Source organism: Bolinopsis microptera, chromosome 12 (assembly GCF_026151205.1).
Source record: "Bolinopsis microptera isolate Bmic1 chromosome 12, MBARI_Bmic_1.0, whole genome shotgun sequence".
In the NCBI taxonomy this organism is placed as follows: domain Eukaryota; kingdom Metazoa; phylum Ctenophora; class Tentaculata; order Lobata; family Bolinopsidae; genus Bolinopsis; species Bolinopsis microptera.
This window is the reverse complement of record NC_087083.1, coordinates 13029570-13101658: the sequence shown is the minus strand read 5'-3', so window position 1 is coordinate 13101658 and position 72089 is coordinate 13029570. Positions and strand designations below refer to the sequence as shown.

The 72089-nt window shown below is 37.9% G+C and overlaps 1 protein-coding gene and 1 long non-coding RNA gene across 3 annotated transcripts; one reads left to right on the top strand and one right to left on the bottom strand.

Annotated features, from left to right (window-relative positions):
- Window positions 1-12833: 12833 nt before the first annotated feature.
- On the top strand, window positions 12834-14542 carry LOC134824362 (cysteine-rich venom protein-like). Its single transcript, XM_063836253.1, has one exon. It carries the CDS (start codon window positions 12834-12836, stop codon window positions 13842-13844), a length of 1011 nt encoding a protein of 336 aa, XP_063692323.1. The 3' UTR covers window positions 13845-14542.
- A 25750-nt stretch (window positions 14543-40292) lies between these two features.
- LOC134824402 (uncharacterized) lies at window positions 40293-47416 on the bottom strand. 2 transcript variants are annotated; one of them, XR_010161402.1, is made up of 10 exons: window positions 47311-47416; window positions 46874-46983; window positions 46473-46559; window positions 46264-46373; window positions 45863-45949; window positions 45654-45763; window positions 45253-45339; window positions 45044-45153; window positions 42198-42282; window positions 40293-40403 (listed from the first exon to the last, which is right to left on the bottom strand). It is a non-coding gene; the product is annotated as an uncharacterized LOC134824402 (long non-coding RNA). The 2 variants fall into 2 exon arrangements; XR_010161403.1 differs by lacking the exons at window positions 46264-46373; window positions 46473-46559; window positions 46874-46983.
- Window positions 47417-72089: the final 24673 nt, after the last annotated feature.

Below are 72089 nucleotides of genomic sequence, written 5' to 3'. Positions count from 1 at the left end.
GAATGGAATTCTTTTACTTCTTGACAATTTTGATCATATTCCCGAAATAGAAAAAACCTGTTGCGACGAATATATGATGCTTCATTTAAAGAGGCTCAAGAAATCGTGCACAAAAATTTCTCTGCTCTACAAAAAGCTTTTACTTCTGTCTCGTTTGAGCAAAAACCTAATTTTGAAAGTGAAGATGTATCGGACGAAAACGAAGAATCTCAAAATGATGAGACTACAGGTCAAACTGAAAACAATGATTCAGAAGGTTCAAGCGACGAAATAGAGGAAGAAAATTCAGCTGATGAGACTCAGACAGAATATTATACTAGTGATAATTCAGACATTGAATATTCAAATTGAAGAAAGGAACTATGGATAATTGATTATTCGATATTCGACTTCTTTTTTTTTTGTTGAAGAATTAGAATTACATATTAATTTAAAAATATTGTAGCGATGGATTTTATTGTTATTCGATATATTCAATTCTTTTTAGTATTACAAAAAAAACTATTTCTTTTTATTAATATTGTCATGAAATACACAAAAGACTAAACAAACTTCATAAATCAATTTCAAATTGCAAATAATTAAAACATATAGATAATTCCACAATATAGATGCAAAAACCATAAACCCGGTGATATCACCCATATCACCCAGTGATATCACCCATATCACCCGGTGATATCATCCATATCACCCGGTGATATCACCCATATCACCCGGTTATATCAACCGTATCACCCGATGATATCACCCATATCACCCATATCACCCATATCACCCTATGATATCACCCATATCACCTGGTGATATCACCCATATCACCCATATCACCCGGTGATATCACCCATATCACCCGGTGATATCACCCATATCACCCGGTGATATCACCCATATCACCCGGTGATATCACCCATATCACCCGGTGATATCACCCATATCACCCGGTGATATCACCCATATCACCCGGTGATATCACCCATATCACCCGGTGATATCACTCATATCACCCGGTGATATCACCCATATCACCGGGTGATATCACCCATATCACCCGGTGATATCATCCATATCACCCGGTGATATCACCCATATTACCTGGTGATATCACCCATATCACCCGGTGATATCATCCATATCACCCAGTGATCTCACCCATATCACCCGGTGATATCACCCATATCACCCAATGATATCACCCATATCACCCGGTGATATCACCCATATCACCCGGTGATATCACCCATATCAGCCGGTGATATCACCCGTATCACCCGGTTATATCAACCGTATCACCCGATGATATCACCCATATCACCCATATCACCCTATGATATCACCCATATCACCTGGTGATATCACCCATATCACCCGGTGATATCACCCATATCACCTGGTGATATCACCCATATCACCCGGTGATATCACCCATATCACCCGGTGATATTACCCATATCACCCGGTGATATCACCCATATCACCCGGTGATATTACCCATATCACCCGGTGATATCACCCATATCACCCGGTGATATCACTCATATCACCCGGTGATATCACCCATATCACCCGGTGATATCACTCATATCACCCGGTGATATCACCCATATCACCCGGTGATATCACCCATATCACCCGGTGATATCACCCATATCACCCAATGATATCACCCATATCACCCGGTGATATCATCCATATCACCCGGTGATATCGCCCATATCACCCGGTGATATCACCCATATCACCCGGTGATATAATCCATATCACCCGGTGATATCACTCATATCACCCACATCACCCTATGATATTACCCATATCACTCGGTGATATCACCCATATAACTGAAATTATACCAAATTGTTTACATTATGTATTTAAAAAGGTTTAATCATATAATAGCATAAAAAAAGTGTTGGGGTCCCGCCGCCCATAATCAATTATTCAAGCTAATTCTTTTTTTGTTTTTGTTTTAGCAAGCGATGTTTTTGTCAAAGCATGAAAATTGAAGAAGCTTTAATTTAATTTAATTAATCCGGGTGATATGGGTGAATATCACCGGGTGATATGGGTGATATCACCGGGTGATATGGGTGATATCACCGGGTGATATGGGTAATATCACCGGGTGATATGGGTGATATCACCGGGTGATATGGGTGATATCACCGGGTGATATGGGTGATACGGTTGATATAACCGGGTGATATGGTGATACGGTTGATATAACCGGGTGATATGGGTGATATCACCGGGTGATATGGGTGATATCATTGGGTGATATGGGTGATATCACCGGGTGATATGGGTGATATCACCGGGTGATATGAGTGATATCACCGGGTGATATGGGTGATATCACCGGGTAATATGGGTGATATCACCGGGTGATATGGATGATATCACCGGGTGATATGGGTGATATCACCGGGTGATATGAGTGATATCATTGGGTGATATGGGTGATATCACCGGGTGATATGGGTGATATCACCGGGTGATATGGGTGATATCACCGGGTGATATGGGTAATATCACCGGGTGATATGGGTGATATCACCGGGTGATATGGGTGATATCACCGGGTGATATGGGTGATATCACCGGGTGATATGGGTGATATCACCGGGTGATATGGGTGATATCACCGGGTGATATGGGTGATATCACCGGGTGATATGGGTGATATGGGTGATATCACCAGGTGATATGGGTGATATCATAGGGTGATATGGGTGATATGGGTGATATCATCGGGTGATACGGTTGATATAACCGGGTGATATGGATGATATCACCGGGTGATATGGGTGATATCACCGGGTGATATGGATGATATCACCGGGTGATATGGGTGATATCACTTGGTGATATGGGTGATATCACCGGGTTTATGGTTTTTGCATCTATATTGTGGAATTATCTATATGTTTTAATTATTTGCAATTTGAAATTGATTTATGAAGTTTGTTTAGTCTTTTGTGTATTTCATGACAATATTAATAAAAAGAAATAGTTTTTTTTTGTAATACTAAAAAGAATTGAATATATCGAATAACAATAAAATCCATCGCTACAATATTTTTAAATTAATATGTAATTCTAATTCTTCAACAAAAAAAAAGAAGTCGAATATCGAATAATCAATTATCCATAGTTCCTTTCTTCAATTTGAATATTCAATGTCTGAATTATCACTAGTATAATATTCTGTCTGAGTCTCATCAGCTGAATTTTCTTCCTCTATTTCGTCGCTTGAACCTTCTGAATCATCGTTTTCAGTTTGACCTGTAGTCTCATCATTTTGAGATTCTTCGTTTTCGTCCGATACATCTTCACTTTCAAAATTAGGTTTTTGCTCAAACGAGACAGAAGTAAAAGCTTTTTGTAGAGCAGAGAAATTTTTGTGCACGATTTCTTGAGCCTCTTTAAATGAAGCATCATATATTCGTCGCAACAGGTTTTTTCTATTTCGGGAATATGATCAAAATTGTCAAGAAGTAAAAGAATTCCATTCTTTAGAGCTACTATTTGTTTCTTGATTACTCCCACGTCATTGCTTTGGAATAATTGCTGAACGTTAGTTGCATCCTCCACTGTTTTGACAAACGATTGATCCATTTCATCTTCACAAGATTGTTCTAATCTTTTTATTTTTCTTTCAAGATCTCCTATTCGTTCAGATTGTCTTTTAGTCTCCCACTTTATCTCATTGGTGTTGTCGTGATTGTAATTCATTGGTGTAGGAAGATCATCACGTTTACTATACTCCAGCGAGAATATCTTAGCATCCAATTCCCTCAATTTGTCCTCTTGTTTGTCGTTTCTTTGTTGTACAATTTTCATGAGATCTTTCAATTCACGTAGAGCTAATGAAACTGATGTCTCACTTGTTACAGAGACTGATTCAATATCACTATTAATAGACAAATTATCAAGATTTCTGCTGTCTTTATTAACTGAACTTGTGTCAGAATGAAATTTGTATTTGTGTGACGCCAAGCTTCGTGAATTTTTAAAAGACTTGTAACAATGGTTACATTTGTGGGAGTACACCATCTTTGACATAGCGTTACTAGTCGAACGTGAAGTGACTCAAACTGTATAGAGTCCCCCCTTATATAGGATGTTTTTGTTTTGTTTTACGCGATGTCACAAAAGTTAATAAGCTCTAAAAAAAACAATGAAGCGTATCGTAGCGCGTTAATTAGGAAATGATCCTGTCTATGAGTTCTTTATATAGCCGATTTATGGGGGGTTGAGAAATTTACTGTTTTAGTGATCTTAACACATTTTTAAAAATAATGTTCATTCATATTAACACGATTGATTAATTTGCTGCTCTCCTATACTACACGTTGTGTACTATGTCATACTATTGACACACAATAATAATAATTCATTCGGTCAGATGTGTCAAATTGATCGATAAGATATTTCAAGTGCAACTCATCAAAACTGGCTGATTCTTTTGTCACATCAACAGGTGTTGTGATTTTGAGTATCCATACAGATGCAATCATGGGTTAGTTTTCGACTTAAACCTGATCCACAAAATCAAACTTTACTACTAAGGTTTAACATTTGCACCTTGTATACTTTCCTCGGAGTCTCAGTACTAGATCCAGGTTTAGGTATTAACTTCTTTCTTAGTTTACGGTCTGACAACTTAGAAATATCCCCAGAGGTCAACATCAGTCCTTATTAGAAAGCTAAAAGGTAATAAGAAAAAACTTTCTGTGTGTCACAAGTTAACACTTACATGATACTCCCGTATCACAAATAATGAATTTTCCATTAGTAAGTATATAAAGGTTGTGATAAGATGTGCGAAATGCTCCCCCCCCCCCCAGCACTTGCTTCTTATATAACACTAGAAAACCCGTGGTCACAGGGAGGAAACTAATAGTATTTTTGTTAGTGAGTTTTAATCGCGTCAAAATATCCTACACAACCGAAGATACAGCCGATTAAAATGTTGCTCGCACTTAACACAACGTAATATGAACAAAACCGATAAAAATGCCGTTTTAACAATCTTTGCACGTGCGTGTAAGTGACTGTAACGAAACCGTTACCATGGTTACTTTGCAACCTTTTGCTAAGTCATAATTTGCACGTGGGCGGTCGTACAGACATACAGACAGAAATAATTCTCTGAATTATAGTAGAGATGAGCAGGTGTGCTTAAAAGCTTCTGACAATAACTATTATATTTTATAGTTTCTCATGGAAACTACGTAATTAAGTGTCTCAAGTTACCGATACAGTGTACACTACGTATATGTTATTTAGGATTAGCCCTAGTATTGTCTCCCCACATTAGCACAATGACAATGAGGAGTAAACATTCCTAATTAGGGTTAGTGGATACAATTAACAATTATGATTAGCACAAAAGAAAAATCATCACAAATTAGTATAGGGGTAACATCGAAGTGTATTATGAGTAGCACATCAAAGTGTAACAATCGTCGGCCGGGTGGTGTAGTGGTAGCACGATCGCCTCCCAAGCAAAAGACCCGGGTTCAAATCCGGTCGGATGAAAATGTATACTAAGTGACGTAATGTTACATGTTAACATATGATAATTAACCCCCCCCCCCCTCTAGTGTGGAAATTACGTAGAGAAAACGTATGTCAAAATACATGTCAAAACGTATGTCAAGACACATGTCAAAATATATGTCAAAGGACATGTCAAAACGCATGTCAAAATGTATGTCAAGACACATGTCAAAATGTATGTCAAAGGACATGTCAAAAAAAACATGTCAAAATGTATGTCAAAAGTAACTCACAAAACGGTGGGTCAGCGGTACCATTATAAGATTATACATACTACTGATTCCGATAGCCAATCAGTAATTTCATCGGGAGCTATTCGCTAGCGAGCAACAATGAGCCTCATTAGGTGGTAACGAGCATGTTGGTGGATGACGATTTGATCACTTTGAGTGAATACATAATATAGTGTCGTTTCTTAAAACCGAAGAAATTCGTGTTATAGCGCTTTGGTTGCTGTCCTATAAGCAGTCTCCAACCAATCAGGGCATTGATTGAGTGAAGATATCACTGATTAAGTGCTGGATCACGTATCTGCAAGATCTTGAAAGGGTAATAACTGAATTAAATTGTTAACAATCAACTTGAAATTTTGGGAAAGCACTTCCATTATCAAACCAAATGTGTCTAGAAATTTTGAAGTTCCTAGCTGAAAGCGTTATCTCTTAATGGTGACAATAGTGAAAAAAAGGGAGTGGCGTGCCACACCCACTGTAATTAATTAAATCTAACGAAATTTTCAGGAAATCTAAGTTTGACCCATATCTATAGTCTCTGAAATTTCTGTGCAATTCTAAAAATAATTACGTCAGTTATTAAAGGGTTGCCTGTGGATCACCCTGTAGTATTGTGAATATAAAAGGCACGGTCATGCTTGCCAGCATTGTGATGAATTTGATGTCAATTTGAATGAGTATCAAAAGGTATATTCAGTCAGTGATCGACAGATATGTTTGCCTAAACACAAGGAAATGTTTTCAAAGGTAAAATTTCGAAATCGTTGAAACTACCTCCTTATTAATGAAGTTAAGAATTTACATTTCGACTTAGTAAAGTACCCTGACATTATAATCAAAAAGAGATGATATTTGAATAAAACCCATAATCGGGTTGAGTGGACCGCTGCCAGTGTCTTTCTTTCCCAAACAAAAGGAAATGATAAGAATTTGAATGACCCTTCTCAAATGCAAAATGATACCGAGAATAAAATCGGTCGGTCGGCGGGGCCCTTCGTTACGCTGTGTGTAGTGTGTAGTGTGTAGTGTGTAGTGTGTAGTGTGTAGTGTGTAGTGTGTAGTGTGTAGTGTGTAGTGTGTAGTGTGTAGTGTGTAGTGTGTAGTGTGTAGTGTGTAGTGTGTAGTGTGTAGTGTGTAGTGTGTAGTGTGTAGTGTGTAGTGTGTAGTGTGTAGTGTGTAGTGTGTAGTGTGTAGTGTGTAGTGTGTAGTGTGTAGTGTGTAGTGTGTAGTGTGTAGTGTGTAGTGTGTAGTGTGTAGTGTGTAGTGTGTAGTGTGTAGTGTGTAGTGTGTAGTGTGTAGTGTGTAGTGTGTAGTGTGTAGTGTGTAGTGTGTAGTGTGTAGTGTGTAGTGTGTAGTGTGTAGTGTGTAGTGTGTAGTGTGTAGTGTGTAGTGTGTAGTGTGTAGTGTGTAGTGTGTAGTGTGTAGTGTGTAGTGTGTAGTGTGTAGTGTGTAGTGTGTAGTGTGTAGTGTGTAGTGTGTAGTGTGTAGTGTGTAGTGTGTAGTGTGTAGTGTGTAGTGTGTAGTGTGTAGTGTGTAGTGTCCTTTTTTAAAGGCGTAACTCAAAATTCCATCATGCAATTCTTCGTCGATTCTGAAAATTGTATGGAAAAATATTGGAACCGTATTGAGTTATATTGTTTTGAGCGAAATCAGTTTCGCGAATATCGCGAACTGAGATAACAGATATGGGCGATTTTTTTTCATTTTGCAATTATTTTAACACAGAATTCATACTTAGGTAGATATTGTGCTGATAATCATAGAGAATGTTTAGTTTAAGCTAAGCTTTAATATAAAGTTGATTTTATCCAAAAATATGATATTTGACCAATTTTTGGGCAAAAATCGATCAAATTTGGTGCGTATGCCCAAATATGAGCATATGGTTTTTTTGGCTCATAACTCAGTCATTGTTTGTCTGCAATCTTGATAAAAGTTCATATACAAGTTCAGGGGACCACCACCTATAAGTAAAGCACCAAAAATGGGCGTGGCTGTCCCGCGGGTACCAGTGGGCACCCGGAGTCAGGAACCCTCTCAAAAGTTCGGTCACTGGCCCTAGTTTGTTGGTCAATTGCTATCTCGAAATCAAATTTCAATAAAAAATCAGGGTGAACCCCGGCCCCCCACAAGATTAAATACACAAAGTTAATTAACTAATACATTATTACGTTAAATCGGGTATGTGTACCAATACCAATCGTCCTTATATACCTATTGTGTTAAATGTAACACATCGAAATAACAATAATCAGTATATCAACTCAAAGATAAATTAAAGGTTTTAAAATATTAAATACTCTGAAATGAAAACTTAAATATTTAGTCATCTTTATACTATTTCTATCTCAAACGCTCTAAAAAGTTAAAATTATATTTCATGTTTTGTTTACCAAAAAGTTCTGATCGTGATGAATGTTCATTTTCATGTGATATGTCATTTTCATAATTTTAAATTAGCAGTCTTATTTTAATAATTATTAGGTACAGTTAATGTCAGTTATAATTTACGCTAGCTATTTAATATAAATTACATAAAAATAATGTCCATATTTATTTACATGCTACGAATTTTGTCTGATTAAATTTTGCCTGCCAATTTTTACGTTTGATTTTATAAATTATGATGATTATATATGAATTTTATTTGATAGAGTGCTTATCTTAGAGTTAAATGTTTTTACAGGCTCTAAGGATGCAGTTTTACGAAGATTTCAAGCCTTACGTGTGTGTTTCCCTTCGTGTCCAAAAGCATTATAGCTATTTAATATAGTAAAGCAGCAACAGCGGCCATGAGTAATGTGGATAGAGCCAGTTTACTTGCTCCACTCATTTCCTCACAAGTGACACTGGAAGGTGTGAGGTAACCGTCAGAGCCGCATGTCAAGAACTTCTCAACCCCGAAACTCAAACATTTGACGGTGTATGTGGCGCCATCCTCGATTGATCCGGTGTCTGGCTCCACTATTGCGTTACTTATAGCTGGTTTGTCACAGGTCTTCTTCTGGTCGGCTTCACAAGTGATAGGGCCGGCAGGTGTCAGGTTCCCGTCAGTTCCGCAAAACAAATACTTGTCCTTGTCACCATTCGTACATTTAACGGTATATGCGGCCCCATCCTCTATTGTTGCAGTCCTGGGCTCCAGTGTTGCGTTATCTACATCAGGTTTTTTACAGGTTTTCTTCAGGTTCTCTATACAATAATAATCACCAGCGGGTGTTAAATTTCCGTCAGGGCTGCACGTAAGAAGGTCCGAAGCTCCCTGAAAAGTGTGTCCAGCCTCACATCTGATTGAAACCATTGATCCCTCAACAATTGTTGCAGTGTCTGGCTCCAGTGTTGCGTTATCTACATCAGGTTTTTTACAGGTTTTCTTCAGGTTCTCTATACAATAATAATCACCAGCGGGTGTTAAATTTCCGTCAGGGCTGCACGTAAGAAGGTCCGAAGCTCCCTGAAAAGTGTGTCCAGCCTCACATCTGATTGAAACCATTGATCCCTCAACAATTGTTGCAGTGTCTGGCTCCAGTATTGCGTTATCTACATCAGGTTTATCACAGGTTTTCTTCACCGCAGATTTGAGAGGTCCGACGTTATCCGCGTAAAGGTTATTATAATTTCCGGGTGGATAATACTGGCAGGTCACATAGAAGTTGTTGAAGGTGAAGTCATTGCGTTCAGTCTGGTAGGTGGCGTACCCGCACCTCACCTGCTTAGTATTTCTCCAAACCACTTGGGTGAAGTGGCCGGTTGCTCGGTCAGCAGCAGAGAGGGATTTCGCGTTGGTGGTGTAGTCCCAGTATTGGATTTCCGAGTACCACATGTCAGTAGATTTAACGTAAGCAGGTGATTTGGCCATCACTACGCCAGTTGTTCCCGCCATGGCGATGTTCTCCCCGTAGCCTCCTCCACTGCTATGCTTCATTGTTTTCTCTTCAGCCATCTGATCGGTCCAACTTTGAGCGATGAAGGTAACATCATCTCCTGATTCACCGTAACAGAGTGGTTCAGTGTTATCATGCAGTGCTCTCTGTGCGTTGTGTGCCGCCAAAACTGCCTCCTCTTCTGATGTGAGGGCTCCAGTCTTGCAGACTCCTTCAGCTAGGTGCAGCAGTGTGCAGAAGAGAATTGCAAGTGTAACGACCTTGGCAGTCATTTGTCTGTGTAATGTGGTTTAGTCGGTAAGTAAACTAGAAATTTATTCCGAGTGGGAATTTATTGAATGAAATCTCGTGTTAAAGAAAAGAATAGGTTTAAATAACAAGCTTTCACTAAATATAATTTATTCATAACTGTGAGGCTAACTGCGAGGCCACGAATAGGTCTATGTTTATAACAAATGGAGAATTAAATATCGTAGTCGTAAGCAGAAACTGAGAGAAACAGAAATAAGTAGGTCTCGTAAACATGAACTGGGGATGTATTTGTTTGGATTCTCTTCAATTTTTGGTTTAATCATCATCAATCATTATCATGATCATCATGATCATGAACTCACCAAAATTAACACAGATTTCCATTTCTTGGTTATTAAGTGAGCCCCATATAGATTACTGACTAGTACTTTACTTTATTGGAAGTTATTTGACTGGACATTGAGCGAACGGACATAATTTGGAACGTACATTAAAGTCAACGGTCAGGGTACCATCTACTTAGGACGTTTGATTTTATCTTTTCCTGATTGGCTTAAACCATCATTATTTACATAGTGAGCTCAGATCTTCAGATTATAGGAACCAGTGCAATGATCTTTCTCTCTCTCTCTCTCTCTCTCTCTCTCTCTCTCTCTCTCTCTCTCTCTCTCTCTCTCTCTCTCTCTCTCTATCTCTTTCTCTCAATGATATCACCTGGATCCTTTTAATTGTTTTACTTTTACAGGATTAAAGATATGCAGCGAAGATTAGAAAGGCGGTTACTTAAACAGTAAACAGGAACTAAGAGAAACAGAAAACAGGTATCGTGAACAGGAACTGAGGGACAGAACATATTTTCCAAATAGAGTCTGATGATAAAGTAATGTTTGCTTTATCATTGTGTGCGAATTTGACAAAACTTGCATTGTGCCGTAAACCTTATTTTGAACTTGAAGATATCTTGTGAGGGGAGCAACCTAATGTTCCATTTGTTTTGCGAGTGAGAAATCGACTTTAAACCACAAAACAGTTAGTTTTGCTTACTTCAGAATGTTCACAAAGGCTAGGTTTGATCCTGTTGCTTAGAAGTTCAATTAGTATTCGGTAAAGTGGACACAGAATACGTCACGTGAAAAGTTAGAAATTATAAATCACCTCTGTCCTTGCTCTGGGTATCCAACATGTTGTGATTTTCAGTCTATTGATACATATCACGAGTAACATCATCATATCTATTCAGAATAAGTGGTCAGGAAATTTATTTTTGCTGTGCTATTGAGATCGGGAAATTAAATTGCTCTAACAACATTTTTTAGTTTTACCTTAAAAGGTCAAAGATTTGGAAATAACGGTCCTGGTAATAAGGTATTACCTGGAAATGTGATTTAGATCGTATGGAATGTGACACGAGCTCGGATAGCTGATCACAACTATTAGTATTAGTCAATATTAGAGTACGATGTGCTATTGCATAACTCAGGTAATTGACGATGTCAATCCTTCGCAGAGCTTGGCGTGGCCCAGTGTGCAGTGGTGAATCTCACCGATCTAACGAAGTGGTTGTGAGAAGCATTATTGGATTTACGGCGCGGTCCAGTAGTAGTAGTACATATAATTCGCGCTACAAGTAACTTAGCTACATGTAATTTAGTTATACATTTCCCCGATAATTGTTATCTTAGGCGGGATCATAATGTGTTTATGCTATTGCGCTGTCGTACAATACAATATTTGATTTATCAACTTCGGAAGTCAGTTCACATTTCACTTGTTCTTTGTAAAATGTTTCGTGATTTATAATGTTTCTCCAGTAATATAGTGCTGAGGACTAATTCCGATCCTTCACTGTTTTATATATTCATAACACGAACACAAAACAATATAATTATTATAATCGAACTTTACAAAAATCCGAAGTAGTTAACAAATACAATAAACATCCTATAAAGATCTGATAAAATAAGGTTCGAGGCAATATGTCTCACTCTCAGTCAAGTCTTTTGTATTACTATTACTATTATTTAACACGAACAATACATTTTTAGTATAATATTAAACCAAATCAAAAGTCTGGATAACATTTTTTTATCCAGCAAACAATGTAATGAGACAAAATTTGAATTATTCAATGTTTTTTGTCTTTTCGTCTTCTGCCGTCTACTGTCGTCTCTTTCCGTATCCTGCCGTCTCCTCTCGTCTCCTTTCGTCTTCTCTCGCTTCTTCTCGTATTTTCTCGCCTCCTCTCGTCTCCTCTCGCCTCCTCTCGTCTTCTTCATCTTACAGACACCAATACCAGTACTGTTAACAATTCCTATTGTATTGACTAAACCAACAGAGCGATTCATTTGAATTGTTGGATGCAACTTGTTAAGTTTGCATGATGCATCAATTTGACTGATTGTTCCCTATTGTGTGCGTGCACGTTAAATTCTATGGTGTTTCCACATCGTGAAATTGGACCTATACTTATAGTCAAAATGTATTTGTTCCTTTTTGCTAAAGTTATCACTGCTTCAAGCTTATTTTTTTTATTTTCAAACATGGCGAAACGCGATTATCGAAGATGACCACTCGATATTGATGATACACATCATGAATCAATAAATCATGAAACTGATAGTTTCGATTGTCAAGATAGGGAGGAATTATGTTTTTAACTTATCGTTAAATAATGTGCTCGATTATCCAGCACAAATGCGGCATACCGAAGTTGATAATATTGTTATTGTTAATAAATTTACACTTTCTATTTTTCCTGGACTCCAGCAGAGTTCGGAGTTATCAATTAACACTTTAGTAATTTATACTAATCTTTTTCTTTAACAAGAGATTTCATTCAATAAATTCCCACTCGAAATAAATTTCTAGTTTACTTACCGACTAAACCACATTACACAGACAAATGACTGCCAAGGTCGTTACACTCGCAATTCTCTTCTGCACACTGCTGCACCTAGCTGAAGGAGTCTGCAAGACTGGAGCCCTCACATCAGAAGAGGAGGCCGTTTTGGCGGCACACAACGCACAGCGAGCACTGCATGATAACACTGAACCACTCTGTTACGGTGAATCAGGAGATGATGTTACCTTCATCGCTCAAAGTTGGACCGATCAGATTGCTGAAGAGAAAACAATGAAGCACAGCAGTGGAGGAGGCTACGGGGAGAACATCGCCATGGCGGGAACCACCGGCATAGTGATGGCCAAATCACCGGCTTACGTTAAATCTACTGACATGTGGTACTCGGAAATCCAATACTGGGACTACACCACCAACTCGAAATCCCTCTCTGCTCCGGAAAATGAAGCAACCGGCCACTTCACCCAAGTGGTTTGGAGAAATACTAAGCAGGTGAGGTGCGGGTACGCCACCTACCAGACTGAAAGCAATGACTTCATCTTCAACAACTTCTATGTGACCTGCCAGTATTATCCACCCGGAAATTATAATAACCTTTACGCGGATAACGTCGGACCTCTCAAATCTGCGGTGAAGACAACCTGTAAAAAACCTGATGTAGATAACGCAATACTGGAGCCCAGCACTGCAACAATAGAGGATGGGGCCGCATATACCGTTAAATGTACGAATGGTGACACGGACAAGTATTTGTTTTGCGGATCTGACGGGAACCTGACACCTGCCGGCCCTATCACTTGTGAAGCCGACCAGAAGAAGACCTGTGACAAACCAGCCATAAGTAACGCAATAGTGGAGCCAGACACCGGATCAATCGAGGATGGCGCCACATACACCGTCAAATGTTTGAGTTTTGGGGTTGAGAAGGTCTTGACATGCGGCTCTGACGGTTACCTCACACCTTCCAGTGTCACTTGTGAGGAAATGAGTGGAGCAGGTAAACTGGCTCTATCCACATTACTCATGGCCGCTGTTGCTGCTTTACTATATTAAATTGCTAGCGTACATTTATAATTGACATTAACTACACATATCATTAAAAATTAGACTATCAATATAAGATTAGAATTAGGAACTTGGCAGACAAAATGAAAATGAACATTCTTGGCGATCAGAACTATGTGGTAAACAAGACATTGATCATAATTTAGACTTTTTAGAGTGTTTGAGTTAGTATGAAAATTTTGAGAAAATTTGTATTTTAGTCTCCCGTTTAACATAATAATACTGATTATTTTGATTTAACTGTGTTATCACAATGCTGGCAAGGATTACCGTGCCTCTTATATTCATTCATACTATTTACCCCCTTTACTATTTACCCCCTTTACTATGTACCCCTTTAATTTTATTGTTTGTCAGGCTTTAATAGTCTATGTATAATACGCTAATATAAGCGCCATGAGTTGGCACAGAATTTTTTGTCTCTGATTTTGATAAATTTTGTACCAAAAGTTGCCTCTAACTGAAAATTCACCGTGTAGCACGATAACGTCGAGCTATATCACTGTGGACCTCTTGTGCATTGCAAGAGTGTACAAAGGACGAAAAATGGATAATTTATTGCTTAAAATGCCTAAAATATTGAATATTTTAAAATAATTCTTACAAGATCGTAATAAACTTAGTCAAAATTATAATATCTAAAGCATCAAAATTTCCAAAAAAATCGAAAATAATTTTCCTTAAAATCTTAAAATATTAATACTAAAAGTTTTGTCTCGATGAGTTGATTACGATGCCACAATAATTATGTGATAATAACTGAAAATGTGAAAGTTATAGGCCTAAAACTAAAAATTTGTGCAAAAAAAGTACGCGCGGCAAACAAGCGTTGTGTAGCATTTTTAGCAAAAATTGCTACACGGTGGATTTGTTTTATTCAAATTTTTAGACAACTTTTGGTACAAAATTTATCGAAATCAGAGAAAAGCTTGGCGCTTATTACACTGACTATAAAACTCATCGAATGTATTTCAGCAGGTATATTTAAGTTCAAAACATTATAATTCAATGTTAAAAATGACAGGAATAAGAAAGCCTGGCAAAAATCCAAACGTCCGGGGGAGGAGGTGGTTTTGAAAACTCGGACACCCCAGTGGGGAGTGACGTTCCTTAAAACCGAAGAAATTTGCGTTATAGCGTTTCGGTTGCTGTCCTATAAGTAGTCTCCAACCAATCAGAGCATTTATTAAGTGAAGATGGAAGATATCACTGATTAAGTGCTGGATCACACATCTGCAAGTAGGCGGTGCACGATAAAAATAAACTTGCTCGGATTTTCAAAATTTTTGTACTATCGTTTTCTAGAGACTGTACGAATTTTCACAGTACCAAATTTATTATACCTTTTTGGAATGATCAGTGAGTTTCTCCTAGGTGCCATATTTGATGGTGCGCGGCTTTTGGAGCAAAATTAGGTGTAAAAGTCGCGTAATTTGACGAAATTCGTTGATTTTTGTCGTATTATTCTGTCATATCTTCGGTTCCTGAACATGAATCATGCTGAAAATTTGTCAGAACCTTCCAATCATACTTAACTACCGAACCTAATTTAGTTGGGAGAGATTGGCCTTGATTAAGAGGTCTAAAAATGACAAAATAGGTATAAATTCGTTGATAACTCAAATTCTGACCATCGAAATTGCTCAAAGTCAAACTAAATTAGGTTCAGTAAAACATAAGTGTTTACGTAAGCTGACCAAATTTCAACAAAATTGTTATATGGGAAGTATTATAACTTTTCGATTGTTTCCAAAATAATGTGCTGGCCGAAATAAGAGCTAAAAAACCATTCAATGGTCAGCGCGCGCGTCTTATTGTCGATGGCGCACTGCCTACTGCAAGATCTTAAAAGGGTCATAACTCGATTAAATTGTGAACAACCAACTTGCAATTTTGGGAAAGCACTTCAATTATCAAGCCAAATAAAACCAACAAAGCGATGCAATTGAATTGTTGGATGCAACTTTGTAAGTTTGCATGATGCATCAATTTGACTGATTGTTTCCGGGAACAATCAGTCAAGTTGATGCATCATGCATTTGACTTTGTGTGCATGCACGCTAAATTCTAAACTTCTTATAGTTTACTTAATACGTGGGCTTAATAATATTGTCACGCGTGGGCAATAACAGTGCGCGAGGGCACGTATGTCATGTACGTACGTACGTTCGCAGGCACGCTCGCACGGTCGCAAAGCTACCATATACAAAAAAAAACCTCGTTCGCTAACCCTTGTCCTTGACTCTTTTGTGCCTTCGGCACTTTGAGTCATGGATCGGGGAAAAATGACAAGAATAAAGGAATGAGAAAGCCTGGCAACAATTCCCGGACGTCCGGAGGAGGGGGTGGTTTTGAAAACTCGGTCACACCAGGACATGGGGAGGGTCCAAGTAGATGGCCCCTTGGTCAACTTTCAGCTACTTTTAAAAGTCTTAAATCGTGCAGTATAAATGATAAAAAGTATTGATCGCAAGCTCAGAACCTGCACCCAGAAAACCTTACTTATACTAGCTGGGCGCGTTCAGTGTTACTATCATAAAAGTGAGTACCGTGTCTTCCCAGCGAGCTCATGCTGATCGGATCGCGCGCGCTTAAATATAATATATAGGGGTGCACGATAAAAATAAACTTGCTCTGATTTTCAAAATTTGTGTACCCTTGTTTTCTAGAGACTGTGAAAATTTTCACAGTACCAAATTTGTTACACCTTTTTGGAATGATCAGTGAGTTTCGCTTAGGTGCCATATTTGATAGTGCGCGGCTTTTGGAGCAAAATTAAGTGTAAAAGTCGCGTAATTGGACGAAATTTGTTGATTTTTGTCGTATTATTCTATCATAATCATATCTTCGGTTCCTGAACATGAATCATGCTGAAAATTTGTCAGAACCTTCCAATCATACTTAACTACCAAACCTAATTTAGTTTGAAGAGATTGGCCTTGATTAAAACTTAAAAGGTCTAAAAATGACAAAATAGGTATAAATCCGTTGATAACTCAAATTGATAATAACGAAATTGCTCAAACTTATTTAGGCCCAGCAAACCCTACCGGCCGGGGAATATCTCCAAAAGTAAAATAAATAGAACCTTCCGGTTTTCAACAAAATGTCCGTCTCGTAAATTTAAAGGAGGCTCCCCAGGAGCACAATTGGGGACAACTTAGATTCTGAATTAAACCGAAAAGTTTGATTTTTGGCTAAATTAAAGATCGCAGCTTTTAAACTTTGCAAAGTCATGTCGTTGTCATGACTACTAAACTAAATGCAGCGTGTGAAAGGTAAACTCGATGTGACGCGCGACGCCAAACGTGCTGTTGAAAATCTATCACCTCTAGCAAGCCCAGCAGGCGGTAAGGTTTTCTGGGGGTTCAGTAGAACATAAGTGTTTACGTGCGCTGACCAAATTTCAACAAAATTGTTAAACGGGAAGTATTATAACTTTTTGATTGTTTCCGAAATAATGTGCTGGCCGAAATAAGAGCTAAAAATTTAAACACAAACACAATCCAATAAAATTTGGCTCGATCCGACTATCCAAACTATTAAATAAATGCGAAAATGAACCTTCATTTGAAAAACATGAACTCGAATATTTTTCGATTTGACACTACCAGTGGTAGTAAGTCATACCAGAAAGAATTATTTCAATTGGGCACTCAATGACTGAGCTATTAAGGCCAACGTATGCCCAATGACCTTTGGCCCACCCTCTACATTGTCTCAAGTTTTCCTCCTAGGAAGGAAAAGTTATTTTTACGAGGCGAACATTTCTTTTACTTTTGGAGATAGGCCCCAGCCAGTATAAAAGTTTCCTGGGCATGTAATTGTATTTGTAATATGTAAACGATCCATTGTCAATTGTTATATGGGTTGCCGTTGTGGGTGATACAATAAACTAATAAAGAATGCCAATATTTGAGGAGCCGATAAAATTGCTCAATTATCAAAATTCAAAATTCTACTCATCACAACTAACGATATTATATTATAACCCAAACTTTTAAAGTCTTTTTATTTTCATATTTTTTTGAGGAGCCGATAAAATTGCTCAATTATCAAAATTTGTACTCATCACAACTAACAATATTATATTATAACCCAAACCTTTAAAGTCTTTTTTTCATCTTTTTTTAAGCATTTCTTAAACTTTTTTTCTAAATAAATAAACATCACTACTAGAAACTATTCATGCTACCTAAAAAATGAAAGTTATACGAAATATAATATTGATAAAGTTACAAAAATCGTAAAACAATCACGTAACAGAGGTGTTTCGTACTCTACAAACAGCTGTACTCTAAAGTCTAAAAACATAAATAGTCTACAAACATTAACACTGTTTCCTTCGCAGCAACTCTAGATAATCAAGTTCAGCACACACAGGAAACTAGCGAGAACAATTCCGCTGGCTTTGCAGTTAAAGGCGTGAGAGTAATGCCCCATATCTCCCCCCTCCTCGTTATCAGTGTCTCCCCCCTCCTCGTTACCAGTTTCATCCTCTTGCGGCGTCAACCTGTAACCGGCGATAGCTGTATAGCCACTCTGTAGCTGTATCCTTGTGACTTCAGTCAAATCTTTAAACGTATTACACGTATCAGCTGACATCTGGAAGTCCATAACTTCGACATCATTAACATGCACTGTTATCCTGTTATCTTTAAAGGCAAAAGTCCACAATTTTTGATCATCACTTGGTAGATGATCGGGAAATTCCACATAACCTGACGTGCACTGCTCTATAAAATACATAACAGATTCACCAAAATAAATCCACATATCCAGTTTGTCCGAATCGTCAAAGACTGTGATCATGAGCTCCTTGTCAGCCATAAGTGGAGAATCGGTCTTAAACTGTATAGATGCTATATCCTTAACATCTAACTCAGGCGAAAACTGAGTGCCGGATACTTTTTCTTCCATTTCTTCCCATGAGTTTGCTTCAGCTTTGTTAAGTGATAAAGAAACTATTAGCATTACTGCTAATAAATAGACCATCTCGCTTCTTCTTTTCTCCTATAAAATGAATGTGTTTCAAATTTGCAATTTAAATGATTTAGTTGTACTGCAATTAAAATATTTACAAATTTTTGAATATCAGGTAAAAACCCTTACGTGTTATCGATCACGTCGGGCAAACTAATATTAATACTAATAGCCATAGCCATAGTTGGTTCGTGCGCATTTCGCGCTTTTTAAAAACACAACGCACGAAACGATCTAAATTCACGCACTTTTAGGTACCTTTAGGGACTTTGTACCAAATAAACTTATATACAGTAAAACCCCGATTTACTGCGCCCCGATTCACCACAAACCCCGATATACCGCGGCCATCTCCTTTCCCCCAAACAAGGCTTAACATGTTTAATGTAAACAAAAAAACCCAGATTTACTGCGAACCCCAATTTACCGCGGATGTTTCCTTCCCCCAAACTCCGCAGTTATTCGGAGTGTTACTGTAGTACACACACCATCGGACACTTTCACGTAATTTCAATCATTATCTATATCAACAAATTGTTTTTCCAATTTGTTAGTCACTATAATTAGCTAATTATCTCCAATTCAATGATAATTTAACAAGAAAATTGTCACAGAGTCACAGAGATAACATCAAAACAACAACAACAACAAACATCCTAGTTATAACTGGATCTTTCTGTGACCTTTACCTTTTACAGTCGAAGACATTTCAAAATTAGCGACTATTCAATAATTGCTAAGCAAAAGATAGTGAATATTAATTTTAAAATTTTGGTATTCAAAATATCGAAATACCAAAATTTTCCAACTTTTTATCATTATGAATACGACTTAATACCTCCATCAATTTTGTGATTAGCATGAGCTTATTGATTAAAATCTAATTTGTCTTTTAAAATTCATTTTATAATCTTACGACTTTACTAAGTTACTACTGATTATCTTACTGTATAACTATATATAAAGCGAGAAGATATACTAGGTATATATGTTGCCATTTTATTTATAATGACAACACGGCATCAACTTTAACACGAATTTCCAAACCGTGAGAGATATACGATTGAAACTGGGTCAAATGCTTTTATGGCCTTATTATCAGTATACAGAAATAAGAACTCGGCCACGGAATAACAACTTTAGGTCCCGAAATTTGGACCCCCAAGTGTTGTCAATTGTAATAGGGGCAGCTGTACTCGGCAATAAAGATTAAATAAATATCAGCTAATTGGACATTACGATTAACTACCAACCTTATCCCGAAATACTAGGTATCGACGCGAAAGCAACCCAAAAAGACTTTTTCAGCATTTGATTGATATAATTAATTAAAACTTATTACAATTCGTAAGTCGTGAATAAATGGGAAAAGCGAGCGACCGATTTCATTCTCGGTATCATTTTGCATTTCTGGACGGTTATTCAAATTAATATCGTTTCCTTGCAAATGAGAGACACTGGCAGCGGTCCACCCTATAACCAGTGTCAAATTTTGGTCAAATTTGTAAACAGAAAGAATTTAAAGCATTACTTGAAACATGGAAATATGGCCCGTAAGACAGGAGCCATGCTAAATTACTAAAAATCTATCGTACCCTGCAACGTAGCCAGTTTTATAAATGGCTACGTTCCTTGCAACGCGTTATCCTAGTTAACTCAAACTGCAAAGCATGATTTTATTTCTGGTGGTAATTGACTAAAGACTGGCACCGCGCTGCAATTAGATTTAGATTGTGCGTGGCACCGGAAAGGTTTCTGCAACAACTTGATTGGCGAGGTGCCGTGTAAGCTAATCCCCTTGATATCATTTTCTAACGTACAGAAGGGTCTGATAATAACGTACCGGCTAATCCCAGTCAAAGCAAAATAAAATTAAGAAGGAGTAGGACTAAATCAGTTTATCTCATATAAGTATATAGTCCTATATATACTTATATACTCCTATGGAGAACCCGGTGAATGTCCTTGTTGTACGGCAGTGATAAAGTTCTCTCTCTCTCTCTGTTCTGGTCAACGGTTTCTGGCCTCTTACAATAAAGAGAAGGCCTTCTCGCCGTGCCCACAGAATGCAACTCCTGCTAGCTGCATTCCAGGACTCCCAAAGTATATACGAAATCATAAAATAATAAATATCAATGCAACAGACCTCTGGAGTCTTGAAGCTGTCACTACCTGTCTCGGAGCAAACCCACTTCCGTTGTAGTACTTCTGCGGGCAGACAAGGGACATCCGAGCAAGGCAAAGCCTGGGAGATATGTCTCTATGCGGAGATGGGCCTAGATTGAGTTCCTAGTATGGGATTTAGCGAAAGTTCCTGGTGAAGAATCCTAGGAGGTAACCCAAAAGGGTTATCCCTATCCAGTCTTGTCGACTGTTCCACAAATCCGAAGATAAGATTGTAGTTAACTGTTGTGAAGGTAGAGTTTACCAATTATCCTCATTATGAGCGTCATGATCTGGATGCACTTGCAGAGGAGATGCTGGGATGTTCTGCTTCTTCTGAAAAGTGTTCACAATCTTGCGTCTCGAATTTGAGTGTGATAAAGTTAAACAAGGAACTTAAACTGAGGGGTTCCGTTCAGACTTCAGGCCCTACACACTTTGTATTTGTCTAGTTCTAATGTACCGTCACAATAGTGACTTTAATATACTCCTAGTCCTACAGACTGGTAATCTATTTGTCCAGGTAACACAAATTCCAACTGATCTCTACTTGTTCCGCGGAAGGAGTAATGAAAAGGATCGAGTGTCCCGCAGAAGCAATTTAATAATATATATATTTAATATTTAACAATATTAATTATTAGGAGGTGCAAGGATCTCAAAAGAACTTTTAATCGAATTCCACAATCAAAAGGTCTTAATCGTATGTGATTTGCCTTGAGTCAACAAGCCTAGAGACAGTGTACTTGCTTTGCTATACGACGATTCATCTGCACAACAAGCCTAGAGACAGTAAATTAACGACGGAAAGGTTCTCCTAGGTGCCGGAGACACAGAAAACTCTACTAGTATATGATGTTTTCAAGGCCGGTCACTTGGCGGAAAAAGTTTACGAAATTATGGCACTCAACAACATAGTTCATGAGCTATAGTCCCCGCCAACATGACAAACTTGTTCCAGCCTCTAGATATTACGGTAAATCGTGTTGCCAAGGACATTGTCCGACGTTGTTATAGTTCATATTACTCAGGGGATGTAATGAAACAGTGCTAGGAAAGCTCCACGTGATGTTAAGGTTAACCTAAAGTTGTCTAAGATAAAGCCACTTTACGTAGAATGGCTTGTAAAAGTTAACACTGAAATGCAGGACCGGGCTAGTTTGATAAAAAAAGGTTTCCATAAAGCTAGAAACCACTGATGCTTTAAGCATGGACTATTCTATGCACGAAAACCCATTTGATGAAGATGATAATATGTGATATTAAACACTGATCATGTACACATATTTTAACATTTTTAATGCTTAACGACTGCTTTTCTTACTTACTGAATAAAAATGGATTTAAAAATCATTTGCTGAAATAAAAAACGTCAAAGAAAAATGAATTAAAAAATTCTATTTCTAATGTACCGTCACAATAGTGACTTTAATATACTCCTAGTCCTACAGACTACAGGTAATCTAATTGTCCAGGTAACACAAATTCCAACTGCTCTCTATACTTGTTCCGCAGAAGCAATATTAAGAGGTGCAAGGATCTCAAAGGAACTTTTAATCGAATTCCACAATCAAAAGGTCATCTGTGATTTGCCTTGAGTCACAGCAAAGGTATGTGTTTATTACCTGTAAAATTAGGTTACCAGTCTGCAGATATATAGTCAACGTCCTACAGACTGCGGTAATCTAATTGTCCACTGTCCAGGTAACACAAATTCCAACTGCTCTGATCTACTTGATGAAAAAAACGTACTGCAATTCCAACTGCTGATGATTCTTTCAAAGAAATTTCTAATAAAACAGTAAACTCAATGCCAACAATTTAAAATTAAATTAGATAAATCGCGTTACGACATTTGATTTTGATTGTTTGTCCTGAAAAAATGATTGGGTATTTTAAGTAAAAATAAAACAAAATAAAGAAGCTGTTGATAATAAAACGGTTTTGTATAAACCCTCACCCCAATCCAAACCATAAACACAAACCCGAAGAATCGGAGATAACCATAACCATATAACCATAACTCTAACCATAACCCTAAACATTTGAATATAGTTTTACTTGAATACTCCAATTATTTCAGCCCTCAATAAAATTGATTGTGGATATAGACAATGGACATATTGATATATAAATACAATTACAGCGAATTCACGGCGCATTATAATGTACAAGGAGTAAATGTGCTATCCATTTATCAAAGTAATTGATAAATGACGAAGGAACTGATAAGAAGGAATGGGAAAAGCGAGCTTGTCAAACAGTGTAAGATTGAGAACTACACGAAAATGATAACAATTCACAATTTGCTACACAGTTTGAAATTAATTTTCATTTTCTGTGTTATGGGAATTGGGTCATTTTATTTCATAGGTAACGATTCGCTTTACAAAATTTTGCAGGGCGTCTAGACGTTGACCAAATCTACTGCAAAAAAAGTTTCAAGTTTCAGGAATATCGGGAAATTGATTTTCTGGAACCCCTGTTTTACGACAGATTGTCGTGATACATATATACGTACATATATATTATATATTCAGTGATAGACGCTTTGCCAGTCAATTGTAGCCTGTATTTAAGTGTCCGTAGACATATTCGGAAAGTTTTATGGTGATTGATCAACAAATTTAGGAGGATAAATATTTGTAGACCCGATTTTCACTACATACGAGGGATACGCTTTTCTGTGCGGGAAAGTTGTGAGCATAATCGACGACACATTCCTAATTCCTATCCTATAATATACATATTTTCTTCGAATTTCCTGACCCGATAGATCAGTGATCTAACTCTAAGAAAACATACAGGAAGTTAAATGTTCTCTTCGATATTCCTGACCCAATAAATCACATACGGTGTAAACTGTAAAGTAGTTAAGTTTTCCCAAATTATCCCACATTTAAACAAAGATTTGGCGCCCCCTAAGATGGCACCCCCCCCCGCACACTGCACAGCAGGGTCGGCGGGGCCCTTCGTTAAGCCATGCACTGTGTCATCAATTTAAGCGATTTTAAAACTTGATTTTTGACAAATTAGTAACATCATTTCAAGTCGATTTTACAGCATAAAGGAGTTATTTTATTCAAAATTTTAGGCCTTGTTGAAATTAGATAATTGTTTAAGCAATCTGAAAATCTACCGGAAAGTTTGCCTAGCTTGCTCCTTCCTAAAGATATTCGTCATTGAACATTGAAGTTAGTGCTTTTTTGAAGAATCACCTTAATAACACCAGGATGTGTGTGTGTCTGTCTGATCGTCTGTGTGTCCGTCCGTGTGTAATTTCCGGTCGGTTATACAAAAAAAACGGTAAGAGTTACGGGACTGGTTTTTTCGGTATAGTGCCGACAAATCTCTGATGAAGCCCATAAGAAAATTTTTTTTTAATCGGCCGGTGGTAGGTAAGTGGTTTAATTGATGGTTTTGTACCACAAATGTTACATAAAATTGCTTGAGCAGAACGGCAAGAGTTACGGGGCTTGCTCTCTCTCTCTCTCATTACTGTATGATATGTTATAGCTGCATTTAAGTAGCGTCATAATTGGATTAGCCCGGAAGATTCGCTGTAATTTTATACCATAAGCTTATTAGGGGAGGGGGGACTGTTAGTGTTTGGGGTCTGTTTGGACTGCAGAGAGAGAGAGAGAGAGAGAGAGAGAGAGAGAGAGAGAGAGAGAGAGAGAGAGAGAGAGAGACGATTCATCTGCACAACAAGCCTAGAGACAGTAAATTAACGACGGAAAGGTTCTCCTAGGTGCCGGAGACACAGAAAACTCTACTAGTATATGATGTTTTCAAGGCCGGTCACTTGGCGGAAAAAGTTTACGAAATTATGGCACTCAACAACATAGTTCATGAGCTATAGTCCCCGCCAACATGACAAACTTGTTCCAGCCTCTAGATATTACGGTAAATCGTGTTGCCAAGGACATTGTCCGACGTTGTTATAGTTCATATTACTCAGGGGATGTAATGAAACAGTGCTAGGAAAGCTCCACGTGATGTTAAGGTTAACCTAAAGTTGTCTAAGATAAAGCCAATTTACGTAGAATGGCTTGTAAAAGTTAACACTGAAATGCAGGACCGGGCTAGTTTGATAAAAAAAGGTTTCCATAAAGCTAGAAACCACTGATGCTTTAAGCATGGACTATTCTATGCACGAAAACCCATTTGATGAAGATGATAATATGTGATATTAAACACTGATCATGTACACATATTTTAACATTTTTAATGCTTAACGACTGCTTTTCTTACTTACTGAATAAAAATGGATTTAAAAATCATTTGCTGAAATAAAAACGTCAAAGAAAAATGAATTAAAAAATTCTATTTCTAATGTACCGTCACAATAGTGACTTTAATATACTCCTAGTCCTACAGACTACAGGTAATCTAATTGTCCAGGTAACACAAATTCCAACTGCTCTCTATACTTGTTCCGCAGAAGCAATATTAAGAGGTGCAAGGATCTCAAAGGAACTTTTAATCGAATTCCACAATCAAAAGGTCATCTGTGATTTGCCTTGAGTCACAGCAAAGGTATGTGTTTATTACCTGTAAAATTAGGTTACCAGTCTGCAGATATATAGTCAACGTCCTACAGACTGCGGTAATCTAATTGTCCACTGTCCAGGTAACACAAATTCCAACTGCTCTGATCTACTTGATGAAAAAAACGTACTGCAATTCCAACTGCTGATGATTCTTTCAAAGAAATTTCTAATAAAACAGTAAACTCAATGCCAACAATTTAAAATTAAATTAGATAAATCGCGTTACGACATTTGATTTTGATTGTTTGTCCTGAAAAAATGATTGGGTATTTTAAGTCAAAATAAAACAAAATAAAGAAGCTGTTGATAATAAAACGGTTTTGTATAAACCCTCACCCCAATCCAAACCATAAACACAAACCCGAAGAATCGGAGATAACCATAACCATATAACCATAACTCTAACCATAACCCTAAACATTTGAATATAGTTTTACTTGAATACTCCAATTATTTCAGCCCTCAATAAAATTGATTGTGGATATAGACAATGGACATATTGATATATAAATACAATTACAGCGAATTCACGGCGCATTATAATGTACAAGGAGTAAATGTGCTATCCATTTATCAAAGTAATTGATAAATGACGAAGGAACTGATAAGAAGGAATGGGAAAAGCGAGCTTGTCAAACAGTGTAAGATTGAGAACTACACGAAAATGATAACAATTCACAATTTGCTACACAGTTTGAAATTAATTTTCATTTTCTGTGTTATGGGAATTGGGTCATTTTATTTCATAGGTAACGATTCGCTTTACAAAATTTTGCAGGGCGTCTAGACGTTGACCAAATCTACTGCAAAAAAAGTTTCAAGTTTCAGGAATATCGGGAAATTGATTTTCTGGAACCCCTGTTTTACGACAGATTGTCGTGATACATATATACGTACATATATATTATATATTCAGTGATAGACGCTTTGCCAGTCAATTGTAGCCTGTATTTAAGTGTCCGTAGACATATTCGGAAAGTTTTATGGTGATTGATCAACAAATTTAGGAGGATAAATATTTGTAGACCCGATTTTCACTACATACGAGGGATACGCTTTTCTGTGCGGGAAAGTTGTGAGCATAATCGACGACACATTCCTAATTCCTATCCTATAATATACATATTTTCTTCGAATTTCCTGACCCGATAGATCAGTGATCTAACTCTAAGAAAACATACAGGAAGTTAAATGTTCTCTTCGATATTCCTGACCCAATAAATCACATACGGTGTAAACTGTAAAGTAGTTAAGTTTTCCCAAATTATCCCACATTTAAACAAAGATTTGGCGCCCCCTAAGATGGCACCCCCCCCCCCCCCGCACACTGCACAGCAGGGTCGGCGGGGCCCTTCGTTAAGCCATGCACTGTGTCATCAATTTAAGCGATTTTAAAACTTGATTTTTGACAAATTAGTAACATCATTTCAAGTCAATTTTACAGCATAAAGGAGTTATTTTATTCAAAATTTTAGGCCTTGTTGAAATTAGATAATTGTTTAAGCAATCTGAAAATCTACCGGAAAGTTTGCCTAGCTTGCTCCTTCCTAAAGATATTCGTCATTGAACATTGAAGTTAGTGCTTTTTTGAAGAATCACCTTAATAACACCAGGATGTGTGTGTGTCTGTCTGATCGTCTGTGTGTCCGTCCGTGTGTAATTTCCGGTCGGTTATACAAAAAAAACGGTAAGAGTTACGGGACTGGTTTTTTCGGTATAGTGCCGACAAATCTCTGATGAAGCCCATAAGAAAATTTTTTTTTAATCGGCCGGTGGTAGGTAAGTGGTTTAATTGATGGTTTTGTACCACAAATGTTACATAAAATTGCTTGAGCAGAACGGCAAGAGTTACGGGGCTTGCTCTCTCTCTCTCTCATTACTGTATGATATGTTATAGCTGCATTTAAGTAGCGTCATAATTGGATTAGCCCGGAAGATTCGCTGTAATTTTATACCATAAGCTTATTAGGGGAGGGGGGACTGTTAGTGTTTGGGGTCTGTTTGGACTGCAGAGAGAGAGAGAGAGAGAGAGAGAGAGAGAGAGAGAGAGAGAGAGAGAGAGAGAGAGAGAGAGAGAGAGAGAGAGAGAGAGAGAGAGAGAGAGAGAGAGAGAGAGAGAGAGAGAGAGAGAGAGAGAGAGAGAGAGAGAGAGAGAGAGAGAGAGAGAGAGAGAGAGAGAGAGAGAGAGAGAGAGAGAGAGAGAGAGAGAGAGAGAGAGAGAGAGAGAGAGAGAGAGGGAGAGAGAGAGAGAGGGAGGGAGGGAGGGAGGGAGGGAGGGAGGGAGGGAGGGAGGGAGGGAGGGAGGGAGGGAGGGAGAGAGGAGAGAGAGAGAGAGAGAGAGAGAGAGAGAGAGAGAGAGAGAGAGAGAGAGAGAGAGAGAGAGAGAGAGAGAGAGAGAGAGAGAGAGAGAGAGAGAGAGAGAGAGAGAGAGAGAGAGAGAGAGAGAGAGAGAGAGAGAGAGAGAGAGAGAGAGAGAGAGAGAGAGAGAGAGAGAGAGAGAGAGAGAGAGAGAGAGAGAGAGAGAGAGAGAGAGAGAGAGAGAGAGAGAGAGAGAGAGAGAGAGAGAGAGAGAGGGAGAGAGAGAGGGAGAGAGAGAGAGAATTCATACGACAATGTTATGCGTGTTTTCAAATATAATAGGCGGGTGTGATGCGGAGTTAACAAGGGTTAATTTCTATAACGATTTAAATAAAAATGGAAAGCGGTTCAAGACGGGAGTGATGAGGTGTAATAGTCGGTGTTCATACCTTATGATCATGGAATGTGGTGCCTCATGGCTAATAATGACTTAATTATCCACAATACAAGGAATAACTGATTATGAGATTATTGTTTAAGAAACTATTGGGTCACCTAATGCGGGTTTTGACTCAGCGGGTAATTACTCCTACCCTTTTTAACTGCGGCAGTGAAATCCCGGCCGAAGGCCGGGTTACACTAGTTATTTTATAAAAACGTCAATTTTACGATTTAGTATTCTCTGGTGTTGGGCCATGCCTTGGGTTGTGGAGCTCAGTTCTGCTTCCTATAGGTATAAATGGTGCATTAGGCTAGTTTTGAAGTTAAAAATCGAAAAGTTGCACAAGTGTTGACACGCCCAAATTGATAGAAAATTGCTAAAATCACTGAAAATTACTGTTTTCACCATTTTCTGTCAACTTTGGAGTGCCGTTGTGATTACAGTTCTTCTTAAAATACTTTGAAACTTTGCATGCTTATTAAACTATACATTAATTACAAATATGCAAAATTTAAAGGTGATTAGATATTGGATGCGCACGCAACGTCCGCTCACAGTTTGCACGTGCGAAAGGTGAGAATTTTGCTCATTCGTGATTTCGAACAAATTCTGCTTTGCCACGACAGTTCAATGCCATTGTATATGAATTTAATGCCAATTTGAATGACTATAATGTGACATGTTCAGTCAGTGATCGACCGATATGCTTACCTCAACACAAGGAAATGTTTTCAAAGGAAAAAGTACCCTGAAATTATAATCAAAAAGAGGTGATACTTGACCAAAACCCATAATCATGAGTAGAGTGGACCGCTACCAGTGTCTCTCTTTCTCAAACAAAAGGAAATGATATTTATTTGATTGACCGTCTGCAAATGCAAAATGATACCAAGAATGAAATCGGTCGCTCGCTTTTCCCATTCATTTAAAATTGTAGTAGATTAAAAATAAAAAGAACTACCCGAAGGCAGCTGTACTCGGCAATAAAGATTCAGTAAGCTTCAGCTAATTCACTTACTACCACCCTTATCCCGAAATACTATGTATCGACTCGATCGCAACCCCCCTGGGCCTCCCCTGCATGGGGCAAGGGGCCCTCCCGAAAATTTTATGAGCCCCCCTCAAAAATTGGAAATGGTTACTGCGAAATTAGAAGAAAGAAAAAGAATTCGGTATGAAACAATTGACACATGAGTGCCCATTCAGCACTACCTTATCGGACCTTATTTGGACGGACATTACTTGAACGCTGGAGGCCCTAGCGTTCATCTTAATGTCCGTTCAAATAAAGTCCGTTCAATTAATGTCCGTCCAAGTTAAAGTCCTTTGAAATTATTTCAAAAATTTTTTCATTTCGAACTTTTTGTCCAGAATATGACAACTTTGAGAACTTTATTGTGCCGTAAGTTAACGACGGAAAGGTTTTCTTTGGTCTGCCGGAGGCACAGAAAACTCTGCTAGTATATGATATTTTCAAGGGTCACTTGGCGGAAAAATGTCAACGAAATTATGGCACTCAACAACATAGTTCATGAACTAGTCCCCGCCAACATGACAAACTTGTTCCAGCCTCTAGATATTAGTATTACGGTAAATCGTGTTTCCAAGGACATTGCCCGACGTTGTTATAGTTCATATTACTCGGGTGCGGTAATGAAACAGTGCTAGGAAAGCTCCACGTGATGTTAAGGTTAACCTTAAGTTGTCTAAGATAAAACCACTTCACGCCGAATGGCTTGTAAAAGTTAACACTGAAATGCAGGACCGGGGTAGTTTGATAAAAAAGGTTTCCATAAACTTAAAGCTGGAAATCACTGATGCTTTAAGTTTAAACATTGACTATTTCAAGCACGAAAACCCATTTGATGAAGATGATATGTGATATTAGACACTGATCAAGTACACATATTTTAACATTTTTACTGCTCAATGACTGCTTTTCTTACTTACTGTATAAAAAATGGATTTAAAAATCATTTGCTGAAATTTAAAAAACGTCAACAAAATTGAAAAAATTCGGATTTTTGATGGTTTTGAATGCCTTCGAGCGTTCATATTAATGTCCGTTCATAATTATGTCCGTTCATGTAATGTCCGTCCAAATAATGTCCGATAAGATATGTCGAGTGTTACACTTACAGTTACAGTATACATAAATGGGAGCTACAGGCTACATTCACTATAATAAGACCAATTAAAGTGCAACTTGCAAATTACAAGTATTGTTGAAAAAACAGGTCGGGTGAGCTGCAAATCGAGGTTGGAGAAACCTGTTGTAAGTTCAAAGTTATTTGTTATCATTGAAATAATGTGGGCAGTCAGTAATGAGTAAAAAGTATTTCAGTTACTCATTATACTTACTAGCAGGAACCCGTCTAACCCTAAAGTGGTGTCAAGACTCGAGAGACTAGAATAATTATTACCTATTTAATTCGCGTTTTTGACACCACTTGGGAGTCCAAATTTCGGGCACTAAAATTATTATTCCTTGGTCAATTTTTTATTTTTTCATGCTGATTTGAAGGCCTATAAAGCATTTGACTCAGTCAAAAAAGTTTCAGTTGTATATCTTTTACGGTTTTTGCGGAAAGTTGCGTTAAAGTTGATGCCGTGGTGTCAGTAAAATGGCACGGATAAATAAATATATATATCGTCTCGCTTTATATATAGTAAGATAGTGTGAACTCTGTGTAGGTATTTATGATATTTTCAAATAATTGATTGTTCTCACTTCCTACAAATGGATAATATTGCCCTCAAAATTTTGTAAAACCGACTTTTTATAAATTGAATATTGTGACTAATGCATTAATTCATCATTGTAGATTTTATTCTAGCAAGTATAAAGACAAAAAATGTTCGGAAAAACTCCTGGCTACGTCCCTGGCCACGTACCCAACATTTTCTTGCTGAGCCTACTGCCTACAACTGCTAAAGGCTATCTGCATATTATAGTATCATAATATACATCTGTATATATACTATAGTACTATATCAATATGCAGATAGTCTTTAACATATAGATTTGGGTAGCATCAATTGGGTCTCGTGTAAAACTGCCTATTAAAGTATTTAGTGCACGGGTTTCCTCTTATCTTCCATTGACCTGTCGAACGACTTCTGATGAGTCTGAATAAAATAGGAAATGGGGTATAAAGGCTGCGACGGTCGCGCCGAGGGGGTTTCTAGAACATAAAAAGGTCTAAATTTCAGGAAAAATATTAATGCATCTAACAAATTCGAAAACAGTACTTCGGATTTGTATCTTCAACGCTTAACGGCCCTTTTATTAAATCACACAATTTAAAATCGCATGCACTGCATATTAATATTATCAATGTTTTGAGTTTACGTGACCGATAAATTTCTCTCTTGCACACCAATTCATGCTTGATTATTGAGAACTGGCAGTGATGATCACGCAATTAAAAACGATCAGTACGTGATTTTTTGTTACTATGCATTAAACTTCAAGTTAAAGCTTTAATACTGTTTAACTTTAAAGCAATATATCACAGTGCTGGCAAGCATGACCGTGACTTTTATAGTAGAAGCTCTTACGGACATTTTCTGCTCAATACGCTATATAGGGACTCTATATACACCTTTCTAAACTTATTTTTGAACGTAGAATCGATTAAATTTAAAAGCGGTTTTGAAATGATTATAAGTTTGAGTTTCCCTGGGTATTTTGGGCCAAAAATAAGCCAAAAAACCATGTTTTTTGTTAACTTTTGAGCAAGTTTGTTGGTGTATCAGCAAAATTTGCATGAAGATCATAGCTGAAACACAGCCACACATGATGGCATTAAAGTTAATTTATTATTCTATTATACATTTTATGGATGGCGTGTAGTTCGTGATGGACTCGCATGGTTGCTGCAACCAGACTATCTACCCCTACGCGGAAGATCGCTGTAGAACTGGTCACCGTAATCCATGTTACCAATTGCTCTTCTCGGCTTTGCTACTTGGAATGTTCGAGGTTTGACGAAGACAGACAAGCAGTGCTTGCTTGATAACGACTGTGATAGGTATAACTTGGACATTATAGGGATTCAAGAGACTAAAATTTGTCAGTTTGAGGATAAGAAACTACCAGGAAATCATCGCCTCCTTTTGTTTGACCAGAAGACAGGACGTCATGGTGGACTGGGTTTCTTAATCAACGCTCGTGTCAATCATTATTTCCGTTCATTTCATCAGATCAGTGATCGAGTTGCTTTCATGGACTTTTTTATTCCATCCAAGTTTGTTAACAAACTACCATGCAAAATGCGAATCGTGAACTGCCCAAAAACTTTATCAAATCCGGCTGCTACTGAGGACCAAAAGAAGTTTCCCTTATTTTTCTCAGATTGATTATGCAAGGGCCTATGCAGGAGCTAAACTACATTCTGATTATAAGATTGTAAAACCTACCATAGACCTGAGGCAGCAAACTAAGTTATACCGAAACAGAACATCAGCTGCTAAAAGGTACAACACGACATCGCTGCATGGTTTGCAACAAGGAACTACTTGATCAGTACCAGCAAACTGTCACTCAGCAAATTGACAGTCTTCCACTTTCCGCTGACACTAAGACATGATTCGAACAACTGTTTGAAACTATCAAGTCTTCAGCCTCTGAAGACTTGATAGTCTTCAGAGGCTGAAGACTATCAAGGATGTCAAGAAGAAAACCCAAAGACATCATCATTCATCAGATCAGCATGTATGTAATATGTCTGACGAGAGACATAAACTTTTACTAGCCAACCAACTAGCTGACACCATCAATGCTGCAGACGAAACGAAGAGGATGTTCGAGGCTATACCATGAGAGCTCTTGCTGCCAACAAAGAGTCACTTCTGACATCATACTGTTCCTGCAAGGCGAAGCAGCAAAGGGTGCGGCCAGGCTACAAGCTTATGGCAGCCTCACTCTTGAAACTATCGCTTTCAGGAAGGGAACTATCAAAAATCATACCACTATCAACAAACAATTCATGGCAGACCTCATTATCCCACCTAGAGCAACGAGAGACCTAACAACACCAACCATGATGCTGGGACGGCACTTCACCGTCACAACTCCTGGAGCCGATACCACTGAATATAGAAATTCACTTCAAAACACCATCGACAACATTACCAGTGAAACGATCACCTGCTACACTGACGGGTCACTCACAGACTCAGGATGCGGGGCTGGCTATATCATCACAACTGACAACAATAACACCACCCTTGAAGAAAGATCATTCAAGCTCCCTGATTATTGCACTGTTTACCAAACAGAGCTCACCGCCATCATTGAAGCTTGCAAATATCTCTCTACCTATACCAACACACATATCATCATATGGTCTGACAGTCTCTCATCTATACAAGCTATCTCTGCGCTTTCAACGCGAAGTAGAACTACAAGAGACTGTTACGACTCTCTTAATGCACTCGGATCCAACAACACGCTAGAGATACGATGGATTGCAGCACACATCGGATTGTGGGGGAACGAAAAAGCAGATGAGCTGGCCAAGCTTGGTACAACCAGTGAATCCACTTTGAAGTGTCCAATTCCACAATCCTACATCAAGCGTCAAATCGACAACAAAGTCAACAGACTGAATCAGGAAACTTGGTTAACTGACGGTCCCAGACACACCAAACTGACACTCGGCCACAAGCATGCTAAAATCATCAAAAACCTCAACACTACACTCAGCAAAAACAGACAAGATTACAGAACTGCAGTTCACCTCATCACGGGTCACTGCGGCTTAAACAAACACCTTCACACCATTTGCAAATCAAACACCAGTGCTTGTCCTATGTGCGGCGACGGAGAGGAAACTGTCTCACACTTCCTTGGACAGTGTCCAGCTATTGCCCAAATTAGAGGTCAATATTTCCAGGACTACTACCTCTCTGTCAATGACATATTCGACAACCAACACATCACCACAATTGTCAATTTCGCAAACCGCACCAAACGCTTAATTGTGCCGGAAGAGCTGGATAAGACCGGGGTGACTTAAAGTATTAGCTCATATGCTGTCTCGTCTCGTTTTACTTTTCCAAACCCAGCTGGCATTTAAGCGTATCATTTTGACTCATATATCATCTTACACCATCCTCCACCAATCACTCTGATTTCACCGGCAACCTTCCCCAAGGTTGCCACACCCCAGAGGTAGGCAGAGCATCTCAATGCTATCCTCTCGTGGGCTATCTTGGCCCAGCCTCTCTTAAAAAAAAAAAAAAAAAAAGAGTCAGAGCCAATATCTGTCTTCAACTCTGAAAATCAGCTAGTTGCAAGTGACGATGAGAAAGCAAGTATAATTAGAGAGTGGTTTAAAAATCACTACACCAGCTCAGACCCTCCTTTGGTACCATTCACTGGACCCCCACGTCCTCTGAATACTTCTAGTTCTATAACTTCCTCAGAAGTCCAATATATGCTGCTTCAAAGTTGAAAAATGGGAAAGCAGTAGGTCCTGATGAGATTCCTAATGAGCTGCTGAAGTATGAACCACCTGTATTCTTCCAGCAATATGCATGTCTCATTAATCAATCATTTGAAGAACATGAGCATGTACCCTCTTTTACGGAAGGGTTTCTAACCCCTCTTCAGAAGCCAGGGAAACCAAAAGGACCTCTAAAGAGTCTCAGACATCTTTGCCTTCTGAATGGAACTAGGAAACTGCTCTCCTTGATAACTCTACACAGAATTCAAAGACAAATTGCAGATTACAATTGACCATGGCAAAATGCCTACAAGGCTGGTCATAGTTGTGCCAACATCGTCTGGACTCATCGAATTCTGATTTCTGTTGTGAAAGAGAAGAGATGGGAGTTCCACAAGATGGGAATCGACATGAGCTCGGCCTTCGATACCATCAAGTGATCAGTTATCCTGGAACTTTTTGCTGATGCTGGTTGTTGTGAGTATGACATTCGTTTGGCGAGATACTTGCTCTCCAACACCAAATTGAGGATACAAATCAACAACACCATTTCCTTAGAGTTTGAAACATCCGAGGGTTCGTTTCAAGGTGATGCTGCATCTGGTGCATTCTTCACACTGTACTTTGCTGGAGCTTTGTACCACTTCCGTGCAGTAGTGAATACCATACTAGTGATGACCATTCGGCCTAACCCACCGTTCAACCCCGAGACCCTCATGCCTATTCAATGGGAATACACCGACGATGGCGATTTTGCAGACGAGGATGAGGAAACTCTTAGAGAAATGCTGCCCATATGTAAGGAGATCCTTGAAGAATGGAACCTGTTTGTGAACGAGGACAAAACAGAACATGTCCACTTCTACATTGCAGATAAGGACGAGGTAGACGCCAAGGGTGAACCTGTGAAGAACAGAGAGCCCTGGCGCAACACTATTTCTCTTGGATCCAGGCTCTGCAGTAAGGCTTATATCTCTCGCCGATGCATCCTTGCTTACGCTGCCTTTGAGAAATACAGCAAGGTGTGGGCAGAGAAATCCTGCATTTCTCTTCCTGTAAAAATCAAGCTGTATGAAGCATTTGTTACCCCTGTTTTATTGTACAACTGTAACAGCTGGGCAGCTCCACAGAACATTATCAATAAAATTGATGTATGTCAACGCAAACATCTAAGACGTATCATCAACATGATGACCTATCCCCGCATCATCAACAACAAGGACTTGTATGCTCGTTGCAATGTAACTCCAGTTTCAGAGAGAGTTCATAAATCCCGCTGGAAAATGTTTGGGCACATTCTTCGTAGCGACTGCAACTCACCACCACAACTAGCTCTAAATTTTGCTGTTGATAGTATTAGTATGTCAAATATGAGGGGTAGGATTGGTAGATGCATCAATGTAATATTTTTAAAAATATTTTAGACGATTTGAATAAAAGAAATATTTACTTGAATAATAGTGACGACTTGACAGACTTAAGGCATTTAACCTCGAACCGCCAATTGTGGAGAAATTTATTTTGAATTTGTTTAGTTCTAGAATTTCAGTTTTACTTTTAAGTTCAATTTTTTGCATAATTTTTGATTTTGATAATTTTCAGTTTTAAGTTCTGCATTTTTTGCATTTATAGTAAGTTTTCAGTTCTGCAAGTCTTTTAAGTTGACTTATCAGGTCTTTAGGATGTTCTTAGTAACTACTTTGGATTTGTGTAAAGTTTGATAATAATAATAAAATTATACATTTTATACTATTATACCCCTTATATTAACTGTTTTTCCAGGTATTAAGGCTCGTTGGAAGTCGTTCAGCGGGTTTAATTTTGTTTCAAAACATTCTAATTCGATGTCAAAGATGACAAAAATAAAAAATAGTTTATGTGTGGAGGTACGGTTTTTAAGAAATTTGCGCAAAATACGCGCCAGCACTGTTATACATACAAAATACAAGGGCAGGTCTCTCCCGAACGTTGGGATGGCCTGAGGTGCTTATCTCCTTTTCAGTAACCCTAAGCCACCCTGTGCCGAGGCACTATACTAGCTGTAGAGGGTTTAATCCTACGAGCCAGAGAGTGTGTATCACCAGCCAAAGCTGTACCAAATCACAGCTTGGTAACTGGCCGACTTGCATCCGACCGGATTTGAACCCGGGTCTTCTGCTTGGGAGGCGATCGTGTTACCACTACACCACCCGGCCGACGAAATTCGGTAAAAACCCCAAAATCGCCATATTCACTATTCAGGTGCCTTAAAAACCATGTTAAAATTGAGTTAGAGTTCTGAAGCAGTTTTGCAGGGCGTCTAGACGTTGACCAAATCGACCGCAAAAAAAAATCAGGAGTATCGGGAAATTGGTTTTCTGGAACCCCTGTTTTACGATAGATTGTCGTGCTATACACATATATTATATATATTCAGGGATAAACGCTTTGCCAGTCAATTGTAGCATATTGAAGTTAGATAATTGTTCAAACATTCTGAAAATCTATCGGAAAGGTTTTTTTAGCTTGCTCTTCGTAAAAATATTCGCTATCGAAGTTAGTGCTTTTTTGAAGAATAATTTTATAAAAACGCCAATTTTGCGATTTAGTATTTTCTGGTGTTGGGCCGTCCCTTGGGTTGTGGAGCTTAGTTCTGCTTCCTATATAGGTCTATATTGTGTATACGGCTAGTTTTAAAGTTGAAATTCAAAAAGTTGCACACTTGGGGACACGCCCAAATTGATATAAAAATAAAATTGCTAAAATCACTGAAAATTGTTATTTTCACCATTTTCTGTCAACTTTGGATTGCCGTTGTGATTGTATAAAGTTCTTCTTGAAATCTTTTGAAACTTTGCAAGCTTGTCAAACTACTTACTACAGGGCGACCCTTTAATAACTCACGTAATTCTTCTTAGAAGAATTGCACAGAAATTTCAGAGATTATAGATATGGGTCAAATTTAGATTTCCTGAAAGATTCGTCAAATTTAATTAATTAAAGTGGGTTTGGCACGCCAATCTCTCTTTTTAGCTATTGTCACCATAAACTTAAAGTGATGACGATCTGATCCGTTTGAGTGAATACTGATAGTGACGTTCCTTAAAACCGAAGAAATTTGCGTTATAGCGTTTCGGTTGCTGTCCTATAAGTAGTCTCCAACCAATCAGAGCATTTATTGAGTGAAGATGGAAGATATCACTGATTAAGTGCTGGATCACACATCTGCAAGATCTTAAAAGGGTCATAACTGGATTAAATTGTGAACAACCAACTTGAAATTTTGGGAAAGCACTTCAATTATCAAGCCAAATAAAACCAACAAAGCGATGCAATTGAATTGTTGGATGCAACTTTGTAAGTTTGCATGATGCATCAATTTGACTGATTGTTCCCTTTTGACTTTGTGTGCATGCACGCTAAATTCTAAACTTCTCATAGTTTACTTAATACGTGGGCTTAATAATATTGTCACGCGTGGGCAATAACAGTGCGCGAGGGCACGTATGTCATGTACGTACGTTACGTACGGTACGTACGGTCGCAGGCACGCTCACACGGTCGCAAAGCTACCATATACAAAAAAAACCTCGTTCGCTAACCCTATTGTCCTTGACTCTTTTGTGCCTTCGGCACTTTGAGTCATGGATCGGGAAAAAAGGACAGGAATAAAGGAATAAGAAAGCCTGGCGACAATTCCCGGACGTCCGGGGGAGGGGGTGGTTTTGAAAACTCGGTCACACCAGGACATAAGGAGGGTCCAAGTAGATGGCCCCTTGGTCAACTTTCAGCTACTTTTAAAAGTCTTAAATCGTGCAGTATAAATGATAAAAAGTATTGATCGCATAAAAAACAATTACCATGAACAAGCCTAAATCGTCCAACATTTTTGGACGCTGATTCCGAATACAGAGTAGAGAATGCCATTGAACAGCAAGCTCAGAACCTGCACCCAGAAAACCTTACTTATAGTTATACTGGCTGGGCGTGTTCAGTGTTATTAATATAGTAATATAAAAGTGACCGTACTGTCTTCCCAGCGAGCTCTGCATGTTTATCGCGCGCTAAAATTTATTGCACGAGTGACGCATTCCAGCTTCACGTGACACAATTTTGCCAATCAGAGGACATGAATTTGCAAAATTATGAAGTTAAGCGAACTTTTATTTGGCCCAAAATGAGCCTTTTCGCGATAACTCAAAATCTACAGGGTGGGCCAAAAGTTATTGGGCATACGTTGGCCTTAATAGCTCCGCCGTGTTTTACTTTTACTTTTATGTTTGAGAGCTGTTGCTTTGCAGATAACATACTGCATGTACCTTCTGGTTCGAGGAATTTGTCGTCAAGATTTGAAAATTCGAATATTTTAGACCACGCCCATTCATTATTAAAACACTTATATTGTTTTCTCTGAATATGCTGGACGCCTAATTTTTTCAGAGACGGTAGATTATTACATCTTGCATTTGATCAGAAAGGACGAAATTATCAAGCATTTTGTGTATCTCGTTAGTAAAATTTATTGGGTGATTATGCAATGTGACACCGTGATTGGGCAGCCTTAACGATTCCCATAATGTTTAACGGGGTGGTTAACTGGGTCACCTTATCACGTGATTAGCTAAACCAATCACCTGATCACACGTAATGAATAAACTCGTAATTCGAATGGACAAACACAATCCAATAAAATTTGGCTCGATCCGACTATCCAAACTATCAAATAAATGCGAAAATGAACCTTCATTTGAAAAAATGAACTCGAATATTTTTCGATTTGACACTACCTGCAGTGGTGGTAGTAAGTCATACCAGAAAGAATTATTTCAATTGGGCACTCAATGACTGAGCTAATAAGGCCAACGTATGCCCTTTGGCCCACCCTCTACAGTCTACATTTTGCATTGTCTCAAGTTTTCCTCCTAGGAAGGAAAAGTTATTTTTACGAGGCGAACATTTCTTTTACTTTTGGAGATAGGCCCCAGCCAGTATCAAAGTTTCCTGGGCATGTAATTGTAATATGTAAACGATCCATTCCCTGCGGTTTCTTTGCGTTCGCGACTATACCCATTTGCGATGCCACTGTGTGAATGCAGGTATGACTAATCATATATCATCTTAAAGTACACACTCAGACTCGGACATCGCAACCTTAATCAGTTCTGGGGACTGTTCCTGGACAGAGTTATGAAGGTTTAAAGCTTTCGTGCCGCGCAGTCGCCCCAAACTGGCTAAAAATGTGCACCATCGTAGAATAACTTTGCGCAGGGAATACGCGTGCACGTTAATGTGATAGTTAGAATTATATTTGCTACATCTAATTATCAGCTAAGTTCGCTAAGCGTAATATCTTCACATGATCACTCGAGTTCGAATCCGACCCTGACCCTATTCACATTTTCTTATCCGAAACAAGTATTTAAACAACTTTCTAGTGATAATAATTACAATAAAAATGGTTAACCGTAGGATAACTAGTTAGAAGCAACCATATGGAAATAACATTTTACTAATTGTAAGTCATTTTGTACTTTATAAATAAACGCATTCTTTGGAAAATAAAACATTGTCTCACATAAAAACAGATTAACATTTTGATATGATATCAGAGAATATCAGAGGTAAGGTATTCTCATCTCATCGTAGAAAATCCTTGGTACAACTTGACTGCAACTCCCTGAAAGAAATTGAATTGTCTTATAAAGTCTCATATTAAAATGATTACAGGGGTTTCCAGATTTTAGCTATTTTGATTTAACCTTGATTACCTGATTACCCCCTGATTTCAGTAATTTTGGGATGGGCGTCGCCTCCGGCCTCAGTGGGTTGAGAAGTCAAAACTTGGTTTTTATGATGGTTTGGGACATGTACTAACTATTTAACCACCTAAACATGTGCCACATACCCCGGAACATAAATCGCATACGGGGGTAAAGATGCTCAGTCTTGATTTGACCTGGATTTCAGCTATTTTATGATGGGCGTGGCTCCTAGGAGTGGCCTGAGTGGGTTGTGAGATCGAAACTTAGTTTTTATGATGGTTTGGGACAGGTGCTAACTATTTAACCACCTAAACATGTGCCACCTACCCCGGAACATAAATCGCATACGGGGGTCAAGATGCTCAGTATTGATTTGACCTGGATTTCAGCTATTTTGGAATGGGCGTGGCACCTGGGAGTGGCCTGAGTGGGTTGAGAGGTTCAAACTTGATTTTTCCGATGGTTTGGGACAGGTACTAGTTATTCAACCACTAAAACATGTACCACCTACCCGGGAACATAAATCGCATACGGGAGTCAAAATGCTCAGTCTTGATTTGACCTGGATTTCAGCTATTTTGGGATGGGCGTGGCTCCTGGGAGTGGCCTGAGTGGGTTGAGAGGTTCAAACTTGATTTTTGTGATGCTTTGGGACAGGTACTAGTTATTCAACCACTTAAACATGTACCACCTACCCGGGAACATAAATCGCATACGGGGGGTTAAGATGCTCTGTATAGATTTGATCAAGCGAACGCGTGTGCGCGCTCGCGCCAGCCTTTCTGTCAAAGTGTGGCTAAAAAAATTTATTTTCAACACGAAATTAAGAAATTTGCTAGTTTCAGAAGATAAATCCATCAATTTGGGACATTGGGACATCGGAGTGTTGGCTGTATCTGAGTGCTGGGAAGTGATCAGTTAAGCCTCCATTCGGTTTTAGATGTAGTTACAAGCCAGGCTTACGAGTCATCTGAAGTCGCGTAAAATTAACCAGGTTCATGGAATGAACGAAAATGAATATTCTCCTAAAAGTGCTCAGAACAGTTCAAAATTGGTCGGAAAGAGTTAATATTGGTCCTATAGCACGACCCAAACCAAGTTAGTGAGTCACTGCATCTCTGATCTAGGACAAGTGTAACCCTTAATGGTGGTTCCTATTTTGAACAGCTGAACAGAAGCGAAATGACTGAACTGAAGTACTTGCCTAGTTTACTCAGTTTAAAATCAGTGTTTTGTGATTATTGATTCCACTATTACTCTAATAACGAACTTCTCCATGACCATAAACAAGTGGCTCAACAAATTACTGCAGATTTACTATGAATACCAACCTGATATAGAGCCAAAAAGTGATACATTCCCCTGATACAGCATAATTTCAATACATGCTCATTTATGTGATTTTTGACTCATTATGGCACTTTTAACCATCTAAATTCTCTAAATATTAGTTAGCATGATATAATTGTGATTGATAGAGTTTATTGTTACAATCATTCCGTTGATATTCTTATAACATTCATCATTATAAAATACTTAGTCAGAATTAACCCTGTGTGTGATAATTGCATCGTAACTCCACATTTAACCGGTGATTCTTTGCACTTTTAACACTCAACTATCTCAAAAAGATTGCTATTATGTAATCAATACGGTTATTATCACTTTAGTATCCTTATTTCCTACATGTGTAATAAGTAATAACTCACCCAAGAGGGAGACAGCAATCAGAACTGTTGGAGTATTCCAATACCGCCAGAATGTGTCGCCATACACTGTACTACCATTTATAACCTGAGAACCATGTAAGGAAAGGATTAATTTAAACTCATTAGATTCGAAATAATGGCGCTTAATAAAATCTAGTATCTTATTGGGTTATTAAACTAACTTGTCTTCAATCAAAGAAACAAGCTTGGGAAGAACTAGATGTAAATAGGGCGCAAGTTTAATATCGGAGCAGAGCTATTTAATAATACTATGAAACAATAAGTTTTATTTTACATTCCTTTAATCATAAATACCCTAAATAAAATAAGAGCTTAAACCACGAATTAGTTAACTAGAGGTAAACTTGAGGAAATGTTCGTTGGTGATTGTATATAATTATTTAAAAAACTTTATTTGGTTGTTAGTATTTTTATTATGGCAAGTGGTTGAATTTAGGGAAATTCAGTGAGACAAGGTCAGTTTCTATATTGTCTTAGAAAAATTTCTACTTTACAGTAGGCAATGCTGAAGTGGCAGGAATGAGGGACCAAAACACTTGGGGCTCACAATGGCCCATATATATAAATAACGGCAGAGTAGATTGTTAATAGGAAAACCTTCGGTAATGAACTTAAAGACTTACTTGAGAAAATGGTGAACTAATATCACTGTTAATAAAGCACATTTCACACACTGACCTTACTTCTACCAGCAAATTTAAAGACGGGTTGCGATGAATTAAATACGATAAAGCTTTTAAAATTTAAGACGCCGAAGCCTTCGCAAAAGGTAACCGACTTTATGCATACAACGAACTGAGTTTAATTATAACCAGAGTTATACTCGAGGCAGAGAAGATGACGACTATTTTGCGTCTGATACTAATTATACTGGAGAACAATCTCCATTCCTAAAAGCTATCCGACAAAAAAATTACAAAAGCTCAAGTTTCACTCACTGCCTAGTGCCTACTTATCAGCAATATTTCAGTACTGTTGCATAAGTACCTCGAATTCTCAAGAACGGGGACCTTAATGATCCAAACACGTATCGACCAATATCCATACTCCTCTTACTTGGGAAATGTATAGAATACTTTGTTAACCAACAGCTTACCGAGAACGTTGAAACAAATAAACTGCTCACCAACCATCAGTTTAGATACAGGAATAATCAAGGATCTGAGAATATTTTTCCGCCCGAGAGACCTGGAACGGCTCAAGGGACCGCTAAGGATAAAATTTGGCTTGGCAATATATAAACCCACATATCTCAATTTCTGATTGGAGAAAGAAAATCAATGCAACATGGGTATGAAAATGATCAGAATCATCACATTAAGGGGGTAGAACCTGGTTTCAAAGTCATCACGGGTAAGGTTGATGAGTTATGTGACCACGCCCTTCTACGCGTACGCTCTCGCGAGTAACAATTATCACACTTATTTCATGATATCTCAGCTTCTGATTAGAGTGAAGGGCTCATCTTGGGCATACAAATGGTCAGCAAGTTTTTCAAGCTTACAACAGAGTTTGTCACATTTGACATGTTAAGAGCCTATCAATAAAGAAATAATGATTATATATTTGACTTGCCACCAACATCGCACTGGCTAGTGGCTAAGGGGACACATCCCCAAATAGGGCCACATCCCCAGATTACTGGTCTTTCATCCCCAGATTACTGGTCTTTCGACTTTCGTCAAAGACCAGTCCAATATGTTGGTCACATGTTTCTGTAAGAACAAAGATATCGACAACAGATGTGGCGGGAGATGTAAATTCTCAAAGAAAGGTGTGCTTAGCTATGCTTATTGTGTCTGCCAAAACTGATCTGTTGCAACACAGTCAAAGACAGATCAGGCCCACCTAACTCAACCTAACACTCTAAGAGAAAGCAGCCATTGAAACCTTCAAGAAATACACGTAAAAAGGCTAACAAAGACTAATTTCATATATTTCCTAAGAATATTTAGGTATTGATCAATCATTGCATATGAATAATGAACTGTTACTTAACTATCCCGTAAAAGGAAAATCTGACTATTTTATTTATTATCAAGGAAAAGTTTAATGCTATTCATCAAATAGATTAATGATTATCATCCTATATTGAGTTGTGATCGCATGTATCTACTTTACAAATTTATGTCAATTTACTACATAACAATAGATTAATGATTAGCAGAACAGGCTTATTATTTGCAGATGACAGTGCACTATATTTTGATAATATCACTTGAGGCTCGTCTGACAATGTAGTAGAAGTAGTATAAAGATGTCATATGAATGGCTTAGAATTAACAAGCTGAGACGAAATGTTTCAAAATCCTCATTCATGGTATTCGACAAATGTCCTAATCTTGATAGACTGTCGATCCCTCTTGATTTGGAAGATGGCAGTCTTCACATAGAAGAAACCAAATCCCAGAAATACCTAGGTCTGGTGATAGACAACCTATTAAACTTTCAGGACCATATTGATTATGTAAGATCATGTTACTAGGAGAATAGGAGCATTATAAAGGTTTTAAAAAACTACTTCCACAGAAATATAGAAAAATATTTGTAAACGCTCTTATGCTTCCTCAATTTGATTACATGGATATTATAGCTGATATTACATTTTGAATGCTTTCGACTAGTTTCTAGTACAATTGCAATTACAAAAAATTATTTTAATGCAGTCACTCAGATAAGTTTATACCAGGACATATCAACAAAGACACATACTCTGCCCACAATAAGGGGCCATAATTGTTTCAATTATGAAACTGTATAGAATTATTATTATTATTAATAGAGCCCACAATTTAATACTCTGTACTCAGATTAAACTAACTCACCTAGCCAAAGGGATCGGAGAGGGCGAACAGAACTGTTGTATTATTATCCCATGACGTCAGAATGTAGTTCATCTTGAGATTAAAACATTTCCACTACTCTTCATCACATTCTGAAAAATATTATTCATTGATATATAGTATAATTACACAGCAGACTTCTGTTTTGATTTGAACGGGTCATGTTTCATGAGCAAATTAGGAGCCCTTACCACTGCCGTAGATCATAAGTCCATATTTTAGCAACCATATTTGAGAATGATGCATCCTGGACGGCATTCTTTTTCAGATCAATTAACCTGGACAAAAATAATGATCGAGTAGTTACCCTGTCTTCACTGCAAAAATTATTCGATGAATGAAAGATTGTTATTATCACTTATCAAAGGAGATAGCTACAACAAATATCATCAAATGTCTAGTACAATTGCAATTACAAAAAATTATTTTAATGCAGTCACTCAGATAAGTTTATACCAGGACATATCAACAAAGACGCATACTCTGCCCACAATAAGGGGCCATAATTGTTTCAATTATGAAACTTTATAGAATTATTATTATTAATAGAGCCCACAATTTAATACTCTGTACTCAGATTAAACTAACTCACCTAGCCAAAGGGATCGGAGAGGGCGAACAGAACTGTTGTATTATTATCCCATGACGTCAGAATGTAGTTCATCTTGAGATTAAAACATTTCCACTACTCTTCATCACATTCTGAAAAATATTATTCATTGATATATAGTATAATTACACAGCAGACTTCTGTTTTGATTTGAACGGGTCATGTTTCATGAGCAAATTAGGAGCCCTTACCACTGCCGTAGATCATAAGTCCATATTTTAGCAACCATATTTGAGAATGATGCATCCTGGACGGCATTCTTTTTCAGATCAATTCACCTGGACAAAAATAATGATCGAGTAGTTACCCTGTCTTCACTGCAAAAATTATTCGATGAATGAAAGATTGTTATTATCACTTATCAAAGGAGATAGCTACAACAAATATCATCAAATGTCTAGTACAATTGCAATTACAAAAAATTATTTTAATGCAGTCACTCAGATAAGTTTATACCAGGACATATCAACAAAGACACATACTCTGCCCACAATAAGGGGCCATAATTGTTTCAATTATGAAACTGTATAGAATTATTATTATTAATAGAGCCCACAATTTAATACTCTGTACTCAGATTAAACTAACTCACCTAGCCAAAGGGATCGGAGAGGGCGAACAGAACTGTTGTATTATTATCCCATGACGTCAGAATGTAGTTCATCTTGAGATTAAAACATTTCCACTACTCTTCATCACATTCTGAAAAATATTATTCATTGATATATAGTATAATTACACAGCAGACTTCTGTTTTGATTTGAACGGGTCATGTTTCATGAGCAAATTAGGAGCCCTTACCACTGCCGTAGATCATAAGTCCATATTTTAGCAACCATATTTGAGAATGATGCATCCTGGACGGCATTCTTTTTCAGATCAATTAACCTGGACAAAAATAATGATCGAGTAGTTACCCTGTCTTCACTGCAAAAATTATTCGATGAATGAAAGATTGTTATTATCACTTATCAAAGGAGATAGCTACAACAAATATCATCAAATGTCTAGTACAATTGCAATTACAAAAAATTATTTTAATGCAGTCACTCAGATAAGTTTATACCAGGACATATCAACAAAGACACATACTCTGCCCACAATAAGGGGCCATAATTGTTTCAATTATGAAACTGTATAGAATTATTATTATTAATAGAGCCCACAATTTAATACTCTGTACTCAGATTAAACTAACTCACCTAGCCAAAGGGATCGGAGAGGGCGAACAGAACTGTTGTATTATTATCCCATGACGTCAGAATGTAGTTCATCTTAAGATTAAAACATTTCCACTACTCTTCATCACATTCTGAAAAATATTATTCATTGATATATAGTATAATTACACAGCAGACTTCTGTTTTGATTTGAACGGGTCATGTTTCATGAGCAAATTAGGAGCCCTTACCACTGCCGTAGATCATAAGTCCATATTTTAGCAACCATATTTGAGAATGATGCATCGATCCTGGACGGCATTCTTTTTCAGATCAATTAACCTGGACAAAAATAATGATCGAGTAGTTACCCTGTCTTCACTGCAAAAATTATTCGATGAATGAAAGATTGTTATTATCACTTATCAAAGGAGATAGCTACAACAAATATCATCAAGTGTCTAGACGAAAGGTCTTACCTCTATTTTCTGGTTGCGGGTTGGTTGAACATTTTAAAGTCAGCGAGTGCCAGCGGTATCCAATTGCAATTGAACAATGTTAATGAAAGATACAAGCTCACGTGCATTGCATGACTCAACAAACTGGTTACCTTAAACTCAGTTTGTATACTCAAAACGAAAATATTTACTCCGCAAACATTTACAAAGTTTGAAATTTGGATAAAGCTTGGATGCGCGGCTTGACTACTTGACTAGAATTACATTTAAAAATAAAATTTAAAATGTCTTATTTCAATTTTTTGGAATTTTTCCAATCAATGTTAATGACCAAAACTTTATTAAGCCTACCATATACTAGTGTAGCGTAAGAATTATATTAATATATTAATCATGCCAATACCATAATTATCAATACTGAACGCGTAATATTTTTCAATAGCAAATAGAATAAACTACCGTCAATCATTAATTACAAACAGTCGGCTCCATTAAATAAAACAGTATAATCGTTTATGAAATGACCACTTGTATATTTGAATGACAATTATTGCCAAATTTGCAAAACTGAAGTTTAAATTAATAATGAAATATAATTTTGAAATTAGTCGTTGTTGCATTGCGCGCGGCGCGAGTGACTAGCTGTTCGTTCAACGCACTCGCTGCTAATAATGTATGCGTCTAATGCATCATTAATGGAAGGCGCGCCGGTGTAATTTTTGCGCGCGAATTTACGATTTAAACGCCAAGAAACTGCAGGGTTGTCAATTGTCATATGGGTTGCCGTTGTGGGTGATACAAATACAATAAACTAATAAAGAATGCCAATATTTGAGGAGCCGATAAAATTGCTCAATTATCAAAATTCAAATTTCTACTCATCACAACTAACAATATTATATGATAACCAATACCTTTAAAGTCTTTTTTAATCTTTTTTTAAGCATTTCTTAAACTTTTTTTCTAAATAAACAAACTTCACTAAGAAACTATTCATGCTACTTAAAAAATGAAAGTTATACGAAATATAATATTGATAACGTTACAAAAATCGTAAAACAATCACGTAACAGAGGTGTTTCGTACTCTACAAACAGCTGTACCCTAAAGTCTAAAAACATCAATAGTCTACAAACATTAACACTGTTTCGCAGCAACTCTAGATAATCAAGTTCAGCACACACAGGAAACTAGCGAGAACAATTCCGCTGGCTTTGCAGTTAAAGGCGTGAGAGTAATGCCCCATATCTCCCCCCTCCTCGTTACCAGTGTCTCCCCCCTCCTCGTTACCAGTTTCATCCTCTTGCAACGGTAGCCTGTAAGCGGCGATAGCTGTATAGCCACTCTGTACCTGTATCCTTGTGACCTCAGTTAAAGTTATAAAGTTAGTCATATCATATTTAAACGTATCAGTACACGTATCAGCTGACATCAGGAAGTCCATAACTTCGACATCATTAACATGCACTGTTATCCTGTTATCTTTATAGGCAATGGTCCACACTTTTTCATCTTCACTTGGTAGATGATCGGGAAAGACCACAAAACCTGTGCACGACCCTATAACACACCCAGTGGAGGCAGCAAAAATAATCCACATATCCAGTTTGTCCGAATCGTCAAAGAATGTGATCATGAGCTCCTTGTTGCTCTTAACTGGAGAATCGGTCTTAATCTGTATAGATGCTATATCCTTAACATCTAACTCAGGCGACACCTGAGTGCCGGACACTTTTTCTTCTATTTCTGCCCATTCTTCCCATGAGTTTGCTTCAGCCTTGTTTAGTGATAAGGAAACTATTAGCATTACTGCTAATAAATAGACCATCTCGCTTCTTCTTTTCTCCTATAAAATGAATGTGTTTTAAATTTGCAATTAAAATGATATGTACTGCAATTAAAATATTTCAAAATTTTTTGAATATCAGGTAAAACCCCTTACGTGTTATCGATCGCGACGGGCAAACTAATATTAATACTAATAGCCATAGATGGTTCGTGCGCATTTCGCGCTTTTTAAAAACACATTGCACGAAACGATCTAAATTCACGCACTTTTAGGTACCTTTAGGGACTTTGTACCAAATAAACTTATATACAGTAAAACCCCGATTTACTGCTCCCCGATTCACCACAAACCTTGATATACCACGGCCATCTCCTTCCCCCAAATAGGGCTTAACAAGTATAATGTAAACAAACAAAACCCAGATTTACTGCGAACCCCGATTTACTGCGGATGTTACCTTCACAGTGACCTTTACAGTCGGAGATATTTAAAAACTAGCAACTATCTAGTAATTGCTAAGCAAAAGGTAGTGAATATTAATTTTAAAATTTTGGTATTCAAAATATCGAAATACCAAAATTTTCCAACTTTTTATCTTTATGAATACAACTTAATACCACCGTTGTGTTTTAAAATTCGATTGATAATCTTACGACTTTACTACTGATTATCTTACTGTATATATGTAAAGTGAGAAGATATACTATATAGGACCTAGGTATATCTGTTGCCATTTTATTTTTACAGACACCACGGCATCAACTTTAGAATAATAATAATAATAATTTGGTCGACCGCAGTCGGGGAGCCGATTTCCCTGTCTAATTGCATTTCGGCCACGGTCCTTTCGGTACAGATTTCCCTGCAGTATAGTCGAGACGCAACCCCAGGCGTATACACTCGTGTTATTTTCTCAGCTCTAATGAAAGCCACTACCATTCACACCATGGTTTGGTGAGTGACGGCTGCCCTTCAGTTTTTGAGATTTTGGCCCAACTGGGATTCGAACTCGCAACGTCCAGGCCAGTAGACAGGCGGATTAACCGACTGAGCCACTGAGCCACTGCATGGTCAAATGCTTTTATGGCCTTATTATCAGTATACAGAAATAATAACTTGGTCACGGAATAACAACTTAAGGTCCCAAAATTTGGACTCCCAAGTGGTGTCAATTGTAATAGGGGCAGCTATACTCGGCAATAAAGATTCAAGTAACATCAGCTTATAATTGGACTATAACTTATCCCGAAATACTAGGTATCGACGCGAAAGCAACCCAAAGAGATTTTTGCAGCATGTTTTAGAATACTGCTAGGTAGTGTGAGGTATGGTATACAAGAAATAGATCCTTTCTCTAGTAATGAAAATAAGAAGTGAGCAACTCCAGGAAACAGAATACAGAATAGTTCTCTCAATGTAAACAAAAGACGTGGCAAACGTAACGTGGCTCCCTGCCGCTCCTATTCCAACCACAGTACCAGGAGCGCCGTAAATAAACATGAAACATTAAACCGCCGCAAGAGGGTGAAATCAGGGTAATTGGCATTCAAACTAAAGGACAGAGGGCGCCAAGGAATGTAAAACGATCCAATGCAGGGTACAACATCGTGATTGATATAATTAATTAAAACTTATTACAATTCGTAAGTCGTGAATGAATGGGAAAAGCGAGCGACCGATTTCATTCTCGGTATCATTTTGGATTTGCGGACGGTTATTCAAATTAATATCATTTCCTTTTGTTTGGGAAAGAGAGACACTGGCAGCGGTCCACCCTACCCATGATTATGGGTTTTGGTCAAATTTATAAACAGAGAGAATTTAGAGCATTCCTTGAAACATGCAATGCCAATATGGCCTGCAAGACAGGAGCCATACTAAATTACTCTTAATCTATCGTACCCTGCAACGTAGCCAGTTTTATAAATGCATACGTTCCTTGCAACGCGTGATCCTTTAACTCAAACTGATGTATAGTCCTAGGCCTAGTCCTACAGACTGGTAATCTAATTGCCCACGGTCCAGGTAACACAAATTCCAACTGCTCTCTACTTGTTCCGCAGAAGCAATATTAACAGTATTTGGACTTGACTTACTGACTTAAGGCGGCTTCAGCGTCCGAGTATTGATGCGCTGTCTCTATAAAACTCTATCCGCCATAAGTCCGCCCATTTCTCCAGTGTCGTTGAGACCCGTGTCAGCTCGTAGGCTATCAACATAGGTCATGGCTGGTCTCCCCCTACTCCGCACCCCATGAGTTGGTTCCCAGAGTAACAAGCGGTTTGCGACTAGTTCTGGGTGCCGGTGGATATGGCCTGCTAGTCGCATCCTGCGCTCTTGGATCTTCATGGTTGCTCTCGGTAGGTTGCCATAGACTTCTTTGTTGGTTTTTCGTTGCTTCCAATCCACATTAAGTGCCATCCTTAGCATTCTAGTGTAGCAGCCATCAATGCGTTTCTGGATTTAGTTAGTATTTGGAACAGGGGGTTATAATAAGACTCGAACAGGATTTGGCAAATTTGTCCTGGTCCGTTATCTCAGCTTCTGAGTGGTTTAGGTGCAACAAAAAAAACCCACATTCTTGGTTTTATAAACTACTAGAAAACCCGTGGTTACAGGGAGGAAGCTAATAGTATTTTTTGTTAATAAGTTTAAATCGCGTCAAAAAATATCCTACACAACCAAAGATACAGCCGATTAAAAAGTTGCTCGCACTAAACAGTAACACTTAACGTAATTACCACATCAAAATGTCCGATCAAAATGTCGCTCGCAAATCTTTGCACGTGCACGTGCGTGTAACAACCCTCGTTACCATGATTACTATGTAACTTCTTATTTTCACCTAATTTGCACGTGGGCGGTCGTACAGCAGAAATAATTCTTTGAATTATAGTAGAGACTAGAAAACCCGTGGTCACAGGGAGGAAGCTAATAGCATTTTTTGTTCTAGTAAGTTTAAATCGCGTCAAAAAATATCCTAAACAAACGAAGATACAGCCGATTAAAATGTTGCTCGCACTAAACACAACGTAATATCAACAAAACCGATAAAAAATGCCGTTTTAACAATCTTTGCACGTGCACGTGCGTGTAACAACCCTCGTTACCATGGTTACTACTCAAGTTCATAATTTTCGTTTGTTTTGCACGTGGGTGGTCGTACAGCATACATTCTACAAAAATAATTCTTTGAATTATAAGTAAAATGATCATTCCGACAATTTTTTCCCTACTCTTGCCGAAGGCAAAAAGATCGTAGGGAATAAGTAATCGGGTTTGGATATAGGTATGAGGTGGCCCGATGGACCATGCGATGATGACAAAAGTCAACTCCTTCGCAATATAGACCACTCCCCTAGAACTAAGTGTATATAATAGGAAGCGTCTGTTATGCTGCGCGCGACGCTAGCCATGTGTTCATTAATTACAGTGAAATTCCTCCTTCGCAAAGTTATTTTCCGCAATTTTCTGGATTAATTTATTGTTGATGCGCGGCGCTGCATTGGTCAAATAAATCGTCAATTTTTACCATGCACGAATCCCACTCATTTATAAAAAACATAGTTATATTTACGTCTTCAGTTTACAAATCAGTGAAAAACAAACATACTATGCGGGGGGACTACAGACCCCCTCAAAGTCCTTTACAACGTTACTGCCAGGTTACCCGTTACATAGCACTGAAAATCAATATCATCAGAAATTCAAATTCAAAGCAATGCCGTCATAGTATTACAAAGCCCCAAAAGTTATATGTTAATATGGTCACACTTTTCACTCAAAAGAATTAATGGTACAAGTATATTATATCGTAGGGAAAATTTATCGTGCGTGGTTTAATCATGGCGAAATTCTTGTTAGGGTTCAAATTCAAATGCGTTTTAATTCGGTTGATAAAGGAAGATCATTTATAAGGTTCTACCCCTAATTACTTAATTAGATTTGCTGGTCCAAGTAATTTGGTGACAAATCATTTAGCTTCCTGTAAACTTGTAAAATGTGTGTAGAAATGTGTAATTGATAATTAGATTTACTTCGGCTGAATTGTAGCTATAAGCTAGACCTTTGTACAATTATTTGAAAAGAGAACTAGGTATAAAGAAAATTTTTAGGATTTCATAAAAATAAATGAAAATAAAACTTGATAAAACTAATTGCATTTCACTACCCCACATTTCTCGCATAATCCTGATGAGTTAGTCTAGCTGTTCTTACCCCTGTATCGACCTGCAGCTTCACTTGTGTCCCTAAGCTCGACAATACAGGAACCACACCGTGTTGGTGTCTGACTGGTTGATGAGCCCCATGAGTGCAAACTTCTTCCCGAACGCAAAACTGTTAACCGTGCGAGGGCTCCCGCCGTTATTTAGTGTCACCACAGTCTGTATGTTGACTCTTGTGGTATCCATTATATTATATATTTGTTGTACGATCAAAAGAAAACAACAGACCATCGCCTGGTTTTAGGTTTGGCGCAGTATTTTCCCGTACTGAATCTGGAATCCATTTTGTCCGTTCCTGTTTACAGAGTTACAGTGAGCAGCATAAAAGGTACCCGCTTAATTTCTTATGTTCAGTGTTATCCTGATAACGCAGTTCTAAAAACATGTGCCGTCGTAACACTAACAACATGTGACTCGCGAGTCTTATTAAATCCAACAAATATAATATATATATTATATAAGTAAATTTAGTACAGACAGATCCGTCTGAAAAAATCGATCTGCCGACACAAAAAGCTTTCAGAGGATTTTTGACGTTTTTATTGCAATATTGCATCATAGACAGTTTAGAGTTTTGAGCAAATTTTACACTTTATAATCAATAATACAAGATATAAAAAACCGAACACTTAAAAATTATACAATACAAAGAATAATTTACATGCAAAAAACAAAATTAAACTCAAATTACAAAACAAAAAACAAAAATCAAAAAATGTCAACAATTTCAATGTAAGGTCCCCTCCAACACCTAACCTGGTACCCCTGCTCCACCTTGAGCAGGGGCACCATTCTAAACAAGTTTACATTTTTTTTGAACATAATTGTCCGATATTCCTCTCCCTCCCCGCTCCATAGCAAATCATGGCCAATACTGTATTTAAATTTGGTGGTGCTCTTAGCCACCAGGGCGAGGGCTAGAGTTACCCTCTTCAGGCACCAACACGTCAAATACAGGGTGGCCCAAAAGTGACTACCCACACGCAACCTCTTAATAACTCACGTAATTCGTCTCCAAATTGCACCAAAATTTCAGAGATTATAGATATGGGTCAAACTTAGATTTCCTGAAAGTTTCGTAAGCCACGCCCAATTACATTGGGCGTGGCGTGACACTCCCAATTTGGGGTGCAATTTGGAGACGAATTACGTGAGTTATTAAGAGGTTGCGTGTGGGTAGTCACTTTTGGGCCACCCTGTACACATTCCTCACACTCCTCCACCTGGGAAAAAAGTCATTTTTATCACATGCCACCAATTCATTACACATTCAATCAATACAATTTTATCTGAATAAATTTGCTTCTGAATAATTAATATCAAACTTTACCTGACGTTCACCAACGGCTATACACTCGAGAAACATTTCAGACAGCTATCGAATGATTCCTTCTTGATGGCAACCAACTTTAAGAAACCCCGTGCGTTTTTCTCCACAGACAGCTTCACCTGTAATTTTAATTGTGTTATAAAATATCACATCAATTCATCTCTGCGAATGAATGAATTGAATAAATAATTAAAAAAAAAATGTTATAATAACCTGGTCACCGAGTTCAAATCCGGTCAAGACTTCCTTTCTCCAAACACAAATAGTCCTATAGCTGGTGCTGAAGGCCTTATTGACCTCCAGCACCAGTTTCGTATGTGATGAGGCCAGATCTAAAGCGAAAATAACTGCGAAAAAATTTTCCATTGTTATTGAGGTGGGAATGACACTTGCACTGAGAACGAAATTTACTGAAAGTGACTTCCTCTCCCAGACATTGGTATTTATACACCTATTTAATCACATTACAATCACCCCATCATGACATGCTTTCTCCTTCCTCCACACGCTTATTGTCTGGAACAGCGTCTTGTGTGCTACATTTTTTTCCAAGATCAGTTTGACATGTCCTGCGGCCTGCTCCATCGCGTAAATGATAGCGAAAAACATGGTTTGTTACTGCTGTTCAAAATGAAAACTGTTGCTGATAGAAAAATGAAAACTAAGTTACTTCTTCTCTCAGACATTGGTATTTATACACCTATCAATCACATTATAATCACCCCACCGTGACATGTTTTTTGTTATCTGCTTGGGAAATTTCAGATATGACGTCAAGGAAATTAAAGTAGCAACACCTAAATATCTTTCACTCTGAATCATATTGCACAACGAAATGAAGAACATGATAATTTAATTTTCTTATCTTTACCTCATACCATGTTTTCTGGTTATCTGCTAGGGGGAAATTTCAGATATGGCGTCAGACAAATTAAAGTTGTAATGCCTGCTTATTTTTCATGCATCATATTGCACAATGAAATGAAGAATATAAAAATTTAATTTTCTTATCTTTATTTTGAATTGTCTCAGTTACATCTACAATGACGTAAATCAATGACATTTTAGCAGCAATCAAATTTGCAACATATGCTTTCTAAATTAAATTACTTGATAGCACCCATTCATATCCATCTTGATTATCTCAAGTACCGACACATCCTCTGACGTATAATATGATAGAGCTGGGAAAATAAAAAGGGGAGGGGTGGAGAGAGAGAGAGAGAGAGAGAGAGAGAGAGAGAGAGAGAGAGAGAGAGAGAGAGAGAGAGAGAGAGAGAGAGAGAGAGAGAGAGAGAGAGAGAGAGAGAGAGAGAGAGAGAGAGAGAGAGAGAGAGAGAGAGAGAGAGAGAGAGAGAGAGAGAGAAGATTTTGTTTTTCTCCATACAGTTTATAAATAGTAAATACCAAACAAAATACCCAGTCTTCATTATATCATTTGCTCTGCTACGGTGCTGTTTTGACATGGTTCGTTCAATCATTTGTGTAAGATGTGACAAATCCTTGGATTATCGAAATTACAAGAATCATCTTACGGCATGCAAAGGTTTTGGTCGGTTTTGCCCCATTTGCTGCAAGGAAATAGAGTTAGAAAGTGATGAATTAACTCATCATCCTTTGCAATGTCAGCGAAAATGGTTTGTTAGCCTTTCTTTATTATATTTACAATCATATTTAAATTTTTTTCTTTAATTAATTAATTTATTTTAAATCGTTCTTTTTATCATTCATAATCATGTGACAATAATCTTATTTTCCACAGGTATCCCTGCGAGGATTGTGGTGAGAATTTTACAACAGGAAGAGCTCGTAATGCCCACATTTTCTCTCAAACCCCATCCTATCAAAACAAGAGAAGACGAGTTGCACCCCAAGATCCTGAGGAAACACTCTCTGCTGTAGGTGGATTATTCAAGATAATAAAAATACCCTCCAATTCTTCATCTCCTGCGGTAACTGAGGTTTTAGAGGAAGAGCTGCCAAGATTTTCAGATATTTTGCAGTGAGTTAACATGTTTTTGATATATATGGCTGTAGTATGAGTTCAACTTCTAATTAAGTTATCGTCATACATCACCCAACCAAACTACATCGTTTCAGATTACAACAAGAGTTCTATAGAAGCGCAAAATTTTATCTGAGCATTCAAGTCATTTACAAACTATTCAAAAATAAAAATGATCGGTTAGTGTTTCTTAATTTTTCTGCTCTATTCAGTTTAACAAAAATTCAGTTAAACAAAAATTCAATTTTATGCCATTTATTACAGAGTAAACAAGTTTACAATAAATCGATTTGATATTTAAAGGAATCCTAATTCAATGTGTAGTATGGTTTAATACAAATCAAACGATAGTTATTTTATTCTCCCAATTCTTATTTTGTTTTAATTTTTAAATCATCATATCCCAGCTGTTTGCTATGGTGTACAATAGCAGCAAAAAATCCATATACACGAGGAGATTGCAATGCGAGTGAACTGGCTTGGTATCGGCAATATGAAGAGGAGATTGTTCATGAGGATGGTATCACTTGGCCAATCACCTTATCACAAATTGATAGATTTGAACGACTCAACAAGTAGGTTCTTAGTGAGTGTATTAATAACATTTTAATACTCAGAGTTTAAATTCCCAAATAGTCAGACTGAGCAGGTTGAGCTGTAGTAAAACACAGTACTGAGGTGTTAAAACATTTTCATTACTATCTTCAGTAACATCCTGAATCAGAAACTCGGTTAATATCAGTTCCTACAAAGTGTAACATTGGAAATGAAATGACACAACTAAAAACGATATGAATATTTTTAAAGACATAACTCTTGTGCCCCAATGCAATGGAAAACCTTTAAGATAAATCCAATAATGGAATCCCAAACGGGTCCATGGCATTGAGCCCCAATGGACGTATAGTTCTTAGTTTCTGAATATAACGGTGTTCATCCACTTCTAGAGTTCTTGGGCTACTATTACTGAGAATTGACACTTTATAAGCCTGGTTGAAATTGTCACGTTGTTTCATGTTATGAACTTCTACAAGGTGTTTACCCAAGCTTAATCCGTCGTCGTTTTCTTCAGGGACAAACGTATTGTCCGAAATGAGTTTGTAGTAATGGGCGCGATGTTCGTTTACTCGTGCCCTTAGGGGCTGCACCGTTCTTCCTACATAACACTTATTACAAAGTTGGCAACATTTTAATACTTCAATCTTCTCACCAGATGTTATAAACTAACTAAAATGTTAATTTTTAGTGTAAGGATAAATGTAGTTGGGTATGATGACGATAAAAAAGCGGCAACAGAACCCTTTTATCCTGTTAGAATCTCAAAAATTGAAGATCCTAACAAGCTCACTGTTAATATATTGATACTGACAAATGGCAGCACTTCACACTTTGTCTACATTAAATCCCTGAATGCACTGCTCAAGAGACCAAGAACCAGGAAAACACACTATCACCGCATCAGGTATTAATCAAATATTTACTAATAATTCGAATTTTAACCACAAATGTTTTTTACACTATGAATACTTACACACTTTCCACATTTTTCAGATGTTTTCATGGGTTCATCAAGGCAGAAAATCTCTCGAAACAAGAAGAAAATTGTATACGCTTTAAAGCTCAGGGAATAAAGTTCCCATCCGATGACAAACTCTTCTTTAAATCGTTTGGGAAGATGGTTCAGTCACCAGCATACATTGTATATAGCAGGTAATAATTGTTTATAATGTTAATTATATACTGCTTTATTAATTAATTAATCAACTATTACACCATCCGCCCTCTCAAAGAATACTATGCTACATTTCTCAGTCAAATAATTAGTAACAACAGCTTATTTCCACATCATTTCAGATTTCGAATCCTAAATCTCACCATTGGAAGAGGGGGATTCAAATCCGCAGGTTTGAAACATATCAATCAATCTGCTAACTGGTTATAATCACTCGCATTTGTTTAATTTCATTCACAACCCTTTTCATTTTATTTTCAGAATATTACACGTGTTAAAGAACATATACCCTGTGGTTTCAGCTACTAAGTTGTCACTGCTTTCGAGAGTTATAAAAAGCCTGAGGTTGTATATCGAAATAATGGGACGGGGGATGTAGCATATGTATTCATGGCTATGCTATCAGCTAAATGAAGAATACGAAGATCTGCACGATCTCCTGCATGCACATCTGTGGATATGGGTATAAATACAACAACTTGTTTGTGAATTAATTAGTTCAGTTTACCATCTCTCAACAACACTCCATACTAAAACACTCATTGATCATGTCTACCCTTTATGGATGTCTTGTTAAGCTCAAACCGGTCGATTCATATTTAAGAATCAAGATTGCCATTCGAGTGCCGTTTGAGTTAAAAACCCATACATTCAATATATGGGCGAAAGATATCAAGAGGATGGCAAGGCGATTGTTAGATAAAGATGTAAGTACTATTTGATGATTTTTTAAAAATTGTGATAGATGACATGCTCATTCTCTATATCATCTCCAATTTAGATCTGTTACTTTAGCAGTTTGTTAATTAAGTTTAGAACTATTGTAAAACGTTCCTTTATTTTTTCTTAAAATCTCTGTTTCCCTGTTTTTATAATGTTGGATACGTTACTCAAATTCGATATTTTCTCAGGTGGAGGCAACTTATGTCATGAATGGAAATTTCAAGAACATCAAATCCATAAAAGAGCATGCGACATATCTATGTCCGAGATGCCGGACTACACTACCGCTGAATGATGCACAGACATCATGTTCAGAATGCCCAGCCATCACGGATGAAGAGATCCCCGACTTTTTCTGTGAGAAAGTGAAGATCATTTCAATAACCAATAAAAAACACAAATATAGCAAAGCTATATGCTTTAGAGCTGAATTTAATGCCGAAACCATCCATTCAGAAATGATTTTTGAAAGGTCCTCTCTCTATGATGAGGTAATACTTTTCGAGGAGGGCCTTTCAAAAGTCATTTCTGGCTGGATGGAGGGGGGTGTATTGAACTTCTACATGTTAACTAATATTGATTATTATTTATTTATTTCGCTTTTTAAATTAGCGTGTTTTAGTTGTACAGTAATAAATTACGAATCGAATCATTATAAATATCATACGAGGTTCAAATAACAGTCATGTCACATGATGCTAAACTGTAACACGTTACGGATAATGAAGATAAAACGTCACCTTATTTTTTATGGTCACGTGATTATCCTACTCGTGAATGTCACGTGACCTGGGGGCCACTTTGTGCAGGGGGGGGGGGGGGGGGGGGTATGATCGCGAATGTATAATTGGTTCAGGATCGAGAGGACGGTGCAGATGTACGCTTCTCGTTGGTTAAACATGGTTCATGCTGCACGTGTTTCTGTCATGTGACCCTGAATGGATAAACTTGACGGCAAAACGTCATTGATTAATTTGTAACGTGACCTACAGTTTCAAATGGACATTCATCCCATTCATCAATTATTCAGTCACGTGACCTCGAGGTTCAAATAAAATTCATGTCACATGATGCTAAAGTTAAACACGTGACGGTGTCACATGATGCTAAAGTTAAACACGTGACGGGTAATCAAGTGACAGAACTGCTTGACAAACCGTTTAATCAGACTTTAGATCCTTTAGTCGGGATTAATGATTGATTCATCAGGATGTTCTGGCTCCTCATTGGTCAATTACCTTGTCACGTGACCTTGACATTTAATTAACGAGCTTGTCACGTGGTTACATGACATGTGATCTGTCACGTGACCTTTGTGACGTGCTGTCACGTGACCTGGAGGCCACTTTGTGGGGGGGGGGGGGGGGGGGCCTTCACAACTTCCTACCTACTAGGTTAATTACCAATATAAGCATATCTGCAATACACCACTATACCTTGCCAGAAAATATCATTGTATGATATTTTTTATTCTTAATGTTAACGCTAATTCTTTACATGTTTTTTTTTCTCTTTTTTGTCTTAAACCAGGTTAATTGCCAATATAAGCATATTTACAATATTCCACTATACCTTGCCAGACAATATCATTGTATAATCTTTTTTTCTTCTTAATGTTAACGCTAATTCTTTACATGTTTTTTTCTCTTTTTTGTCTTAATTTTTTATCTGGCTAAATTTCTCTTTTTACATTTAAAACCAATCGTACCAGGCGTTAATTTGCCGGAGTTTATTGTTTATATTAAAAGGCTCCTAAAAGTCTGAACTAAAAAAGGCAACTGCTCAAGCGAGGGGGTTCTAAATTTTAAATCATTCTCGATTTTTTTAATTATGATCAATCCCACTGATCCCACTCTCAGCTGTACAGAGTCAATTACGATCGACATGGGAGGCGGCACCATGGATGTAGTCGCCATCGAAAAATCAGTCAACGCCCTAAAAGTCGTTGGTATGTAGGGAGACCCCCACTTGGGGGGCGCCCAAATGAATCGACTCGTTTCCGACTGGATCATTTCCAACAAATCGAGAAAGAAAAAGGGAGGACGATCTAGTAACTCAAGCAAGGAGGCGCGTTCCCAAATCCTTTCCGCTGCTATGAAGGCGACACCCTTTTGGATTGTTCGCCGTATGTACTAAGATTTCCAGATCGATCCAATCAATGAAACTAATAAATCAATGAAACTAATAAATCAATGATAAATATAAAGCAATATTTATAATCGAAATTAAAGCAAGTCTTGAGAAAATGTGCTTAGCGAGAGGTGAGGCCATGCAAAGGACGTACATGGAAGATTGCAGGGTCTTATCGATCTTGTTTCTGAACAAGCGATGTATTGCAAGGCCAAGGTAAATAGGTATACCCTTATTTCTCGCGAGTTCCCACTTTACGATGATCTTTTTGCTAAACTAAATTATAATTATATTTTATCCACTTTTCTTCCGAAAGAAAAAACAATGGTTCATAGTTTATAAATTCTTCGTTATCATCTCCTACAATTTCCTCACAGGTCGGTAGGTCAAAAGATGAAAACAAAAATAAAACATTTAACTTCTCTGTCAATGGATAGATCAAAACGCAGAACACGGGGTTTTCACTTTAGCGTTTCTTCATCGCAAGCTTCATTCTTCGTAGATGAAAATGACGGCATCAAATACCCCGGGGGGGGGGGGGGGGGGGGGGGGGGGGGGGGGGGGGGGGGGGGGCGGCATATCATTTAAAAGCACTCATGGGCGGCTCCCCCTGAGGCAACCCGCGACCGGGATATTATTTTATAATTGTATGTATTATAATTATTTTATTAAAGCATAACATCAGAGGTGATAGAAAAATAACTGTAACTATAATTTCCATTAAAGAGCTGACGGATACAACCAAATCAGAAAAAATATATAACTCAATGACCACAAAAAACTAAAAAAGGAGGATAGTTGTGGAAATAAGAGAATAGGCAACCTAACACCCCAGTTCCACAGCCGGATATTATGTCAAATTATTAGATGGAGATCGTATTATCGTATATATTTCTCCGGATATTTTGCAGTTCCACGACCTTATCCAACCCCCACCTGCACCACAGCCGCCGCGCCAGGGCCTATACCAACCGTACCCGAACCCGCGCCGGCCACTCTAGGAACAGTGCTGGGCGCTGGCCACATTAGACAATCCATCGCACCCCATACTGCCAGAACCCGCACCAGCTGCATCAAAGTTCCCATCACCTAAGCCAGTACAAAAACCGCCCCTACCTAAATTGTCAGCCGCGGTACGATTCGGAATTCGGATCCTATAAAATAACCCTATAGCCACCGTCGACAAAGAATCTGAAAAAACAAACGTCCACTCCATCCCACCAACGTCGAACTATGCAACCCTCCCACCCACCACTGGACGAGCAGCTGCGAAGAAACGCTTCTCGCAACCACTTTCGCATATAGAAAGCCCGGTAGTAGCACTAACATACCCGCCTGGCAGTCAAATCCAGCAGGAACAGCATGAAGCTGAATTGCTCCTCACCCCACGGCCCAATTCTTCAGAAGGCCAAGCCTAACAATAACACCATTGTTATGTAGGCAGGAAGTATCTCAGAAGTTAAGTTGCTTCCCAGTAATGCCGTTAGTTGTAAATTCGATTTGTTAAGATGTGAATTAGATTTGTGATAAGCATTTAAAAGTTGCAAAAAAAGGTTTGATAGGAGAAATTGGCATAAAAAGGACACTTTATCAACTTTATCACTTAACAAGATTTAATGGAATTGATAAAGTAACCAGTTTTGAAAACCGGTATTTGTATTAATGACCTGTTTGCTTGTAACTCCCTTTGACAACCTGCGGACACTGGAACTCCTCTTCCACCGAACACCAGAACACCTAGGACTATAAAAAGAGGAACACACAAGATTCTCACTGCCTTTCTGCTTTCACCTGTTTCCTATCCATGGCCCGGGGTCTTGCTCTGCTGTGTCCGCTCCCTCTCCACACGTTGCTCATTTCCATTATTAATCCTTAAGCTTCACTCCCACCACGAAGTCCAACAATGAATTGCTTCACATTGCCTCCACCAGAGGGTTGCTGGACACATTCTTAGCTTTCCTGACAACAGAATCTCCACTGCGCCTAAGGCACGGCCTCTTTCAAGGCGACAAAATCCAGAGGTACTTACATTTTATTTGATAATTGTATGTATTATAATTATTTCATCAGAGGTGATAGACATATGACTGTAACTATCATTTCGATTGGAGATCAGACGGATACAACCGCAACCAAAACAGAGGGGAATAAATAATTCAGTGACTACAAAAGGAAACGAGAATAGTCGTGGAAATAAGAGAATAAGCACCCTTAGAGAGTCTATAACATAAACGATTTGTAATAATATCTAGTATGTATTATACTATTATACTAAGGGAGGTAACAGATATTTGATGTGGCCATCATACTCTATGACAATCACCATTCCATACACAGCACCAAATGCTGTTAGCGTAAATTATCATCTCAAAGATGGTAAATTCCCAACACTGGACTTAATTTACCTCTGTGGAATCGAACTATGCCCTAACTGTGGTTCTGACAATGAAGTCATTGACACTCAACGGATGGGGTGTAATGAATGTTCAAGTCAACCATCAGAGAATCAACCAGAGCGGGTCAGTGATCAACCCATGCGTTTGATGGGCTCTACCTCCAAACATCTTACGACATGCAAAGGTGTTGGTCGGTTTTGCCCCATTTGCTGCAAGGAAATAAAGTTAGAAAGTGATGAATTAACTCATCATCTTTTGCAATGTATGCGAAAATGGTTTTTTAGCCTTTCTTTATTAAATGTACAATCATATTTTACTTTTTCTTTAATTAATTTATTTATTTTAAATCGTTCTTTCTATTATTCATAATCATGTGACAATAATCTGATTTTCCACAGGTATCCCTGCGAGGATTGTGGTGAGAAATTTACAACAGGGAGAGCTCGTAATATGCCCACATTTGCTCTCAAACCCCATCCTATCAAAACAAGAGAAGACGAGTTGCACCCCAAGATCCTGAGGAAACACGCTCTGCTGTAGGTGGAATATTCAAGATGATAGAAATAAAGTAATAGCAATGTTGAAAGATACCAAAGAATCCAGCAAAAAAATGTTATTGAGTATGGGCAACATTTTAGGGATACCTTGAATATTCTCTCAACAGGACGGACTAGTGGAAAGATAACCCCGTTCACACTACCAGATGGTGAGTTAGCTTATCATACAATGTTAATATACCACTCAAGAAATATTGCAATAATGAGTCGTTGTTTTAACTTTAAGAACGTTAGTAATAAATAAAAGCTTGCGTTATTTTGTGTTATTTATCTACCAGTTCGTAGACAAATAGATAAGACAGAAGTGGAAGTATGTATCTGTACACGCTGTTCCCCTTCATAAGAACTTTTATTGACACCCAACCGAAACAATTTACCAGTTTCCAAGACAAATGACAATTCATTTATATTACCGATTTATACTAACGATTTATTCACAACCGTTTCTTTTTATTTTCAGAATACTACACGTGTTAAAGAACATATACCCTGTGGTTTCAGCTACAAAGTTGTCACTGCTTTCGAGAGTTATAAAAGCCTGTGGTTGTATATCGAAATAATGGGACGCGGGATGTAGCATCTGTAATACACAGATTCTGTATTCATGGCTATGCTGTATGAAGAATACGAAGATCTGCACGATCTCCTGCATGCTCATCTGTGGATATGTTTTCCCGTTTTTTATAATGTTGAATACGTTACTCAAATTTGATATTCTCTCAGGTGGAGGCAAGTTATGTTCAGAGTGGACGCTACAAAAACCTAATGTCGCTAAAAGAGCAGGAAACCTAAGAATGTGACCGATGCCATTCAACGCTGCCTCTGTTGGATGCGCAAAGCATGTGCCTGGAGTGTTCAACACTCTCTGATGATGAGATTCCACAACTGTTATCTGAAACGGTAACCATCACCCAAAAAATACTGAAAGACAGCAAGGGAGTGTCGTTCACATTCCAATGTACCTTGCCAGACAATATCATTGCATAATCTTTTTTTCTTCTTAATGTTAACGCTAATTCTTTACATGTTTTTTTCTCTTTTTTGTCTTAAACCAGGTTAATTACCGATATAAGCATATTTACAATATTCCACTATACCTTGCCAGACAATATCATTGTATAATCTTTTTTTCTTCTTAATGTTAACGCTAATTCTTTACATGTTTTTTCTCTTTTTCGTCTTAATTTTGTATCTGGCTAAATTTCTCTTTTTACATTTAAAACCAATCGTACCAGGCGTTAATTTGCCGGAGTTTATTGTTTATATTAACAGGCTCCTGAAAGTCTGAACTAAAAAAGGCAACTGCTCGAGCGAGGGGGTTCTAAATTTTAAATAATTCTCGATTTTTTTAAATTATGATCAATCCCACTGATCCCACTCTCAGCTGTACAGACAACCTTTTCTATTTTGTTATGAACAGATTCCGAGATCCTACTCTAAGTATTGAAAATCCTGTAGACGGAGGTACTTACATAAAACGAAAAAAAGATTGGTGAGGCCATTCCTCACCAGAGTAACAACCTATATTGATAAAACTCTGGAACTGGCGAAGTGGTCCCGAACAGACGTCGACATTGAGGCGACCCGCGACCGGGATATTATTTTATAATTGTATGTATTATAATTAATATTATTTTATTAAAGCATATCATCAGAGGTGATAGAAAAATAACTGTAACTGTCATTTCCATTGAAGAGCTGACGGATACAACCAAATCAAGGAAAAATATATAACTCAATGACCACAAAAAACTAAAAAAGGAGGATAGTTGTGGAAATAAGAGAATAGGCAACCTAACACCCCAGTTCCACATCCGGATATTATGCCAAATTATTAGATGGAGATCGTCTACTGATATTTCTCCGGTTTGCAGTTCCACGACCTTATCCAACCCCCATCTGCACCACAGCCGCCGCACCAGGGCCTGTACCAACCGTACCCAAACCCGCGCCGGCCACTCCAGGACCGGTGCTGGGCGCTGGCCACATTAGACAATCCATCGCACCCCATACTGCCAGAACCCGCACCAGCTGCAAGTGCCCATCACCTCAGTACAAAAACCGCCCCCACTTAAATTGTCAGCCGCGGTAAGATTCGGATCCTATAAAATAACCCTATCCACCGTCGACCATGAATCTGAAAAAACAAACGTCCACTCCATCCCACCAACTTCGAACTACGCAACCCTCCCACCCACCACCGGACGAGCAGCTGCGAAGAAACGCTTCTCGCAACCACTTTCGCATATAGAAAGCCCGGTAGTAGCACTAACATACCCGCCTGGCAGTCAAATCCAGCAGGAACAGCATGAAGCTGAATTGCTCCTCACCCCCATGGCCCAATTCTTCATAAGGCCAGGCCTAACAATAACACCATTGTTATGTAGGCAGGAAGTATCTCAGAAGTTAAGTTGCTTCCCAGTAATGCCGTTAGTTGTAAATTCGATTTGTTAAGATGTGAATTAGATTTGTGATAAGCATTTAAAAGTTGCAAAAAAAGGTTTGATAAGAGAAATTGGCATAAAAAGGACACTTTATCAACTTTATCACTTAACAAGATTTAATGGAATTGATAAAGTAACCAGTTTTGAAAACCGGTATTTGTATTAATGACCTGTTTGCTTGTAACTCCCTTTGACAACCTGCAGACACTGGAACTCCTCTTCTACCGAACACCAGAACACCTAGGACTATAAAAAGAGGAACACACAAGATTCTCACTGCCTTTCTGCCTTCACCTGTTTCCTATCCATGGCCCGGGGTCTTGCTCTGCTGTGTCCGCTCCCTCTCCACACGTTGCTCATTTCCATTATTAATCCTTAAGCTTCACTCCCACCACGAAGTCCAACAATGAATTGCTTCACATTGCCTCCACCAGAGGGTTGCTGGACACATTCTTACCTTTCCTGACAACAGAATCTCCACTGCGCCTAAGGCACGGCCTCTTTCAAGGCGACAAAATCCAGAGGTACTTACATTTTATTTGATAATTGTATGTATTATAATTATTTCATCAGAGGTGATAGACATATGACTGTAACTATCATTTCGATTGGAGATCAGATGGATACAACCGCAACCAAAACAGAGGGGAATAAATAATTCAGTGACTACAAAAGGAAACGAGAATAGTTGTGGAAATAAGAGAATAAGCACCCTTAGAGAGTTTATAACATAAACGATTTGTAATAATATTTAGTATGTATTATAATATTATACTAAGGGAGGTAACAGATATTTGATGTGGCCATCATACTCTATGACAATCACCATTCCATACACAGCACCAAATGCTGTTAGCGTAAATTATCATCTCAAAGATGGTAAATTCCCAACACTGGACTTAATTTACCTCTGTGGAATCGAACTATGCCCTAACTGTGGTTCTGCCAATGAAGTCATTGACACTCAACGGATGGGGTGTAATGAATGTTCAAGTCAACCATCAGAGAATCAACCAGAGCAGGTCAGTGATCAACCCATGCGTTTGATGGGCTCTACCTCCAAACATCTTACGACATGCAAAGGTGTTGGTCGGTTTTGCCCCATTTGCTGCAAGGAAATAAAGTTAGAAAGTGATGAATTAACTCATCATCTTTTGCAATGTATGCGAAAATGGTTTGTTAGCCTTTCTTTATTAAATTTACAATCATATTTTAATTTTTTCTTTAATTAATTTATTTATTTTAAATCGTTCTTTCTATTATTCATAATCATGTGACAATAATCTGATTTCCACAGGTATCCCTGCGAGGATTGTGGTGAGAAATTTACAACAGGGAGATCTCGTAATATGCCCACATTTGCTCTCAAACCCCATCCTATCAAAACAAGAGAAGACGAGTTGCACCCCAAGATCCTGAGGAAACACGCTCTGCTGTAGGTGGAATATTCAAGATGATAGAAATAATGTAATAGCAATGTTGAAAGATACCTAAGAATCCAGCAAAAAAAAGTTATTGAGTATGGGCAACATTTTAGGGATGCCTTGAATATTCTCTCAACAGGACGGACTAGTGGAAAGATAACCCCGTTCACACTACCAGATGGTGAGTTAGCTTATCATACAATGTTAATATACCACTCAACAAATATTGCAATAATGAGTCGTTGTTTTAAGAACGTTAGTAATGGAGAAAAGCTTGCGTTATTTTGTGTCATTTATCTACCATTAATCTACCAGTTCGTAGATAAATAGATAAGACAGAAGTGGAAGTATGTATCTGTACACGCTGTTCCCCTTCATTAGTAATTTTATTGACACCCAACCGAAACAATTTACCAGTTTCCAAGACAAATGAAAATTCATTTATATTACCGATTTATACTAACGATTTATGGTATGTAGGTAAGTATTTTGATTATCTGTAATAAAAATACTGAATCTGATCAAAAGATCTTCTCTTAACATTTTTTTCAATACAGCTATACTAAAGGAACTAGTCACATATGACGAGTTTCATGGTACGGTTTTTTTAACAAACCTGGAAAGCTCCACCAGGTACACAAAATACAAGTTTTTGATTTAAATGATTTACACTTAGATTGTTTCGACTAAGGTGATATAATATGATCACCCGATTAATTAAATAGTTTCTTTTGAAACGAATAACTTTGCACATGCGTAACCTTTGATTCTAACATATTTTATAAGTAGAACTAGAAGTGAAATTACACAAGAAAACAATTCAGGTAGGTGATATCAGGATCCTATCTGCTGAGATAAATAGGAGGAATGTCACCCTCGAGTACGAAATACAGTTTCCGATCGTCCTGGAGAAATATGTTCATAATCGATACTCAGTACATCAGATAGGTAGGTCAATAAAATTGTAAATTGGCGTATACAGTGAAACTTCTCCATCCCCAGTCCTCGTTCAGCTAGAGATCATTAATTTAGCCGTTTTTATGGAGCAGAAAATCTCTCGAAACATGAAAAAAATTGTATACGCCTTAAAGCTTAGGGAATAAAGTTCCCATCCGATGACAAACTCTTCTTTAAATCGTTTTGGAAGATGGTTCAGTCACCAGCATGCATTGTAGCAGGTAATAATTGTTTATAATGTTAATTATATACTGCTTAATTAATTAATTAATCAACTATTATACCATCCGCCCTCTCAAAGAATAGTATGCTACATTTCTCAGATAAATAATTAGTAACGTTAAAGAACATATACCCTGTGGTTTTAGCTACAAAGTTGTCACTGCTTTCGAGAGTTATAAAAAGCCTGTGGTTGTATATCTAGATAATGGGAGGGGGGATATAGCATTTGTATTCATGGCTATGCTGTATGAAGAATACGAAGATCTGCACGATCTCCTGCATGCTCATCTGTGGATATGGGTATAAATACAACAACTTGTTTGTGAATTAATTAGTTCAGTTTCCCATCTCTCAACAACAGTGTTACAACACCCCATACTAAAACACTCATTGATCATGTCTACCCTTTATGGATGTCTTGTTAAGCTCGAACCAAAAATTGTGATTGATGACATGTTCATTGGTCTCTATATCTTCTTCACTTTAGATCTGTTACTTTACCAGTTTGTAAATTAAGTTTACTACTATTGTTAAACGTTACTTTATTTTTCTAAAAATCTTTGTTTTCCCGTTTTTTATAATGTTGAATACGTTACTCAAATTTGATATTCTCTCAGGTGGAGGCAAGTTATGTTCAGAGTGGACGCTACAAAAACCTAATGTCGCTAAAAGAGCAGGAAACCTAAGAATTAGACCGATGCCATTCAACGCTGCCTCTGTTGGATGAGATTCCACAACTGTTATCTGAAACGGTAACCATCACCCAAAAAATACTGAAAGACAGCAAGGGAGTGTCGTTCACATTCCAATGTACCTTGCCAGACAATATCATTGCATAATCTTTTTTTCTTCTTAATGTTAACGCTAATTCTTTACATGTTTTTTTCTCTTTTTTGTCTTAAACCAGTTTAATTACCAATATAAGCATATCTGCAATATTCCACTATACCTTGCCAGATAATATCATTGTATAATCTTTTTTTCTTCTTAATTTTAACGCTAATTCTTTACATGTTTTTTTCTCTTTTTCGTCCTAATTTTGTATCTGGCTAAATTTCTCTTTTTACATTTAAAACCAATCGTACCAGGCGTTAATTTGCCGGAGTTTATATTAACAGGCTCCTGAAAGTCTGAACTAAAAAAGGCAACTGCTCGAGCGAGGGGGTTCTAAATTTTAAATAATTCTCGATTTTTAAAAATTATGATCAATCCCACTGATCCCACTCTCAGCTGTACAGACAACCTTTTCTATTTTGTTATGAACAGATTCCGAGATCCTACTCTAAGTATTGAAAATCCTGTAGACGGAGGTACTTACATAAAACGAAAGAACGATTGGTGAGGCCATTCCTCACCAGAGTAACAACCTATATTGATAAAACTTCAGAACTGGCGAAGTGGTCCCGAACAGATGTCGACATTGAGGCGACCCGCGACCGGGATATTGTTTGATAATTGTATGTATTAAAATTATTTTATTAAAGCATAACATCAGAGTTGATAGACATATGACTGTAACTATCATTTCGATTGGAGATCAGACGGATACAATCAAAACAGAGGGGAATAAATAATTCAGTGACCACAAAAGGAAACGAGAATAGTTGTGGAAATAAGAGAATAAGCACCCTTTATAGAGAGTCTATAACATAAACGATTTGTAATAATATCTAGTATGTATTATACTACTATACTAAGGGAGGTAACAGATATTTGATGTGGCCATCATACTCTATGACAATCACCATTCCATACACAGCACCAAAGGAAGATCAGCAGCGGACGAAACTAACAAAGAGTACATTTCAAAAAGCTGAGTAGATTAGAAACTTGATTCAATTTATTCTTTTAATAGAAACAAAACAACACCTTGCACGAAGCATGCCGAAGATTGGAAACTAGAGGAGGAAGGAAAGATAATAATTGCAGATGGAATCTTCTACAACTTCTATAGCTGTTCTGCTGACTTCTTTAAGCTGTGTCCCGAAAAGGATTTCCTGCTAAGTATCTCGGTCTCCTGCCTAAACAACTCTTCTAGGATTAATAAAGATTGTCCCGTTATTAAATCAAAATATGACTCATCCTACATCGTGGAAATCGAATCAGGAATTTTGGTCACACTATCATCAGAGGTTTTAGTGTTTGACGAAGAAGGTAAATCTACAGGAACATTTAATAAAAGCACGGCATATACCAAATGGGATAATATGACACATGCCGTTAAAATCGTAAAACTTATATTCTTTAACCCATATGATGATGGAATGAATCAGCTTGCCTTTAAAGTATTAAGCATGGATTGTAGAGTGCACAGCGGGAAATTTGTGTATCTATTGGAGGCGCCTGATATGATCAATATTACCCATCCCGGAGATGAAGGTAATCAACAATATGATCGATGATAACTTGGACATGTATATGTTATGTCCTGCCTAATTTTAGTCACCATAGGTATTAAATCTAGTCCTAAAACCCAATATTTTAAAAACTCAGAAAGTTCCCCAGGTATTCCATTTTCTATTTCTTGGTTGATTTTATCTTCATATCGACAGATGTTATTTTCATTATCGACAGATCATTAGTTATTAAATTATATGTATTTATATGTATTTTTACCTTTGAGACCTTATCCGCTGCCGCCTGAGATAACACTAAACGTTGCGGAGTGTCATACTCCATATAAATTTTTCATTTTGCTTACACTTTCTTAATTTTGTATCTTAACATTTATCAACCAATTAGCAACATGGTCGGTTCCGGAATTGTTATAAAATGCGGGGGAGACCGTCTCCTCGTAAGGGTGGGGAAGAAATGCTGCACGTATGCTGTTGCGAGTGGTTACTCCTACTCAATCCCGAGGAGCAT

Bases quoted from the DNA above. Each gene is read 5' to 3' on its own strand.
- LOC134824362 (XM_063836253.1), top strand. From the start codon at position 12,834: ATGACTGCCAAGGTCGTTACACTCGCAATTCTCTTCTGCACACTGCTG.